Source organism: Mus caroli, unplaced genomic scaffold (genome assembly GCF_978045245.1).
Source record: "Mus caroli unplaced genomic scaffold, Mus_caroli_1 scaffold_8, whole genome shotgun sequence".
In the NCBI taxonomy this organism is placed as follows: Eukaryota; Metazoa; Chordata; class Mammalia; order Rodentia; family Muridae; genus Mus; species Mus caroli.
Genome location: NW_028227263.1, coordinates 130,960,784 through 131,032,872, shown reverse-complemented (window position 1 = coordinate 131,032,872; position 72,089 = coordinate 130,960,784). Strand labels below are relative to the sequence as shown.

The window sequence follows — 72,089 nt, the reverse complement described above, 5'->3', positions numbered from 1 at the left end:
AGAAAAAACAAACAAACAAACAAACATCAGATCCTACTCTAAAAGCCTATACTCAACAAAACCGAAAAATCTAAAAGAAATGGAAGTTTTTATAGACAGACACCACATACCAAAGTTTAATTAACATAGGTAAACTATTTAAATAGGCCCATATCACACATCGATATAAAAGAAGTAATTAAAAATCTCCCAACCAAAAGAAGTACAGGGCCTGATGGATTTAGTGCAGAATTCTACCAGACCTTCAAAGTCTTGATACCAATTTTCCTCAAACTATTCCATAAAATAAAAAGAGAACGAACACTACCTAATTTCTTCTATGAAGCCATAATTACTCTGATACCTAAACCACACAAGGACCCAACCAAAAAATAAAAACTCAGACCAATCTTTCTTATGACTATCTATGCAAAAATACTTAGTAAAATTCTTGCAAACTAATTGCAAGAACACATCAAAACCACCATTCACCATGAGTGAATTCATCACAACCATCAAGACAAATTCATCCTAGTGATGCAAGGTTAGTTTAATATATGAACATCCATTAATGTAATCCACTATATAAACAAACTCAAATTAGAAAATCACATGGTCATCTCCTTAGAAGCTGAAAAAGCATTTGACAGATTACATCACTTCTTTGCCACACCCACTCCAGTAAAAACTGAGTTGCAGGCCCAAAAGTTTGGATAAAATCCTAAGGCAAAAAGTTTTAGGGAAACATAGTCTTCTGAAGACTTGGCATCCCATAGCATGAATGCTCCAAACTTGTCCTTGCATTAGACAATGAATCAATCTGTGTTTTGTATTATTGTTTTATTAGAGGTACTTCCAAACAATGACTTGTCAAATACCTAAGCAAAATTCACCTTTGCTTCCTGGCCTTCACCAATGTCCTAGGCAGTCCTTGAACTGACCCTGGTCTTAGAATTCTGTAAGAATGTTACCTATTCAGTAACATTCAGAATTACCACTAGTATTATAAGAGAGATAGTGAAAGAAATAAAACATTACTATATACTACATAGAATTAGAAATTTCTGGGCAACCTTAGCAAAGTGAGTTTAGAATTATATCATAATTATGTATGGCACACTACATTGCTTAATAGAAGAAAGTCCCCAACAATGTCACTTACAATAACAGCCACATCAATTCCATTTACAGGAATTTACAATGGTTTAGGAAGAAGATCTGGCTGTGGTTTAAGGAGGTATTGCATTATTCATGAGAAGGTTAGCTAGAGTGGAACTCCCTGAACTTGGGCATGAAAGCCCTTAGTCCAGAGTGTAAAGATCTCATACCTGTCTTCTAAAAATGTAGTTGACCTTAGATAGAACAGACTTTGTCTCAGTTGTTTTATTGCCTAGTTCCTACCAGTCTTTATTTATGTAGTCCTCTGTTTTGGATAAGAGTCATTAATCATCAGAAAACCTCAATGTACCTTGACTGATGTGTCACCTAAATTCCTTATTTTCTTCTGTAGTAAAAATGTAATGCTCGCTTTGAGAAATTATATTCAGATACAGCACTCTCTGTGTCTGTCTGTCATCCTCTCCAACTCCTTGCTTGCCTGATTACCGAAATCCTGGTTTCTCGTGGATTGAGGGACTGACTGAGTCCAGTCAATGGCAGCTGGCAACTTGAACAGGGACTTTGAACAGGTAAGACTCTCTCTCTCTCTCTCTGTCTGTCTTCCTATTTTCTACCTTCTCTCTTTCCCCTGCATTTCTATGAATCTCTTAAACCATAGACAGTCTCTGCTCCATCAAGATTCCACTGCACACTCTGTTCAGTGTTGGGAACCTCTTCCCCTATTCCTTCTCTCCTGCAACCCTGGGGTGTTAGCAAGGTTGCTCCAATGAGGTCCCTGGTCCGGGGCTGTCCCTTTTTTAAACCCACTGCGTGGGTCACACAGGGACCTGTGGAAAAGTGTCCAGCAGCTCTGCCTGCATCTGCCTGCCCTGTGCACAGGAGCACCTTCCCTTCCCCTGGGCCCCCACAGGGCCTCCCTTTATTTTGTTCCATAGAGCTTACAATGGCTTAAAATCGTTCCTTTTTTTCATATACTGCTAATTCTCAAATTTGCAATTGATGTGCTTATATAACTCAAGTTAAGAAAAAAAATACTATTCCTTTAAAGGATTGTCTTTGGACATTTAAGAACTCATCCTAATTTGCCTGGTCAAGATCTCAACTCCCTTTTAAATAGCCACAAATAATATAAAATATCTTGGGCTAACTCTCACTAAACAAGTGAAAGTCCTATAAAACAATAACTTCAAGTCTCTCAAGAAAGAAATTAAAGAAGATCTCAGAAATGGAGAGATCTCCCATGCTCTCAGATTGGCAGAGTTCACATCATAAAAATGGCCACCCTATCAAAGGCAATCTATAAATTCAATGCAATTACCATCAGAATCCCAATACAATTCTTCAAAGTCATGGAAAGCACAATTCTCATATTCGTTCGGTGAGGCAAAAAACCCAAAATAGTGAAAACAATTTTTAACAATAAAAGAACAGCTGGGGAAATGAACATCCCTGACCTCATGCTTTACTATAGAGCTATAGTGATAAAAAATGTATGGTATTGGTACAGAGACAGACATATTGATCAATGAAACAGAACTGGAGATATGGGAATCAAACCACACATTTAGGAATCCTTGATCTTTGTTAAGGATGCTAAAAATATACAATGCAAAAAGAAAGCACCTTCAATAAATAGTGTTGGTCTAACTGACTGTCTTTATGTAAAAGAATGAAAATAGACCCATTATTTGTCACCTTGTACAAAGGACAAGTCCAAGTGGATCAAGGACTATAACATAAAATTCGATACACAGAATCTAATAGAAGAGGAAGTAGGAAAGAACCTTGAACTCATTGGCACAGGGGAGAATTTTCTATATAGAACTCCAAAGGTTCATTCTGTGAGATCAATAACTGATAAATGGAAATAACTCATGAAAGTGGATAGCTTCTTTCTGTAACACAAAGGACATAGTAAATAAGACAAATTGTCATTGTACAGATTGGGAAAAATATCTTCACTAACGCCCCATCTAATAGAGGGCTAATATCCAAAATATATAAGGAATTCAAGAAGTTAGTCAGCAAAAAACCAAACAGCCCAATCAAAAAATTGGGTATAGAACGAAACTGAGAATTCACAAATGAGGAATCCCGAATGGCCGAGAAGCAACTAAAGAAATGTTCAAATTCCCAAGTCATCAGAGAAATGCAAATCAAAACGACCCTGAGATTTCACTTTTTACCTGTGAGAATGGCTAAGATCAACTCCTCAGGTGTCAACATATGTTGGAGAGGATGTGGAGAAAGAGGAACACTCCTCCATTGGTGGTGGGATTGCAAACTGGTACAACCACTTTGAAAATCAATCTGGAGGTTACTCAGAAAATTGGAAATAGGTTTACCTGAAGACCCAGGTATACCACTTTTGGGAATATACCCAAAAGATGCCTCATCATGCCACAAGGGCACTGTGTTTATAGCTGCCTTATTTGTAATAGCCAGAAGGTGGCAACAACCCAGATGTCCCAGTACAGAAGAATGAATAAAGAAAATGTGGTTCATTTACACAATGGAATACTACTCAGCTGTTAAGAAGGAGAACATCCTGAGTTTTATAGGCAAATGGGTGGAAGTAGAAAATATCATCCTGAGTTATGTACCTCAGACCCCAAAGGAGATGTATGGTATGTACTCACCAATATGTGGATGTTAGCCACAAAAGTACAGAATTCCCAAGATACAGTCCACAGAACTCAAAAAGTTCACCAAGCTTAAGCGCTCAAGTGAGGACACCACAGTCCCACTTGGGTGGGAGAAAAAGGCATTCACAAGTGGGTTGTGAGAGAGGGACCTGGGATGACAAGGGCTGGGAGGGATGGGGAGAAGAAGGGATCCTGATCTGTTGTTGAGTGAGGGAAAAGGACTAAAGCCCTGAAGGAAGGCAGGTAGAATGGAAACAGACATCTTCAGGAGATAGGAGGTTGGGGGGATCCTCCAGAATGTACCAGACCCCTTCAAGGTCAGAGATTCTGAGGAATCAAAGGGAGGGATTTTAGATAAAATGCCAGAGAGTAGGGAGAAGAAAGTTATAGAGGCCAACTCCAGCAGGAAGGCAGGACATCAAATCAGGGAGAGGTGACCCATCCCACTGTCAGAACTTTGACTCATAGTTGTTCCTGTCTGAAAGAATTACAGCGAGGAAAATGGAGCGGACCCTGGGGAAAGGAAGGTCCAGCAACAGGCTCAAAGTTGGATCCAGCTCAATGGGTGGTCCCAAGGCTTGCACACTATTATTTAGGCTATGGAGCACTCACAACAAGGGTCCTAGCATGACTGCATTCAGGAAGTCCCAGCAAGCAGCTGAAAGAGACAAAGGTAGATATTTGCTCCCACCCAATGGACAGAATTAGCTGAACCCTGTTATTGTATCCCATCCCGCGGGATTCAGTTACTCGTGGGTGCAAGGGAGACCACAAACCTGGAAGGAGATGGGAGGAAAAAAAAAGAGAAATAGGAGACCAAGAAGGATACCTATCAAGGTCTCATTTATTATGCTGAGGTGCCTTCCTTTTAAAGCATACATCATGGGGAATATGGGAGGGGTCGAGCGAGAATTCTACAAAGAACAAAGAAATGGGCAACTGCTGACATGGGGGCCGAAGTCAGGTGCCAAGCAGCGGGTACTTTGCATCTTATCTCTGGAACATTGATCCTCCTCAACAGCTTTGGGAGTCAAGCTGGGCTCAGGTGCAGCTCATGTCCTTGGATGTCATGGGAACTCAGGAAGAAATATGGAAGAGGGGACTGTTATTCAACTTTTACAGCCTTAGGTGTTAGGAAGGGAATAAGGAGGAAGGGGGTGGCAACCAGCTATAAGTACAAGACCCTTTGGCTTGTTAGGGAGATTGTGAAGGGCTCACTTTCTCACCGGATGGTCTCTGACATTGTTGAATTAGGGAAGGATGAAAGAAGCTGAGAAGAATGGCAAACCTATAGGGGTGTCAGCAGTCTCAGTTAATCTGGACCCTTGAGATCTGTCCAACACAGGACCACCAACGAGGTAGCATACATCAGCTGATATGAGTCTCCCAACACACATACAGTAGAGGAATTCCAGGTCTGTGTCCATTCAGAGATGATGCACCTAACTCAAGTGACTGGCAGCCCCAGGTAGTTTAGTGGTCAGGTGCGGTGGGAGGTGGGTGCATCCATGTGGAGTCTGGATGAGGAGGAGTTATGGGATGTGGAGCAGTCCAAGTGCCGGCCTGGCAGGTGCTGATAACATATGGAGTGTGAAAACATTAATAATTCATTAAAAGAAAAAAGAAATAAATTGAAGCCTTATAAATATAAGACCGAATCTCAATATAATTTTGATTTGTATTTCCCCTCCAGGGCCAATCCCAGTGGGATTCTTCTTTCTTGTCTGTTCTTCTTGATGTAGAGATGAGGGAAGAGCATCAGCAGAGAGTAAGACTTGGTTTCATGAGATACAGGCATAAGACTTTGTCTTACCAGATATTTAGGGTTGTTGTATAATAATAAACAGTTTACTTATTGTACTGGCTAGTTTTATGTGTCAACTTCACACAGGCTGGGGTTATCACAGAGAAAGGAGCTTTAGTTGGGGAAGTGCGTCCATGAGATCCAGCTGTGAGGTATTTTCTCAATTATTGATCAAGGGGGAAAGGCCCCTTGTGGGACCATCTCTGGGCTGGCAGTCTTGGGTTCTATAAAAGAGCAGGCTAGGCAAAGCCACAAAAGAGCATCCCTCCATTGCCTCTGCATCAGCTCCTGCTTCCTGAACTGCTTGAGTTCCAGTCCTGACTTGCTTGGTGATGAATAGCAGTATGGAAATGTAAGCGGAATAAACCTTTTCCTCCCCAACTTGCTTCTTGGTCATGATGTTTGTGCAGGAATAGAAAACCTCACTATGACACTTAGATCTAAGTCTATGTTACCTTGCTACTGTAGTTGACCTGCCTCCTGCGATCATCTGAGATCAGAAACTAGTTTCTTCCTAAAACTATCAAAGGATTAAGTGAATAGCCTTTGTACTATCTCAGCAGGAACTCTACTGCTCTATCAGCCACCTATTTGTAAATAGCAGGAAGAGAAAGGGACACTTAGAAAAGTGATTATAGTATTTATTACTATGTTGTAAAAACATTCCTATGAAAGCAAACTTAGGAGAAAAGCAGAAAGATCCAAAGTGCGGTAGGGCTAGGGGAAGGGGCAAAAATCCTAGTAAGGGAAAAAATGTTCTAAGGGAAAAATTCTTCTCTATTTGCCTCTCATTATTTGTCCTCAGTACTTATACATCTTTCAGAATACATGGTCACATGTTACAAGGTTCTTCACAAGTTCACACAAATAAATCATATCATAAATTGAAATAGTTTTCAACAGAGAATATTTACATGCAAATCCAATAGGAGTAATTATCTGGCTAAACATCCATCACCAGGTCACAAATTCACAGGTTTACAGAAGGTTTAAAACCATAACTAAGATATTAGTGAAGTTTTGTATAGAAAAACCAGTCAATATTTTATCTTCTATCCTCTAACCTGTAAAAAGTCATTAGATCTCTTTTATGACCTTTGATTAATTGTTTTACAACCTCTTGGAATGTTCTCTGAGTAGGAGAGAGTCTGGTTACTACTAAGAGAATTTAAAGTGTGACACGTGGGAGACTCACGAGTTCTCATTGCAGTTTTTATTATCAGAAAAGGACCTAATAGCAGTCCCACTACAAAAAAAAAGCATATTAATCACAAATATAATTTAGGAATTCTTTTAGGATAATCATTAAGACATAAGAAGTCATCTATTTGTCTATATAGCATCATTTCAAGAAAATGCATCTTTGTGTATCTGCAGTGACCTGCTCCAAAGGCTTGTGCTGTTACTTAATGATTGTTATATAGGTTTAATAACAACAGGAAAAGTATATTAATAGTAGGAAACTTTCCTAAAATGTATTTCCTTAAAGCACTTCCCAATAAGGGCAACCCTGTCACAGATTATATTATAATCAGAAGCAGGCCATCTCAGAAAGATCACGTGCTAGATATTACCTTGTCACATTATGGCTCCTGACAACTGAGAATTGATAAACGAGACCTCATGAAACTGAAAAGCTTCTCCAAGGCAAAGGACATAGCCAATAGGACAAATAGGCAAATTACAGACTAGGAAAAAACCTCAATAACCCCACATCCAATGGAGGGGTAATAATCAAAATATATTAAGAAGTCAAGGAGCTAACCTCCCAGAAACCAACCCACCAATAAGAAAATGGAGAGTAGAGCTATACAGAGAATTTATGACAGAGGAATTTCAAATGACCAAGAAGCAGTTAGAGAAATATTCAAAGTCCTTAGTGATCAGGGAAATGCAAATCAAAATGACATTGAGACCCTTAGACCAAACCTCACACAAGTCAGAATGGCTAAGATTAAAAAAAAAAAAATCAGGTGATAGCACCTCCATTGCTAGTGCGATTTCAAGGTGGTAAGAACACTCTGGAAATCAGTCTGGTGGTGCCTCAGAAAATAGGATATAGTACTGCCTGAGGACCCAGCTATACCACTCCTGCACATATACCCAAAAGACACTCCAACATGTAATAAGGACATATACACATGCTCCACTATGTTCATAGCAGCCATATTAATGATAGCTCAAACCTGTAAACAACCCAGATGTCCCTCAACAGAGGAATGGATATGGAAAATATGGTACATTTACACACGAAATACTACTCAGCTCTTAAAAACAATGACTTCAAGAAATTCATAGGCAAATGATGGAACTTGAAAATAATATCCTGAGTGAGGTAACTCAGTCACAAAAGAACACATACAGTATATACTCACTGATAACTGAATATTAGCACAAAAGTTCGGAACATACAAGGTTCAATTTACAGACCATATGTAGCCTAGGTGAAGGAAGTCCAATATGTGGATTCTTGAGTGCTTCTTAGAACTAATAAGAAAATACTCACAGTTGGAAATATGGAGACAAAGTGTGGAGCAGAGACTGAAGGAAAAGTCATCTAAAGACTGATTTATCCTGGAATCCATACCATATATAGTGACCAAATATGGATTCTGGGAAGGGCTTGGTAATGGAAGACTAATATGGCTATCTTCTGAGAGGCTCTGCCAGTGTCTTTCAAATACAGAGGAGGATACTCACAGCCAACCATTTGACTGAGCATGGGGGTCTCTGATGAAGGAATTGGAAAAGAGCCTGAGGAGCTGAGAGGAGTTGGTTTGCAGCCCCATGGAGGGAGCAACAGTGTCATCAGGCCAGAAACCCTGGAGCTCCTGTGGACTGAACCACCAACCAAAGAATACACATGGAAGGACCCATGGTGTTGATATCATATGTAGCAGAGGATGGCTTTGTTGGACATCAGTGGGAGGAGAGGCCCTTAAGCCTGAGGGTTTTCAATGACCCTAAGTAGGGGAATGCCAAGGAGGGAAGTTGGGAGAGGGTGCATGGATGTGAGAGTATCCCAATAGATTCAGTGGGAGGAGGGAGGAGGTAGGGATTTTCCAAAGGGAAGACCTGGAAGGGGAAAGCATTTGAAATAAGAACAAAAACAAAAACGAAAACAAAAATTACCCTGAGATTCTTCCTCATACCAATCAGAATGACTATGATCAAAAACCCAGGTGACAGCAACTGTTGGGGAGAATGTGGAGAAAGAGAAATATTCCTCCATTGGTACTGGGATTGCAAACTGGTACAATCAATCTGGAAATCAATCTGGAGGTTCCTTAGAAAATTGGAAATATATCTCCCTGAAGCCACAGCTATACACTTGAGCATATACCCAAAAGATATATGTGTCCACCATGCCACAGGGACATTTGATCCACTATGTTCACAGCAGCTTTACACAATGGAATACTACACAGGTATTAAGAATGACGACAATATGAGTTTGCAAGCAAGTGGATGGAACTCGAAAATATCATCCTGAGTGAAGTAAGTCAGACCCAAAAGGACCCACATAATATGTACTCACTAATATGTGGCTTTAGTCAAAAAACACAGGATATTCAGGATATGATCCACAGAACTCAACAGGTTACCGAGCTAAATGGCCTAAGTAAGGGTGGTTCAATCATACTAGGGAGGTAGCAAAAAAAAAAAAAAAATCATGGGGGCAGAAGGAGGGAGAGGAGGGGAGAGGTGGAGAAAAGGGGAGCATGATCAGGTATTGGCGGTGACATAGGAAAAAGCCCTTAGGACCAGTTGAAGGAATGGAAATATGCAATCTTGGGGATATGATGTGTGAGGACCCTCTAGAATGTACCTACAACCTTGGAGGTGAGAGTTTCTCAGTACTCAAAAGGAGGGACCTTAGATGAAATGGACAACACTGGGGAGAGGGAACTTGTACAGTCCACCTCCAGATGAAAGACAGGACATCTATTTGAGAGATGGGCTTGCCATTCCACAGTCAATAACTCTGATCCAGAATTGTTCCTTTCTAAAAGAACTTCAGGGGAAAATATGGAAAAAAAACCTGAAAGAAGTGACTGGCCAAATTTGGGATCCATCTCAAGGGGAGGCTCCACGGCCTGTTACTATTATTGATGCTATGGTGTCCTTACAGACAGGAGCATGGCTGCCCTCTGTGTGGCCCAACAAGCAGCTGACTGAGATAGATGTAGATACTTACACTCAATCAATGGACTGAGTTTGGAGACTCCTGTTTCCCTTGAATTAGGGAAACACTGGAAGAAGATGAGAAGGAAGGCAAACCCACAGTAAGACCAGTAGTCTCAGCTATCCCAGACACCTGAGATGTCTCAGATACTAAGCCATCAATCTAGGCAGCATATACTAGCTTGTATGAGCACCCCAAAACATACATATACAACAAAGGACTACCTGGTCTGGCTTCTTGAGAGAAGATGAATGTAACCCTCTAGAAACTTGAGGGCACAGGGATTATGGATGTCAGAGGGCTGGTGCAGTTGTGGGTTGGAAGTTGAGGGATTTGAAAAAAGGGGAGGAAGAATGGTATGAGGAATTGTGGGAGGTAGGACTGGGAGGTGGATAATGACTGGACTGTAAAAAAAAATAAAGTTAATAATAAAAGAAAAATGCCCTGCAACCAGAACTTACGGAGGCATTTTCTGAATTGAGGTTCCCTCCTTTAAGAAAAGTTGTGTCAAGTTGATATGAAACTATTATGATATATAATATTATATAGTATAATTACATTGTGGATATGGGTCACCACTTGTGTGTGGAGGACAAAAAGAACTCTGTGGGGAGTTATTACTTCTTTCTGCTTTATGGATGATATGCAAGGAACTCATTACATTCAGCTTGCAAAGCAGGTGCCGGTATCTGCTGTGCCAGCTATTGATTTTAACATTTTTTTTCCAACTTGAAGAAGGGCACTTTACAAAGTCATGTTAGGAGGCTACCCTGGTGGTCTCTACACTGTACTGGCTAACCAACAGTAACAATAAATGACCCTCTGCTGTTACACAATTATAGCTGAGGAGAAATAAAAGTATTTTTCTCAGTGTGAGGGTTTGGGCAATGTATTTATGTGTCATTGCCAGGGAAGAACACACAGACAATAAAAGGATAGCAAATCTTATTCCTCCCTGGCATAATTAATAAGTTTGGCTTAGGCTAGGATTATCAATAAGAGGGCTGATTCCATCCACACTCTGAGAGGGTGTAAGAGGTTTTGAATTTTCTAAATCCCACTGGTTTATGGTCTGAATTCCTTCATTGGATTAATGTGAGAAGAGGAATACATAATCAGAGATGGTATTGGCACCTCCAGAAAGTTTCATTTCTTTCCCTCATAATTTATTTTTTTATTCAAATTACATCCCAGTCGCACATCCTCCCTTCTCTCCTCCTATCCTAGTCTTCTGAAAATGTGACCTTACAGCTACTATCCATTTGTTGTGGATTGCCCTGTTGCTGTTTGTATTTTTTTTTAATTTTTAATATTTTTATTACATATGTTCCTCAATTACATTTCCAATGCTATCCCAAAAGTCCCCCATAGCGCCCCCCACTTCCCTACCCACCCATTCCCACTCTTTTGGCCCTGGCATTCCCCTATATTGGGGCATATAAAGTTTGCAAGTCCATAGGGCCTCTCTTTCCATTGATGGCCGACTAGGTCATCTTTCGATACATATGCAGCTAGAGACAAGAGCTCCGGGGTTCTGGTTAGTACATCATGTTGTTCCAACTATAGGGTTGCAGATCCCTTTAGCTCCTTGGGTACTTTCTCTAGCTTCTCCATTGGGAGCCCTGTGATACATCCAATAGCTGACTGTGAACATCCACTCCTGTGTTTGCTAGGCCCCGGCATCGTCTCACAAGAGACAGCTATATTTGGGTCCTTTCAGCAAAATCTTGCTAGTGTATGCAATGGTGTCAGCGTTTAGAAGCTGATTATGGGATGGATCCCTGGATACAGCAGTCTCTAAATGGTCCATCCTTTCATCACAGTTACGAACTTTGTCTCTGTAACTCCTTCCCTGGGTGTTTTGTTCCCAATTCTAAGAAGGTGCACAGTGTCCACACTTTGGTCTTCTTTCTTCTTGAGTTTCATGCGTTTAGCAAATTGTATCTTATATCTTGGGTATCCTAAGTTTTGGGCTAATATCCACTTATCAGTGAATACATATTGTGTGAGTTCTTTTGTGATTGTGTTACTTCACTCAAGATGATGCCCTCCAGGTCCATCCATTTGGCTAGGAATTTCATAAATTCATTCTTTTTAATAGGTGAGTAGTACTCCATTGTTTAAATGTACAATAATTTCTGTATCCATTCCTCTGTTGAGGGACATCTGGGTTCTTTCAAGATTCTGGCTATTATAAATAGGGCTGCTATGAACATAGTGGAGCATGTGTCCTTTTTACCGGTTGGGACATCTTCTGGATATATGCCCAGGAGAGGTATTGCTGGATCCTCCGGTAGTACTATGTCCAATTTTCTGAGGAACCGCCAGACTGATTTCCAGAGTGGTTGTACAAACTTGCAATCCCACCAACAATGGAGGAGCGTTCCTCTTTCTCCACATCCTCGCCAGCATCTGCTGTCACCTGAATTTTTGATCTTAGCCATTCTGACTGGTGTGAGGTGGAATCTCAGGGTTGTTTTGATTTGCATTTCCCTGATGATTAAGGATGTTGAACATTTTTTCAGGTGCTTCTCTGCCATTCGGTATTCCTCAGGTGAGAATTCTTTGTTCAGTTCTGAGCCCCATTTTTTAATGGGGTTATTTGACTTTCTGGAGTCCACCTTCTTGAGTTCTTTATATATATTGTATATTAGTCCCTTATCTGATTTAGGATAGGTGAAGATCCTTTCCCAATCTGTTGGTGGTTTTTTTGTCTTATTGATGGTGTCTTTAGCCTTGCAGAAGCTTTGTAGTTTCATGAGGTCCCACTTGTCAATTCTCGATCTTACAGCACAAGCCATTACTGTTCTATTCAGGAATTTTTCCCCTGTGCCCATATCTTCAAGGCTTTTCCCCACTTTCTCCTCTATAAGTTTCAGTGTCTCTGGTTTTATGTGAAGTTCCTTGATCCACTTAGACTTGACCTTAGTACAAGGAGATAGGAATGGATCGATTCACATTCTTCTACATGTTAACAACCAGTTGTGCCAGCACCATTTGTTGAAAATGCTGTCTTTCTTCCACTGGATATTTTTAGCTCCCTTGTCGAAGATCAAGTGACCGTAGGTGTGTGGGTTCATTTCTGGGTCTTCAATTCTATTCCATTGGTCTATTTGTCTGTCACTATACCAGTACCATGCAGTTTTTATCACAATTGCTCTGTAGTAGAGCTTTAGGTCCGGCATGGTGATTCCACCAGAGGTTCTTTTATCCTTGAGAAGAGTTTTTGCTATCCTAGGTTTTTTTTTATTCCAGATGAATTTGCAGATTGCACTTTCTAATTCGTTGAAGAATTGATTTGGAATTTTGATGGGGATTGCATTGAATCTGTAGATTGCTTTTGGCAAGATAGCCATTTTTACAATGTTGATCCTGCCAATCCATGAGCATGGGAGATCTTTCCATCTTCTGAGATCTTCTATAATTTCTTTCTTCAGAGACTTGAAGTTCTTATTATACAGATCTTTCACTTCTTTAGTTAGAGTCACGCCAAGATATTTAATATTATTTGTGACTATTGAGAAGGGAGTTGTTTCCCTAATTTCTTTCTCAGCCTGTTTATTCTTTGTGTAGAGAAAGGCCATTGATTTGTTTGAGTTAATTTCATATCCAGCTACTTCACCGAAGCTGTTTATCAGGCTTAGGGGTTCTCTGGTGGAATTTTTAGGGTCACTTATATATACTATCATATCATCTGCAAAGAGTGATATTTTGACTTCATCTTTTCCAATTTGTATCCCTTTGATCTCCTTTTGTTGTCGAATTGCTCTGGCTAGGACTTCAAGTACAATGTTGAATAGGTATGGAGGAAGTAGACAGCCTTGTCTAGTCCCTGATTTTAGAGGGATTGCTTCAAGCTTCTCACCATTTACTTTGATGTTGGCTACTGGTTTGCTGTAGATTGCTTTTATCATATTTAGGTATGGGCCTTGAATTCCTGATCTTTCCAAGACTTTTATCATGAATGGGTGTTGGATCTTGTCAAATGCTTTTTCCACATCTAACGAGATGACCATGTGGTTTGTATTTTGATGCTAATTCTGCTTACCCAAGAGGAGGCTGCCTGGAACAAGGAGTGAAATACTCAGGTGACTTCAGGTGGAATTTCCTCTAATGAATAAATATTTCAAGGAATCAATCATTGGGTTAATAGGCAGAACTTCCTGGTTAGAGAAAGGAAGAGGAGAAGCAGGAGAGAGATCTTTTGAATGGGAGAGTGGATGGAGGACATATGTAGGTACCAAAGGCCCCAGGTTCAGTTGGTAGATCCACTGGAATTCATTACCAGAGGATATGTAACTCAGAAGAGCTTACAAATTAGAACACTACCTGCTGCACTTAGCGATTGTGTTACCTGTTGATTTTAAACTAAGTTCTGTGGTGTTTGTCTTCATGTGGCAAGTGAGTTCTAGAGAGAATGGTACTGCAGCAAAGCATGGGAATGTGAGAAGTGCCATGTGAACTTAGTGAGCCAGGTGGAGAGATTTCAGAACTCTGGGTCAAAGAGTCTGCTGGGCTGAGAAGAGTCTAGCCTATCCACTGGTGCCTAGTTGGTGGTAGTGTGGGATTCTTATTTCATAATTACAGCTACAGGTGTTATTCCAAACTGTGAGGCAAAAATCTACTATGAATTTAAAATTATTAGCCTATGAGTTAAAAATTTGGAGGTTTGGAGAGCTGAGCAGAGTCTAGTGATGTGATGACTCAAGCATGGAAACCTTGAAAGAAAGAAAGAGGGCTCTGAGAAGGAGTGTGAAGAGTCAAGATGGCTGCTCTGAGTCAGCGAACTGGAGAATGCAAGCTGCCTACTTCTTCTGTCAGATATTGATTGAACTGTGAATTTATAAAATTGGTACTATTTGCTTTTAGGATAGATTTATATACACACTAATAAATCAAGAAAGACAAGATACAGACCAGAAGATGTAGGTAAGGTAGCTGAGAGTCCATATAAGTTGGTCCAAAAATCTGAATTATATATAATACTCATGGTGTTGTCAGATTTTCAAGGGTCTCTTACTACATTAACTGCCTCTCAATATGCAGAAAGCACTGTTTTACACATAGAGACTGCTGAACTTATTCAGGATGATTTTGAATTGACTTCACTATATATTCAGCTACAAGAAATGATCAGAAATAGGAGTAATCCACTATATATAATCTCATACAGGTCTGCAAGGCCGGCTGTTACAAGGTAATAATGAAATTGACCAGCTATTGATAGGAAGTATATGAGAGGACTCAGAATTCCATTAAAAATAACAAAACATGTTAACAGCAAAGAATTAAAGAATTCTCTATCACTTGGCATCAAGCCAAGAAAATTCTGAGGCACTTTCCTACTTGTTTACTATATAACCATACTCCATTACCTACTGGAAGTAACCTTAATGGTAGGAAAAGAAATGAAATTTGGCAGAGATATGTTCCTTTTTACAGAGTTTGATAAACTGATATGTGCATCATACTATAGAAACATATTCAGGATTTCAATGGACAATAACCAAAGGCTGATTCTGGTATTACACATTTGTTAGAAGTTATGGCCATTATGGGAATACCCACATAAACTAAAATGGACAACAGTCTGACATATGTCTCCAATAAGATGAAACAATTTTTAATACATTATACGATAAAACATGTTATAGTCATATAACATAATTAATACAGGACAAGCAATTGTGGAACGATCCAATTGAATTCTAAAAGAGATGCTTAACAGGCAATGGCGGGCAACAAAAGCACCCAGAGATAGATTACATAGTGCTTTATTAACCTTAATTTTTAAAATGCTAATCAAAAGAAAACTAACACTGCTAAAAGATATTGAATTTTTGAAAAAAAAAACTGCTAAACTAAACCAGCCTGTTTTACTTTAAGGATGTTCAGACAGCAGAATGGAAGATGAGAAATGTGTTAGGCAGAAGGGTTATGCCTATATTACTATAAGGAGAGAAAAGCTATGGGTTCTTTCCAAATTTGTAGCTTTCCCCAGCCTGAAGTGGGCTGGTACAAACCTTGTTGCCACTGAGGTGGTGCCACCTGCTGTACAGCTTTCAGACTTGGCTGGCTCCTTTTTGAAGTGACAACTGCTCTGAGATTCTGTTGTCTGCAGAGAGGCTGAACCTCTCTTCCTGAGACATTACTGAATAAGCAACCAGTCTGGCAACCAAGAGCTGACAGAATGCCTCCAGGCACCAAGAATGGATTGGCGGAGGTGGTAGTGGGTGGGGGGGGTGGCTTCCCCCTTATAAACATCATCTCTTAGTAAACTCACAGGCCTTGAACAGAAATGTGTCATGGTCTCCATTAATTACTCTCATAGTCTAAGTCTCTTTCAGCTCCAGCCTGCCTCCCAGGTGTACCTGGTTCATGTAGGCCATGGGCAGGCATACAACAGATTGGTGCCTGAACAGCTACCAGCTGGAAACATGGAAATGGCAGGGAAACACTGAGGGAATCGCTGTCTTGTGTGGAGCTCCATGAGAAGGAAGAATCAGAGGATCATATCTGGCACAGTGAAAAACAGGTATTTATGCTAGCGCTGGCTTTAAACGTCATTTTTTAAAAGTGTTTCTGGAGGGGCGATAGGAATAGGGCTAAGTTTGAAATAGTGCTGACCTGGCACTAGGTCCACTTAGGTTTGACAGCAAAATATATGTGGGACTAGAAACTTTGAATCAGGGTGTTGTCTGCAGCTTTCAAAGCTGCTTCAGGCAAGAGGGATAGGGTTTAAAATAATAAAACATGTGGTTGTCCGCAGTCGAGAACTGCATCAGGCTAGAGAAATAGTGCTTAAAATAATAAAATAAAATAAAACAATATAAAATAATATAATATAAAATAAAATAAGATAATAAAATGAAATAAAATAGAGGAAAATGGGTTTTGAAACTCTCCCGGAGACAGAGAGAAAATCGGGGGATGTCCTGCTTTATTCTCTCTGGCCCCTACAGGAGACACTCTTAGATTTGGCTACATCAAGTTCTCTACATTCTCTGTGTTGTTTGTGTTTGGTGCACCAATATTTGTCCACTTGTCAATTCATGTCTGTCTTTATTTCCTTGTATGTATGCCTGTTGTTTTGTGTTTTATGTTGGAAAATAAAAATGGCTAAGACTATCTGCTGTTTCAGCAGAGCCTGAGAGTAGCCAAGAATCAAACACAGCAGGGGAGCCACTGCTGGAAAAAACTGCTTTTAAAGAAAAGGAGTCTGCAGCTTCTTAGTTTTAAGGCAAAAAAAGCTGATAGTTGTTTTTTCCTAGAAAATTCTCTGCAATCATTATTGTGTTTAGCAAATGACAAAGTGCTTTTTTATCTTATAATTATAGCTATAAACAGTAAAATTCTTTGATTGGTTTAAATTTATAAGACTCATGTACCCTCTGCATTTGTTTTTTTTTTTTTACTGGTCTTAAAGGTGTAACACTGGTAGCAAGAGCTTTAAATTGGTAACTCAGGTTTGGAGTCTTTCAAACTTGTGGCATAAAGCAGGCCAAAAAGTAGGCCTCTAAAGACAATTCTAGTTGAGATAATATTTAATGTGATTCTTATCCTAAAAGGTAGACTTAAAGATAAGATTTAAAACAATGTCTCCTTTCATCACAGCTACGAACTTTGTCTCTGTAACTCCTTCCCTGGGTGTTTTGTTCCCAATTCTAAGAAGGTGCACAGTGTCCACACTTTGGTCTTCATTCTTCTTGAGTTTCATGCGTTTATCAAATTGTATCTTATATCTTGGGTATCCTAAGTTTTGGGCTAATATCCACTTATCAATGAATACATATTGTGTGAGTTCTTTTGTGATTGTGTTACTTCACTCAAGATGATGCCCTCCAGGTCCTTCCATTTGGCTAGGAATTTCATAAATTCATTCTTTTTAATAGCTGAGTAGTACTCCATTGTGTAAATGTACCATAATTTCTGTATCCATTCCTCTGTTGAGGGACATCTGGGTTCTTTCCAGCTTCTGGCTATTATAAATAGGGCTGCTATGAACATAGTGGAGCATGTGTCCTTTTTACCGGTTGGGACATCTTCTGGATATATGCCCAGGAGAGGTATTGCTGGATCCTCCGGTAGTACTATGTCCAATTTTCTGAGGAACCGCCAGACTGATTTCCAGAGTGGTTGTACAAGCTTGCAATCCCACCAACAATGGAGGAGTGTTCCTCTTTCTCCACATCCTCGCCAGCATCTGCTGTCACCTGAATTTTTGATCTTAGCCATTCTGACTGGTGTGAGGTGGAATCTCAGGGTTGTTTTGATTTGCATTTCCCTGATGATTAAGGATGTTGAACATTTTTTCTGGTGTTTCTCTGCCATTCGGTATTCCTCAGGTGAGAATTCTTTGTTCAGTTCTGAGCCCCATTTTTTAATGGGGTTATTTGACTTTCTGGAGTCCACCTTCTTGAGTTCTTTATATATATTGTATATTAGTCCCTTATCTGATTTAGGATAGGTGAAGATCCTTTCCCAATCTGTTGGTGGTTTTTTTGTCTTATTGATGGTGTCTTTAGCCTTGCAGAAGCTTTGTAGTTTCATGAGGTCCCACTTGTCAATTCTCGATCTTACAGCACAAGCCATTACTGTTCTATTCAGGAATTTTTCCCCTGTGCCCATATCTTCAAGGCTTTTCCCCACTTTCTCCTCTATAAGTTTCAGTGTCTCTGGTTTTATGTGAAGTTCCTTGATCCACTTAGACTTGACCTTAGTACAAGGAGATAGGAATGGATCGATTCACATTCTTCTACATGTTAACAACCAGTTGTGCCAGCACCATTTGTTGAAAATGCTGTCTTTCTTCCACTGGATGTTTTTAGCTCCCTTGTCGAAGATCAAGTGACCATAGGTGTGTGGGTTCATTTCTGGGTCTTCAATTCTATTCCATTGGTCTATTTGTCTGTCACTATACCAGTACCATGCTGTTTTTATCACAATTGCTCTGTAGTAGAGCTTTAGGTCCGGCCTGGTGATTCCACCAGAGGTTCTTTTATCCTTGAGAAGAGTTTTTGCTATCCTAGGTTTTTTGTTATTCCAGATGAATTTGCAGATTGCACTTTCTAATTCGTTGAAGAATTGATTTGGAATTTTGATGGGGATTGCATTGAATCTGTAGATTGCTTTTGGCAAGATAGCCATTTTTACAATGTTGATCCTGCCAATCCATGAGCATGGGAGATCTTTCCATCTTCTGAGATCTTCTATAATTTCTTTCTTCAGAGACTTGAAGTTTTTATTATACAGATCTTTCACTTCCTTAGTTAGAGTCACGCCAAGATATTTTATATTATTTGTGACTATTGAGAAGGGTGTTGTTTCCCTAATTTCTTTCTCAGCCTGTTTATTCTTTGTGTAGAGAAAGGCCATTGATTTGTTTGAGTTAATTTTATATCCAGCTACTTCACCAAAGCTGTTTATCAGACTTAGGAGTTCTCTGGTGGAATTTTTAGGGTCACTTATATATACTATCATATCATCTGCAAAAAGTGATATTTTGACTTCATCTTTTCCAATTTGTATCCCTTTGATCTCCTTTTGTTGTCGAATTGCTCTGGCTAGGACTTCAAGTACAATGTTGAATAGGTATGGAGAAAGTGGACAGCCTTGTCTAGTCCCTGATTTTAGAGGGATTGCTTCAAGCTTCTCACCATTTACTTTGATGTTGGCTACTGGTTTGCTGTAGATTGCTTTTATCATGTTTAGGTATGGGCCTTGAATTCCTGATCTTTCCAAGACTTTTATCATGAATGGGTGTTGGATCTTGTCAAATGCTTTTTCTGCATCTAACGAGATGACCATGTGGTTTTTGTCTTTGAGTTTGTTTATATACTGGATTACATTGATGGATTTCCGTATATTGAACCATCCCTGCATCCCTGGGATGAAACCTACTTGGTCAGGATGGATGATTGTTTTGATGTGTTCTTGGATTCGGTTAGCAAGAACTTTATTGAGGATTTTTGCATCAATATTCATAAGGGATATTGGTCTGAAGTTTTCTATCTTTGTTGGGTCTTTTTGTGGTTTAGGTATCAGAGTAATTGTGGCTTCATAGAATGAGTTGGGTAGAGTACCTTCTGTTTCTATTTTGTGGAATAGTTTGTGAAAAACTGGGATTAGATCTTCTTTGAAGGTCTGATAGAACTCTGCACTAAACCCATCTGGTCCTGGGCTTTTTTTAGTTGGGAGACTATTAATGACTGCTTCTATTTCTTTGGGGGATATAGAGCTGTTTAGATCATTAACCTGATCTTGATTCAACTTTGGTACCTGGTATCTGTCTAGGAACTTCTCCATTTCATCCAGGTTCTCCAGTTTTGTTGAGTATAGCCTTTGGTAGAAGGATCTGATGGTGTTTTGGATGTCTTCAGGATCTGTTGTTATGTCTCCTTTTTCATTTCTGATTTTGTTAATTAGGATGCTTTCCCTGTACCCTCTAGTGAGTCTGGCTAAGGGTTTATCTATCTTGTTGATTTTCTCAAAGAACCATTTAGAGACTGCCGTATCCAGGGATCCATCCCATAATCAGCTTCTAAATGCTGACACCATTGCATACACTAGCAAGATTTTGCTGAAAGGACCCAAATATAGCTGTCTCTTGTGAGACGATGCCGGGGCCTAGCAAACACAGGAGTGGATGTTCACAGTCAGCTATTGGATGTATCACAGGGCTCCCAATCGAGAAGCTAGAGAAAGTACCCAAGGAGCTAAAGGGATCTGCAACCCTATTGTTGGAACAACATGATGTACTAACCAGAACCCCGGAGCTCTTGTCTCTAGCTGCATATGTATCAAAAGATGGCCTAGTCGGCCATCACTGGAAAGAGAGGCCCATTGGACATGCAAACTTTATATGCCCCAGTACAGGGGAACGCCAGGGCCAAAAAGTGGGAATGGGTGGGTAGGGGAGTTGGGGGGAGGGTATGGGGGACTTTTGGGATAGCATTGGAAATGTAATTGAGGAAAATACGTAATAAAAAAGTATTTAAAAAAAATAAAACAATGTCTCTTTAATGAAGCATTAAAATTTGCACTGTCATGCACTCATAGGTATAAAATGGCAGCCAAAATTTCATAACATGATAATAATGCTTCTAATATTGATTTTAAAGGTGATAAATTGTTTTAAAATTGGGTTTTGCTTTCCCAAGGTTGTAGATATTATCCTAACGTTGCAAAAGAAACTTAAAAATTATGGTTAAAACTGCCAGTGTTCCACTGACTGCCACTTGCAGTTTGATCACAAATTTAAGATTTTCTACTCACCCATATAGTGTTAATTAAGATTATTACAAGAGTAATCATCTTATGAGAGTACCAATACAGCTCTCTGTGGCCATAAAGCCATACAAAGCTCAGAGCAGCCTCAGAGAGGCTTGTGTGACTTTCTTTTGTTTTGCAAATGGTGTGCCTAAGTTAGTTCTTGAAACTTGCCTCTCCCTTCCCCAGGGTAATTTCTCTTTAGCTAAAAGAACACTGTTGCAGATCTATCCAGATGTTGTTCTAATGAAGTTCAAATTCAAAGTTTATAAAAGGTCAACCAGACTGTAGAACTTATAAAGGTATTACAATCTCGCTTGCCTACTTCATGTAAAGTTATTATAGGTTTAAAGGTTTGCTTTTTCCTTTGCATCTTGATAACTGTAAAAGGTTTGCTTCTAGTGAACTGGTAATCACTGGAAAATTTTTTCTCTATGTATGGCTAATATAGCTTTACAGTATGTTAGAAAAGTTTTTATTGTCTCTGCTTCAATACAAGAAGCTAAGAGTTCGAATCTTTCACTGTATATTGTTTCCTAAGTGGAAAGTATTTTACTAGCTAATGCCTCTCAGGGGAAATTTACTTCAAATGTTTGCTCTCACACAATGAGCTCTAAAGTTCTTGGGAGTAGCTGTTGCTCCAGAAAAGATTCAGAGGCAATATCTTTTTAATATTAGGGTTTTAGTTATACTATAAAAATGTGGTACAGAAATTCTAGAATGAAAAATTGATTTGCTTCAAAATTTTATTTTCAAAAGCTTCCAGAAGATGTTAATTGGCTAAGGTCTCACCTTAAGGTCTTAAAGTGACTTATACCTTTGGTGGATGTTATCTTGCCTGGACAAGACCCCTTTAGGCAATTCCATGCTGGATTTATATCTTGGGCAGATTACAGGCCTAACATAAGAATAATCTCGTTCTTTATATAATCAAAATAGTATTGGCTTAAGATAATAATAGTTTGGTAGTTTTAGAGAATGTGCATATCAAATTGTAAAGAAAAGAATTTGTTCTTGATGTCTTCAGATTCTACCTGTTTCCACATAATTGTATTACTTATTGAGGACCTATACTTAATCAATTGCTGCAAATGAATGCTCTTATTTCTGATAAATAAATAAATAAATAAATTAGGCACATGTGACTATTAATAACTTTTCATGCTTTCTAGTAACAACCACTGTTCAAGAGAAACAACTGAAAGTGTAATTAGTCACTGGCCATGTTATATTAAAACTGACTATAACAGTCAAGTATTTGAGATGTTTCGTCAACAATTTAATAATTCTCAAAGACAAGGTATTAAAATATAGCTTCTTAAAACACAAAAGGGGGAGGAATTATATCCCTATGCACATTATTTAAATCATATACTTTTTAAGAATTTTGAAATTTGGATATCAAAGAACTTAATAAATGCCTTATAGTACCTTAAAACTAGACATAATCATGTCTAGGTGAGATGAAAAGGATCTACTTATTGGCATATGGCATGATCCGGAACAGCTACCCTATTGGGGAAAGGGAAAAAGATTAGGGTCTCTCCACAGAATGCTCAGAAGCATGACAATTGTCACAATGATTCATGTGACAACCTGACCTGTGAGTTTGCTGAGTGCCCTGACTATGGTGACAAAAAAGCTGAATTGGATATATGTTTTTGAACCACCTATTCTTGCCTTTGTCTTAGATTGTCCCACCATAGATCCAGTGGTCTGGGTGGGTGGACGCGGTAGGATTGCCAGAAGCTTTTCATGCGGCCCTGGATGGGCACCTGGCTGTGTTAAGTCACTGACCCCACATGGCAGATGGTGGACAAGGGGCAGCTCCAGGTACCAGGTTCTCAGCCTCCAGTATTACATGCTCAATATGGCAGAGGAGCTGAGAACAGAATAGGGGCCCAGAGGTGGCAGTTGGCCCCAGAGATAAGGGAAGAGGGGAGGGAGAGAGGCAGGTGCTGTGTGGTTCCCACACAGGCGGGTGTCCTTATTCTGGTTCTTGGCTGCAGTATAGAAGGCCTTATGTCAGGAGTTTAGACCTGGATTGTTACAAGAAAGCCTATCCCATCGTTCAAGCATGGTAGGTCTTGATAGTCAGAGACATTCTATGATTTTAGAGCTTCATTGGACAAAGGCAGGGGGAAAGAAAGAAGGGAGAGAGAGAGAGAGAGAGAGAGAGAGAGAGAGAGAGAGAGAGAGAGAGAGAGAGAGAGAGAGAGAAGGTAAGAGAGGGTAAGAGAGATAAAAGTTTCCAGAGTAAGAAAAGTGAAAGCTTAAGAGAGCAAAGAGTGGCCAAGCAGCCTCTCTTATAGTGGGCTAGCTATCGTGCTGTTAATACATTTATTTGGGGAGGAGTCTAGCAAGAATGCCAAAAGCTTGGAACATTTTCTACATGACTGCTAACCACATGCTTCTATTGTGGAGGATGTGGTGTTTGTAACTTTAACAGGAGCCGGGGTCCAGGAGACATGATCAAATGCCTTCTATCCCATGTAGGTGGAAATTACCACCCATCGGGTCCCACTGGAGTTCAAGCCCTCAGCTCGACCGGAGACCAGGCTGTCTCTGCATAGCCCATTGCCCCACAGGTGGCCCTGGTGCTGTTTGTAGTCTGATGTTAATTCTGCATCCCCAAGAGGGGCTACCTCAATTAATAATAGATCACATACTCAGGTGATTTTATGTGAACTTTCTCCCCATTCTAACTGGTCAAATAAATGATGGGGCCCATGATTGGACAGTAGAAGGGAAAAGGTGGGGCTGGAAGTTTTAGAAAGTGGAAGAAGGTTAGGCATGATAGAGAAGAAGGTCAGAGAAAGAAGAGGTAGAAGGAAGTTGGAAAAGAATCACATGGCTTAGAGAAGTTGCAAGTAGCAAGGGATCTATGTCATACTTGGGGAATAGATTGGTATAGTGGTAGTACTGCCCAATCTAAGCATACAGTATATAAACATAAGAATTGAGTTGTATGTTATCTTCATGGGCTTATTGAGGTTGAAAATTTACTGCGATATGAATTAACAACCATTGGTAATTAATATCTCTCAACATCAATGTACTCAACTCCTCAATACAAAGTCACAGGCTAACAGAATATATGTGAAAACAGGATCCATCATTCTGCTACACACAAGAAATACACTTCAGCCACAAAGATAGACATTATCTCAGAGTAAATGGCTGGGACAAGATTTTTTTAAGCAAATGTACCCAAGAACCAAGCTGGAGCAACCATTCTAATATCTAATAAAACAGACTTCCAACAAAAATGAATCAAGAGATTGGGAAGTACTTTTCATACTCATCCAAGAAAAAAATCCTTCACGATGATATCTCAATACTGAACATCCATTCCCCAAATGCAAGGGCACCACATTTATAAAAGCATCATTACTAACACTTAAATCACACATCAAACTTCACATATTGATAGTGCAAAACTATCATCTCACTCCTACCAATGGATATGTTATCTAGACAGAAACTAAACAGAGAAATAATGAAACAAACAGATGTTAGAACTCAAATGGACCTAACAGATACCTATGGAATATTTTACCCAAATATGAAAGCATATATTGTCTTCTCATCCTGTCACAGAACTTTCTTAAAAATTTACCATGTACTCAGTTCCAAAGCAAATTTCAACAGATACAAAAAATGGAAATAACCTCCTGTATCTTATCAGATCCCCACAGATTAAGGTTGGGCTTCAACAAGAACAACAGAAAGAGCAGAAAGCCTACAAACTGAAGGAGACTGAACAACTCTCTACTGAATGACTACTGGGTCAGGATGAAATACAGAAGAAATTAAAGACTTTCTAGAATTCAATGAAAATGAAAACACAACATACCAAAATTATGATACACAATGAAAGCAGTGCTAGGAGGAAAATTCATAGTACTAAATGCCTTCATAAAGAAATTGATGAGTTCTCATGCTAGCTATTTAATAATATACCTGAAAGCTCTGGAACATAAAGAAGCAAACATACACAAGAGGAGTAGATCAGAGGAAATAATCAACCTCAAGTCTGAGATCAATAAATTAGAAGCAAAGAGTACAATACAAACGTACAATGCAGCAAATAACTCTTTTTTTTTTTGAGAAAATAAATAAAATAGACAAGATTTCAGTTAACTAAAGACAGAAAGAACTTCCAAATTAACAAAATTGTAAATGAAAATGGGGATATAACAATAGACACCAGGGAAATACAAAGATGTTGTGGCCCGCCCGCGGTCCACAACACGAACGGTTATGTATTACTTTAAAAGCCTGTACTTTTAAAAATTGGAATATAGAAGTGAAATCAATGATTTTCCTGATAGATTTCACTTAACAAACTTAAGTCAAGATCAGGTAAACAATTTAAATAAAATTATAACCCGCAAAGAAACAGAAGCAGACATAAAGCTCTTTCATGCCAAGGTAAACAAACAAACAAACAAACAAACAAGCCTCGGGAGAGATGGTTTTAGCACAGAATTCTACTAGACTTTCAAAGAAGAGCTAATGCTGATATCTTTTCAAATTATTCTACAAAATAGAAACAGAAGGAACATTGCCAAATTCATTTTATGAGACAACAGCCACCCTGATTTCTAAACAACACAAAGACTCAACCAAAAATTAGAAATACAGATAAATTTGCCTTGTAAACATTGATCCAAAAATACTCAACAAAATACTTGCAAAACCAATCTAAGACCACATTAAAGCCATAATCCATGATGATCAAATAGGCTTCATCCCAGGACTGCAGAGATGTTCACATACAAAAATCTACCAATATTCTTGATCATATAAACAAACAGTATGGAAAAAAAAACATGTGATTACCTCATCAGATTATGAGAAAAGCCTTTGACAAAATCTAACATTCCTTCTTTATTTTAAAAGTCTTGGAGTTATCAGGGATGCATGGTACATACTTAAACATAATGAAGGTAATATACATCAGGCTAATAGCAAATATCAAATTAAATGGAGAGAAATCCAATGTAATTTCACTAAAATTAGATACAAGATAAGGCTGTCCACTCTCACCATAGCTTTGAAATGTAGTACTTGAAGTTCTAGATAGAACAATAAGACAACAAAAGAAGATCAAGGAGATACAAATTAGAAAGGAGGAAGTCAAAATATCACTATGTGCAGATAATGTGGTAGTATACATAAGTGACCACTAAAATTCTATCAAAGAACTCTTACAGGTGATAAACTTCTTCAGCCAAATTATTAACCTTCACTTACACAAAAGATGAAAGGGCTAAAGGCCGGGCATGGTGGTGCACACCTTTAATCCCAGGACTCCAGAGGCAGAAGGAGGTGGATTTCTGAGTTCCAGGCCAGCCTGGTCTACAAAGTAAGTTCCAGGACAGCCAGACCTATACAGAGAAACCCTGTATCAAAAAAACAAACAAACAAAAGAAAAAAGAAAGAAAAGAAAAGAAGAGAAAAAGAAAAAGAAAAAGAAAAAAGGAAAATAAGGAAACAAACCCTTCAGAATAGCCATAAATAATATAAAATACATTTGGGTGACTCTAACCAAGCATGTAAAAGAATTGTATGACAAGAATTTCAGGTGTCTGTAAAGAAATTGAAGCCGAAATAGAAGATGGCATCATATTCTATGCTCATGTACAAGTAGGATTAACATAGTTAAAAGAGCCATTCTACCAAAAAACAATCTATAGATTCAGTGTGACTTCTATAAAAATTCCTAAAGAATTCTTTACCCACCTTGAAAGAATAATTCTTCATTTTATGTGGTTAAAAACAAAACAAAACAAAACAAAACAAAACAAAACAAAACAAAACAAAACAAAACAAAACAAAACAAAAATGAGAAAGCTAAAAACTCCTGTACAAGAAAAGAACTTCTGGGATGTGTCACCATCTGTGTTCTCAACCTCTACTACAGAGCTCAGGGAATCTTATGAAAGAATTGTGGGTAAGATTGAAGGAGCTGGAAGGGTCAAGATCATCAGAAGAAAACCTGCAGAGCCAATTAACCTGGGTCTTAGGGGGCTCCCAGAGACTGAACCACCAACAAAAGAGTATGCACTGATTGGACCTAGGCTGCCTGTACATATGTAATAAATATGAATCTTAATCTTTATGTGTGTCTCATGAAGACTAATTGAAGCAGCGGCTGTCTCTGGCTATGACTCTGTTGCCTCCTTTTGTATCCCTTTCCCACAGTTGGACTGCCCTGTCTGGCCTCAGTGGGAGAGGATGTACTTAATTCTATGAGATTTGATGCACCAGGGTGGGTTTTTCCCTGAGTGGGTGAATGCAAGGGAACCCCCTTTCTTGAGGAGAAGAGGAGAGGGGATGGAGGGAGGAAGTTTTAAATGTGTGGCTCAGAGGAGAGTAGGGAGTTGGTTGCAAGCAGGATGTAAAGAGAATAAATAAACAAATGAAAACATTAAGAATATATATATATATATGTTTATATATATGCACACATATATATAAACACACACATATATACATATGTATATATGTATATATATACATGTGTGTATATATATATATATATATATACATACATATATATATATATATATATACATGTGTATATATATATATATATGTTTCTTTGCAAACAATGGAGCTGATATTCATGAAAAGTTTGATTAATACACAAATACTGAGTAAAACTTGTATAATTTCCATAGCGTCACACTTATAAACTTTTCATGTCCAATCTCAGTCAATAAAACTACAAATAAATGACTTATTTAAATGAAAATAAAATGTTTTAAAGCTGGAATTCTATAAAGTGCATTGGAATTTGCTGATAATACACAACAAAACAATAATAAAAGTAGCAAATATATGATGACTCAAAATTCCATGATTCTTGGCTTAAGAGATGACTCTCAAAGATGGACAGATTTTAGAAGTATTGTATTGCTTAGGTAGAGGACCTAAGATCAGTTCCTACAACTCAAAGCAGGAAGTTTACAGCTACATTCAACTGCAGGTCCCTTGGAACCAATGTATTCTTCTGGCCACTGAAGGCACTACAAACATAAAGGTATACACACCACCAGCAGCACCACTGTTGCTACTACTAGTATCAGTAACACAAGTTTTTAAAAATTCACTCTCACAATTCCACAACAGGATTTATTCTATGACTACATCCAGGTATTCAGGATACAGAACAAGAGGAACATAAACATCAGTGTTCATATATTATTTAAAAGTTTTGAAAACTTATTCCCATGGAAACATCCCTGGGGGGAATCCAGCCATTTTCTCCTGGAACACTTTATCGAAGGCTTCAGCTTGGGCTACTGTGAAGTGATTCTTCCAGTCCCCAGTTGTGCCTGTAAAATGTGAAGAAGATACATAGGTGGATTTATAATGGTCATAACACTAAACTAGTTCTTCCCATCATATGTTTTTACCTTCCGTTTGATAATGATCACACAGTTAATATCCTACATCCACTCTAGTAGTGACTCACATTACAGGTTTAGAAATTTGGAAGCAGTCCTGAGGCACAGTTTCAAGGAAAGAGCCTCCTGGAACCTTGGCATTCCCATAGCTAGAATGCCCCAGATTTCTCTCTGCAATATTGTGGAGGGTCTTGCATGCTTTCTTAAGTTATTTACTGGATAAGAGTTAGAAGTCTCAGGGCAAGCTTAGCAAAGTATACTTAGACTCTTCATTACAACCAGGTATAGCAGTCTACATTGCATATTAGAAGCAAGTTGGTGAATTCTTCTGACAAATGGAGATTCCCTACAGACACTTTAAAAACAGCCAAGTTACACTCATATGCAAGAATTTATCAAGGCCTAGGATATAGAAGGGTTGTGGTATTATATTACTCATGAGAAGGTCTGCTAGAGCAGAACCCCCTCATGCTAGCTTTCTAAAGGCTCAAAGGAGTAGAAGAAATTGTGACTAGGTTGTGAAGTCCTTACCTGACATTAGCTGACTCTAGGCAGGGCTGTTTTATCTTTACTGTAAATATTACCTAGTTCCTGTAAGTCTTTTGAAGTCATTTCTCTGTTTTGTGTCAGATACTTCAATGTACTTTGCCTGCTGTGACACACTACTCCTTTCTTTTCTGTATTATATAAGACTAGTGTTTGATTTGTGACAATACCTTCAGATTCAGCACACTCTCTCCTCTCTGTGTCTGTCTATGCTCACCTGTTGGAACCTTGATTCCCACAGGTTGAAAGGGGCTGACTGAGCCTGGTCTGTGGCATTAATAAATCAAACTAATATTTTCTGTAGAAAATTAACTTCTTTCTTTCTTTCTTTCTTTCTTTCTTTCTTTCTTTCTTTCTTTCTTTCTTTCTTTCTTTCTTTCTTTCTTTCTTTCTTCCTTTCTTCCTTCCTTCCTTCCTTCCTTCCTTCCTTCCTTCCTTCCTTCCTTCCTTCCTTCCTTCCTTCCTTCCTTCCTTCCTTCTCTCTTCCCTTCTCTTCTCTTCTCTTCTCTTCTCTTCTCTTCTCTTCTCTTCTCTTCTCTTCTCTTCTCTTCTCTTCTCTTCTCTTCTCTTCTCTTCTCTTCCTCTCTCTCTCTCTCTCTCTCTCTCTCTCTCTCTCTCTCTCTCTCTCTCTCTCTCTCTCTCTCTTTTCTCTTAAACAGGGTTTCTCTGTATAGCTCTGGCTGTCCTGGAACTCACTTTGTAGACCAGGCTGCCTCCCAAGTGAGGGGATTAAAGGCATGTGCCACCATGCCTTGCCAAAAATTTCTTAAGTCCTGAAATCATATATACAAACTTCTCCCTCTGTCTAAATTATGTCCTACCTTTTCCTCTCCCAACCTATATGCTAGACAATCTAATAGCAGCAACAATGGCTTGATCTTTTTATATATACACAGAGTATTCCTGCTTCCCATCAAACCTGTTCCTATCATGCTATCCAACTCAGAAGTGTTTATCATCTCAATGATCCAAATAGACTTCAACTGTTCTGTCTACATCTTAGTATTTACTTATAGAAGTCAATAATTTTAAAGCAACTTTTAACTAATATCTTAAAATAGTTTCTACTTATGTGTGTGTGTGTGGTCACATGAGTGCTGCAGATACACACAGTTATGAGCAGCATTTCAGCTGTCTTGATTTTCTCACTAGATACAGTGAACCCAGCCCCTCACAGCTGAGGGCATTGAAGGACTCTGTTCACTCATCCATGGTGTTTTGTGATGCATGAAGATCTGCATAATTTTAGCACATGTCCAATGTAGCACTGTGTCTTCTGACCATATATTGTTTTTCACCACTCCATTCCAGAATGTCTTTAGTTATAACCTTAGAGATTAATCAACTGTTCATTTTGTGTTGTGTCTTCTGTCATCCTAGAGGACTAATAATTTTCATATAATTACATCTTGCTCTTTGTCTTTTTATTAATGACACTGTAACCTTCTCTTCCCATCTTTCCTCCATTTACAACCCAGCAGGTCCCATCCTTGCTTTGTTTCCTAGCTGTGACACTGTTATTTAGACCATGTATTTATGCTTTGAATATACACACAGAATATGCATGAAATATATTTGGAAAGAAAATGTTTCTGAAATTACTAAATGGTTCATTGTACAGAGTGACTGACATATAGGATATACTCAGTGTGGGATTGTTAAATAAATTCGTGCATACCTGAGAAAGGTATAGGCAGTGCTCCTATTTTGCTGATAATGAAAAATTAGTCTTTGAGATGTTACCAGTATGACAGTGATGGATGTGTATTTGAATCCAAAAAGAATGACAATAGAAGCCATTCTTTTCTTTATCACATTACTTTCTTTCTGTATCATCACATAAGTTAATTTTAATTCCCCAGAGGGCTATATTAAGGAAAATATAAAGAATTCATAAAAATGTAAATCCTTGATACAGCATATTAAAATAATATACTATAATTGATATGAATATAAAAGTGTCATCTAATGAGATGGGTACCTATTAATATCCATTGTGCTCTCAGGTTCATTCTTTTCTTTATTAGAACATGATATCTTATGGTTTTTGACAGCATGCCTGGATCCTGATAGGCCAAACCAGATAGATGTTAGACTCAAACATCTCAAACAAATTCAATATGGATTCCCAATGGAATAAATCAGTCCATCTGAGAAACCACATCTTTGGAGGTACACACATGGAGTTGTAAGTTCACCTATTTGCAAATTCTGTGCACCTTATTGATGCACTTTTATTTTCTTTCCTTGTTTCTAAAAATCTCCGCAAACTTTTGTGTGTCAGATGTCAGGATAACCCTAACATGTGGTGGCTTAACTCTTGTTGAAAAAGAACTTCCTCATAGTTCTGGAGGCTGCAGATCTCACATCAGAGTACTGTCCAAACCTTTGTAGGATTTTCTTTATGACCTTATGATGGGAGGCTTCTTCTTCTGTCCTTGGGTCATCTTCTCTTTTGACTCTGATTCAGGTCTTCTGAAGATACCAGTAAAAATGATCAATGGCCCAACTACTGTGTCCATTAAATAATACACTGTGAAGTAATGAGTGCTGGGAATTTTGAGGTTTGCCAGAATATGTTTCCTATACATATCTAGATTGTGGCATTGTCCTTATAAAGTCTTGTCACCCAAAGAGTAGCTAAATATCTCTCTAGTATGCATTTCCTGCAGAGCCTAAATATCGAATTACAATGACTACAATTGTACATGGAAAATCATTGCTTGGAGATTAAAACCAGATGCACCTCAACAACTTGAATGATTGAGTCTCTGGGATAAAGCTTACAAAGCAGCTCTGCAGAGGCAATAAAAGGTAATTTCTTGTGTCTTAAGATAAGAACAATTAAAGGATTTTTGGAAAATAGGTCTAGTGAATTCCTCATGGCTCAGGCAAGTCTAACACTTACTACAGCTTTTTAATGCTTTATGATATAGGGAATTAAGTTGCCTAATGGTAAATAATGGAGTGTGTTTTAGCATTATCTTAGATTTGCACATATTTTGATGATTCAAAACTGGCACCAATCTGATAGAGAAATTGAGAAGACAAATATAATCTTTACATACATTTTTCTTTCAAAGTTATTTCCAGACATATCCATTTCATCATTCTCTATAATGAATTAGTGAAGCAAGTGGGTAATGTATTTTGTGTCCCTCATCAGTGACCTGGTTTCCAGAATTACCTGGCTTAAAGGATATTGGTGTCACACTAGTATAAGAAAAATAATCCCCCCAAATAAAATCTGTCTTCAAATGCAAAAAACAAAAAAAAAAACAAAAAAACAAACAACAACAACAACAACAACAACAAAAAACAACAACAAAAAACATATGCTACATATAATCACTAGGATAATTAAATTTCTAAAGACTAATGAAGTCTTATCAAGTATTTTGGCAGAACTATATTATAATTACTGTATGTATGTATGTATTTCTGCTATCATCTGTGCTGCATGGCAAATAGTATTTGTATTTGGAAGAGAATAAAACCAAGTATGGTCTCATCCTAAAAGAATCTTCCTGGCAAAGCAGAAACAACAGTTGTCTTCATGGAATTTTGTCTTAAATTCTATTCCATCTGCTCTGATTTGTCTCTGCTAATGCTTTTGCTTGTCAGTTTCCTTATCCCTTTGCTCTTAACAGAGCTACTTCATTCCTTTAGGTATGTAATAACAGACTTATTTTCTTACAATGTTTTAACACTGCCAAATTCTCATTCATTATAGAAAATCCAGAAACAGACCACTTTGCTCAGGTGAGACCATTTTTCTAGTGCAGTATGTCTCCACAGAGTCAGGAGTACAGTAGTGTGATGGCAGCTGGAAAGAAAGTTTATTTTTCCACATGCCTTGGACTTTAGTGTATAGATTTCCATTATCTTTTAGTTAGTGGTGACATATCTTTATGTTTACATCTCAGTCAAAATTTCCCATTATTTGGATAGTACTAGTCCTGGACTAAATACAATCTGGTATCTACTTTGACTTCATGTTTTCTTTGAAAACTCCTTATATCCTTATATTGTTCATTTCCATATTTCACACTCCAAAGCTGTCAACGGAAGGCAAATGCTGAAATATTTCAATTATGTATAAAGAAAAGATACTAACATATATTGTTAGTATCCAAATTTCGGACTCCAAAACTGTCGATTGAAGTTAAAGGCTGAAACATTTAAATTATGGATAAAGAAAATTAAACTCATAATTTATACTTCATTCATTTATACCCATGTTTTTATTCAGTGTTAAATATCTGATGACTGACACCTTCTTTCTTCTACTCTAAGTTCCATCTCACCTATCATTATCTAATTAGGTCTGGGTGAGGTTCAAGGTCTGATTCATTCTGGCAAAGTCACTCCAGAACTGTACAGCTATGACACCACACACAGAAACAATCTGCTCCCATCATAGAGAGGAGTTGGCAAATAAATAGAGAGCATTGAAATTCCCCGTTCAGGAAAGATAATTCCAAAGAAGAGAGGGGTCATGACCCTAAAGCAATCTAAACATAGGTTGGCAAATAACATCAGATTTTAACATTAGAGATTTTTTTTTTTACTCCTATAGGAGTATAATCTTGGCTTACAGTTGGCAGCAATCTTGACCTGTTCAACATCTTTTCCAGCAGTTAATGTAATTTTTGCAGTTCTATGCTTATCATCTTAGATATATCTTTGGTCTACTGCATTACACTTTTTATATTTTAGAAATGAGGAATGTGATACAGGAAACTTTACAATGCCTCATAGAATACTGACTACTTTCCCATTTTCTTCATTGAAGTTTTTAGACATGACCATCTCCAATCCCAAGTTCATCTACCAGAATAAATCAACTTTGCAGAGTGTCTTAAACCCACATCTTCTCCACAAAAACCTTCCCTGTAATGTCTGTGAGAAGCTATCGGTGATGAGCAGTGACTTTCAGTACATTCCCAAAAACTACTTAGAGCTTCATTGGCACAACAAGCCCTTCACTTGTTCTGACATATTCTGAAGCTAGATGATGTCTTTACCTTTTCTCATGAGCTTGAAGCCATTGGGAACCCAATCGTCCTTAACGAGACTATAATTGGACATGTTGTTTCCTTTCATGGCTTGGAAGGAGCTGTATTTGAGGACAAGATCCAGCTCATCTGGCCCTAAATTTTTCCCTAGGAAGTCACAGATCTTCTTTATGGTTTCCTTTGTATCCTAAAAGAAGAAAGTGAAATGAGGGCAATCAACAGAGAGCACTGAGAGAAAAGATTCAAACATGTGATCTGTAGATGGGGATGATCAAAATGTTGTGAAAAGGTCATCATCAAATGAGAGAGCATGAATAGGAATTAGACAATAAAGGAAATGGAACAACGGGAGGAAGGACTCAGACTCAACATTTATATATTGAGTGGGCTCTCAATGTGGCTCATCTCTGCTCTCTAAAAGACAGAGACTGGGTATTCTTTTTAGGGAAGATGAAATGTAAGAGAGAGGCTCTCATAGAACCAAGGTTAAATTTAAACTTGCTTTTTAGAGGATCATGACCTTAAATTTCAGACCTTCCTGGGTCAATCTCCATAGTACTAAGGTCACAGATGTGTGCTGACACAGTCTCTCAGTATACTGAGTTTTTTTTCTTAAGACAGGGCCTCACTATGGAATTTTTTCTTGTGTGTTGGAAGTTGCTGTGGAGATTAGTATATGTCATGCTCACAGAGATCAGAAATCCATCTATCTGGCTTTTTCCTTCCAAGTGCTGGCACTGAAAGTATGTACAAGCATACCTATCCTGCCCTGGCAGGTTTAAAGAAACTTATAGAAATGCTGCTAGACAATGATCAAGGCAAATGAACACATGTGCACAAAATCCTCAGCAGAGATTACTGTTAGTTCCAGATAATAGTGTTTGCTTAGGTATCTGAAAACAATACAGATTTTAGGACAGTTTCATAGAAATGTTCTCAATATTTGTTTTTTGAGGGTACTTCCAAGAGATTTTGTTTTGAGAAAGTATCTCAGGTTGCAGCTTATATGGGCATCACATTCCCAAATTTTCTGTCTCAGATCTCTAACTGTTGTAATGATATCTGTGTACTACCACAATTAATTTAATCTTCTGATATAGTCATTACAAGGAAAAATCTTAGAACGTCAAAAATTGTGCTTTTAATCCTAGCCTTCCCCATGGGGACATGAGGTTTTCTTGGTTTAAAACATTTTTTGCATATTTATTAGAATTCTGCTTAATATTTCATATGTATGTAAACAATCATGACAATAACTGAAAAGAATGTATTAATGGTCAGATAGAAGACTTATTAGACTGTGTAGTAGTGTGTAGCAGACAGCTGGGTAGTGATCCTTTCTTGGGAAAAGTGAACTTAATGATGATTAAGTAAAAGATTCTACATATGGGAAAAAGAGTATGATGAAACTTTTTAAATTGTAAAATTAATTTATTTTGTACAGTCTATATGTTATTTCCCCAAAGCCGATCCACCCTATGACTGTTCAACAACAGCACATATCTTCTCCCCACAATCCTGTCTCTATGGGGATGTCCTCCCCAAACCAGCTGACTTCTAATCTCCCTGTGTCCTCCAGTCTCCAAGGGTTAGGTGCATCATTTCTGAATGAACACTGACCAAAAGTTCTCTACTGTATATGTGTTGGAGGCCTCATATTAGCTGGTGTATGCTGTCTGTTTGGTGGTCCACCTTTTGAAAGTTCTCAGGGATCCAGATAAATTGATATTCTTGGTCATCTTAAAGGATCACCCTTCTCCTCAGCTACCTTCAGCCTACTCTAATTCAAAAACAAGGATCAGCTGCTTTTGTCCATTGGCAGGGTACAAACATCTGCCTCTGATTCTTTCAGCTGCTTGCTGGTGTTTTCAGAGGCCATTTATGATAGGTCCCTTTTTGCAAACTATCCAGAGCCTCAGGAATAGTGTCAGGCCTTGTGACCTCCCCTTGAGCTGGACACCACTTTGGGTCTTTTGCTGGACCTTCTTTTCCTCAGGTTCCTCTCCATTTCCAACCCTGTCATTCTTTCAGACAGGAACAATTATGGGTCAGAGTTATGACTGTGGGATGGGCCCACTCTCCCTCATTTGATGCCCTGTCTTCCTGATGGAAGTGCAGGTAGGGTCTATAACATCATTCTCCCTAATGCATGGAAATTCATCTAAGGTGTCTCTCTTTGAGTCCTGAGAGTCTTTAACTTACCAGGTCTCTGGTAAATTCTGGAGGGTCCCCTAAACATCCTAATTTTAGAGGATGCCTGTTTCCATTCTTACTGCTGGCCATCAGAGTTTCAGTCCTTTTCCTTCACACAATACTAGATCAGGTTCACCTCTCCCTCCCAGTTCCCCCATATACTTTCCCTCCCAGGTTCCTCCCTCCTATTTCCTGAGAGAAAACTCTATGAGGTCAAATTTGTTTTTGAATAATTTCATCTTTCAGTTTTTGTCTGGTTGCATTTTTACTTTTTATTAATAATTATTTTTCTCCATTCCTTCAGGGAAGCAGGTAGGCTGAGAGCAGATTTTTGGCTTTCTCTTGCTTTTCTAGATCCTATGATCAATATTCATCTTTTGTTTTTGTTGTTATTGTTGTTGTAATGTGTTCTCGTTCTTAACTGAGTGATAAGTGTAAGCTCACCTTTTTCAAGTCTTCATAGTATAGTACCAAGAAGTTGTCCCATTCTCTCATGGATAGCCAGTCACGGACATGCTCAAACCATGATCCATATATGACTGTGTGCAGGGAGAAGTGGAGTGTCAGTTACAAAGCACTAACAAAGGGTCTGCTTGACTTTCTTCATTTTCTGAAAGCAGCAGCAGAAAGCTTCACTAAGAAAAATCTAACTAGTCTGTATTTATAGCATTAAACATGATATTTGAGGTTGATACACAAATAGAGAACTGATAAAATCAAGTTCATTATCAAACTCATTACCACTAAGATTTACCATTGATGCCATGAGGAGATATTCTACTGCCAAGGTACAAGGTCAGAGGTGTGTGCTGGGGGAAACCTATCACACCAATACAGAAATCCAGAGGTGATTTCTGTAAGTACCTGCCTCCTAGTGAGGTATATGAAGACAACAGAAAGATTTGATAACAGAGATGGGAGAACAGTATTTTATGTGGTGTTGGAGAGAAACATTCCAATTTATACAGCAACCTACTGGCAGAAATCTAATAGATGTATAAAACAAAGCTATATGACATCATTAATAATCACATCAACAAAGTTAGGTAAGGGGATAAGGCACCTTTATGGTGTGTGTGTGTGTGTGTGTGTGTGTGTGTGTGTGTGTGTGTGTGTGTGTGTAAGGGGTAGGGAGAGAGAGAGAGAGAGAGAGAGAGAGAGAGAGAGAGAGAGAGAGAGAGAAAGAGAGAGAGAGAGAGAGAGAGAGAGAGAGAGACAGAGAGAGAGAGAATGTGAGGTTTTAGAATTATCTTAGCATATGTTTGGATGCAGATCTGTTGATTATGAGAACTATATAAGGCACTGCCAAGTGGGGAAGACAAGAGACAGAGGAATTTTAACAGATTCCCTCAACTCAGCATACCTATGTCTACAGTTCCCTTTGGGAGTATATAGGGGTATCATTTCCATTTCTCAGTTTTCAATTTTCAGCCCCTGATTTTCCACATAATGCTCTTATCCTGAGCTGAACTCACATGCTACAATATAGATGTACTAGGCCGAAAGTGTCTTGTAGTGCAATAATGACACAATTGTTATGGGGTTACATAAATGATGTCTGATTGGATTTGAGCCTTGATCCTTGAGATGGAATTCATGCCTGGTACTATAATCCTGGTCATGAACCCATGGTTGATGATGTCATAGTTCCAAACTAGGGTTCCTACTGTCATTTAACTAAATGGTCATATTGTCAAACTACCGTCTAAATATTTGTATTTATACCTGTGGAATTGTGCTGTTCTATATCTTTTTAGAGATTAATTTTGCAACTGGCTCTGGATAATGTAGACTCAGAAGTGATCAAAATGTGCAGCCTAATTGTGAGTGCTCAGTCATTGATGTACCGAAGACTCAGGAAATACCATGGGACAGGAAGTAGAAAGTAAAAGCTAGAGAATGTGGTGGAGTGATTTGAAATATTCCTCTGTAAATATTGTCCTTTGAACATGAATTATCTGTTATGCAAATGTGCTCATATCACCAATGGTTGCCTATAGCAAAACTGCATAACATAAAGCCGATCAATATTCCAGGATGCATGGGAGAGGGTGTCCTGAATCCTCACTCCTCACTGAAGATCTATTTGCAGTTGATGGCTACTAGATGAGAAAGACTTCCACACCCTTTTCATATAGGGCCACTTTTATGTTTCTAGTGCCCACATGGATGGCCCTACATCCATGCACATATGAGCACCACAAATTATCATTAGTGGGTTGTACTGTTTTGAAAAAAATTAAGTTCTGCTATGGACATATTATGGAATGTATAGTGTGTTGGAATGCATACTGCCAAATCTGGTAGAATGTGATATAACATATTCATTTTTAATTTTTTAAAGAATAGAAATATGTATAAAACACAAAAATTTTGAAAAATAAATCAAGTCAAATATAGGACTTATGCAGCTGGAAACACGAATTTCTGGTGTACTGGTTAGTTCCTATTGTTGTTCCACCTATAGGAATGCAGACCCCTTCAGCTCTTTGTGGACTTTTTCTAGCTCCTCCATTTGGGGCCCTGTGTTCAATCCAATAGATGACTGTGAGCATCCACTTCTGTGTTTGCAGGCACTGGCATAGCCTCAGAAGAGACAGCTATATCAGGGTCTTTTCAGCAAAATCTTGCTAGCCTATGCTATAGTGTCTGCTTTTGGTGGCTTATTATGGGATGGATGCATGGTGCAGTCTCTGGATGTTCCGACCTTTCCTCTCAGCTCCAAACTTTGTCTCTATAAGTCCTTCGATGGGTGTTTTGTTCCCAATTCTGAAGGGGCAAAGTGTTCACACTTTGGTCTTAGTTCTTCTTGAGTTTCATGTGTTTTGCAAATTATATCTTGGGTATTCTACGTTTCTGGTCTAATATCCACTTATCAGTGTGTGCATATCATGTGAGTTCTTTTGTGATTGGGTTACCTCACTCAGGATAATATCCTCCAGATCCATCCATTTGCCCAGGAATTTCATAAGTTTATTGTTCTAATAGCTGAGTAGTTTTCCATTTTGTAAATATACCACAATTTCTATATCCATTCCTCTGTTGAGGGACATATGGATTCTTTCCACTTTCTGGCTATTATAAATAAGGCTGCTATGAACATAGTGGAGCTTGTATCCTTATTACCAGTTGGAACATCTTCTAGATATATGCCCAAAAGTGGCATTGCTGGTTCCTCCAGTAGTACTATGTCCAATTTTCTGAGGAACAGCCAGATGATTTCCAGAGTGGTTGTACAAGTTTGAAATCCCACCAACAATGGAGGAGTGTTCCTCTTTCTCCACATCCTCGCCAGCATCTGCTGTCACATGAATTTTTGATCTTAGCCATTCTGTCTGGTGTGAGGTGGAATCAGGGTTGTCTTGATTTGTATTTCCCTGATGATTAAGGATGTTCAACATTTTTTCAGGTTGAAAAACATATGAAATGAATTAATGGCCACCAAGCCTGTTCTACTTGAGAAAAACTATTTTATCTTAAAAGCCCATCCACATGAGTTAGTTTCAGCAGTCAACCATATATATCCCTGTGTCACCTTAGACTCTCAGTTTAGAGATTGTCCCCATGAAATTTGCCTATGAATGTGTATTTGAGTGATTGTCTTTATTGACCAATGACATGGTAGCTCAAAGAGCATAAACATGTGGACCTGGTCTGAATGAAAAAACTGAGAGTGAGACATTGAGAAAATTAGTAAGCTGATTTGTAAACTGTTTTCACTTCAGCTCTTGATCAAGATTCTCCCCTGATTTCTTCTGTTGATAGGTTTTTCACCTGAAAGTGTAAGTCAGATAAACTCTTTCTGCTCTTAAGTTGCTTCTGGAAAGACTATTTTATCAGAAAAAACACAAACCAAACTAGACCAATCATTAAACAGGAAATAGGAGAACACCTTGTGTACCTTAGCAAAATCATCAAAATGACAGGCATTGATAGTCAACTTAAAATTATAACAACTTATTAATGTGACTTTTTATTTTTTAATTTAAGTTTTATTGCATTATGATGAGAAAAGATAATTTCAATTTATCAGAAATTAACATTTAACATTTAAAACATATTTTAACATTTAAAAACATATTTTGAGTACATACAGTTACATCACATTCTTCTTTTCCTTTGGTTCCACTATTCCTCCCAGAGAACCCCCTTCAATACCTGCCATATCTTTCAGGATTTTTATCATATTTTGTAAAAATTTATAAAATAATATAACAATAAAAATGAGTACTCTAAAAGTTACTTGATATAAAACCACAATCAACTGAAAAATCTTATATTGATGCTTGTCTACAGCAATACTGAAAATACATACCTTATTCTCAATATAAATTTCAAATAATTCCAAATATATAAGTATATCACATTTTAAAATAATATATCACCTCTTCAGGTCAGTGCCTGCTTCAGGCCACCATGTGTGCAAACTCAGCAGACAGTCCACTGTCCCCAGAGGATTCTACACTCTGTTGGTGCCCTTGCATGCACAGGATCTTAGGATCCCTGATGAGTAGAGTGTAACATCTGTTCTAAAACAATCATGATGGGCCTGTGCCAGCAAAAGCAAGGACACAGGAGTCCTGCCTGACCAGCAGCTCGGGTTCCTTCAGATCAGTGCTGGTCTACCTTGGTTTCGAACACAATGTCCCATGGTCCCCAGAGGAGATTCCGATTCCAGATTCTCTAACACACCGGCAATGTTAGGATTTGAGGATCCCAGTACCCAGGAGCGTGGTCACAACAGGATTCTAGGGTTTCAGAGGAAGCTTGACTGCCAAGAACTCTGACACACCCAGAAAATCAGGGTCATAGGATCCTGGAATCATAGGATCATAGAGAAAGCTGGACTCTGAGGAGTTCTGAATCAACTGGGATTACAGGAAGGACAGGCTCCAATCAGACATATTGAGGGCAGCAAGCACTTGAGATAATCGGATAACAGGAGACAAGTGTAAGAATAGAAGCAACAGAAACCAAGGCTACTTGGCATCATCAGAACCAAACTGTCCCACCATAGCAAGTCCTGGATACAGCATCACACAAGATATGGATCTAATGTCACTTCTTTTGATAATGATGGAGGACTATAAGATGGAAATAAATAACTCTTTTAAAGAAACACAGAAGAACACATCCAATCAGGTGAAAGAATTGAACAAAACCATCCAGGATCTACAAATGGAAGTATAAACAATAAAGAATTCACAAAGGGAGACCACTCTGAAAATAGAAAACCTAGAAAAGAAGTCAGGAGCCATTGATGCAAACATAACCTACAGAATACAAGAGATAGAAGAGAGACTCTCAGGTGCAAAGACACCTTAGAACACATTGACACAATAATCAAATAAAATGGAAAATGCAAAAAGATCCTAACCCAAAGCATTCAGGAAATCCAGGACACAGTGAGAAGACCAAATCTAATGGTAATAGGTATAGACAAGAAGAAAGATTTTCAACCTAAAGGGCCAGTAAATACCCTCAACAAATTTATAGAAGAAAACTTCCCCAACCTAAAGAAAGAGATCCCCATGAATATACAAGAAGTCTACAGATCTCCAAATAGTTTGGACCAGAAAAGGATTTCCTCCCATCCTATAATAATCAAACCACCAAATAAAATCAGTAAAGGGAAAAAGTCAAGAACATATGAAGGCAGACCTATCAGAATTTCACCTGACTTCTCCCCACAGATTACAGAAGCCAGAGGATCCAGGGAAAATGTCATACAGAGCCACAGTGATCACAAATGCCAGCTCAGGCTACTATATCCAAGAAAAGTCTCAATTACTATAGATGGAGAAACTAAGGTATCCCATGGCAAAACCAAATTCACACAATATCTTTCCACAAACCCAGCCCTTCAAAGGATAATAAAGGGAAAGCTTCAACACAATGAGGGAAACTATGCTCGAGAAAAAAGCAAGAAAGTAATCTTTCAACAAACCTGAAAACATAGCCACATGAACAGAATTCCAAATCTAAGAATAAACATAACAGGAAGAAATAACAACTTTTTCTTAATATTTCTTAATATCAATAGACTGAATTCCCCAATAAAAAGACATACAATAACAGACTGGTTATGTAAACAGGACCCCACTTTTTGCTGCATACAGAAAATCCACCTAAGGCATAAAGGAAGACATTAACTAACTCAGAGTAAAAGGCTGGAAAACAATTTTCCAAGCAAATGGTCCCAAGAACCAAGCTGGAGTAGCCACTCTAATATCAAATAAAATGGACTTTCTCTCTTTTTTAAAAATGGCTCATCATAATTTATTTTATATTAAAATGTACAGCTTTTCTGGGGGGAGGGTGTTTACCTTCTTTTTTTTTTTTTTGAAGTAACTGAATAAAAAGAAAACAGGTAAATACAAGAGTTCTGCTGGCTCCTACTTTATAAAAGGTCATGCACACCTGTTCTGCTTAGCCCTTACTGCCATCTGTCCAGGTACAAAGGCTCCAAAAGGAAGCAATAGAAACAGACACAAATAAGTTTTCTGCTTTTTTACTTGAGATTTGTAAGCTTACTTTGTGCTATTCACAAGCTACTTTTCTATTTTCTTTAAAAAATAATTCCAATATTTTATAAAGATAGAAAAATCTACAGATGAAATGAAAATGTAAAGAGGCATTTCCATAAAATAGCAACTTTACACCAAATTCATGATTTAAAAAAAATCTTGCCAGGTATTTGTACATATATGAAATGCTTCAAAACCTGACAGATAAACACTGAGACATGCTTCATTTAATAAATAGAAGTGTGCATTTATAAAACAAAAAGCTGCCTCTCCCCATAGGAGCCTGCCACCAAAATGGAAAATGGTCTTCTCAACTTTACACCAAACATTTAGCAATAAACCCCCTTCACTAACCAGACGGGAATAGCTGTGATCGCTCTTTACAGTTTTATACTTAACAAAAATAGAGTCTTTTTTAAAACCTCAAATTAGGGTACCCTAATCAAGGCAAAAAAAAAAAAAAAAAAAAACAAAAAAAAACAAAAACCAAAAAACAATGTATCGAAAGATGGCCTAGTCGGCCATCAATGGAAAGAGAGGCCCATTGGACTTGCAAACTTTATATGCCCCAATATAGGGGAATGCCAGGGCCAAAAGAATGGGAATGGGTGGGTAGGGAAGTGGGGGGCGCTATGGGGGACTTTTGGGATAGTATTGGAAATGTAATTGAGGAAAATATGTAATAAAAATATTAAAAAAAAAAAAAAAAAAAAAAAAAAAAAAGAAGTGGCTTACCATTAGCACAACACTTGTACAGTACTACAAAATGCACTGTCACCATCAAAGAAATTAGTGGCATACTGAAGGATCACCTTAAACAAAATATACAGTAATTGAAATGCTAAAGGCATTTCCATGGAGTAGACAAGGAAGAAGAAAAGCTGGAGGTTCAGTATTAAAACAGGTGATTTGGGAAGGGGCTTGTATGCACACTGTTTAACGGAAACAGGCAAGATGTGTGCCTACTGCCAACTAGAGTCCTAAGAGAGGCCTTCTTTTGCAAAGAATTTTATATAAAAGTAACAGAAATAAAGGTATGAAAAAAGAAAAACAAAGGAAAAAAGAAAAACGACTTGTATAAGGCATTCTGCTGCATACAGCTTTTTTTTTTTTTTTGAATAAATGGTGCCAACAAATGTTTTTGTACTCACACCAATGCTGGTTTTGAAATCGTACTCTTCAAAGGTATTTGTGCAGATCAATCCAATAGTGGGGCCCAGTGGGCTGGGTGGGCTGCCAGGCTGTCTACCTTCTCATGTAGGATCCATTGGGAGACTGTTTGGACATGCCCATGATCATGTAGCCATGGGGTCCCAGGGCCGTGTACATCATGTTAGTGTGGGGTGGGGTCTGCATCGGCTGCTGGGCATATGGCTGGCTTCCCATCATATGCCCAGCAGATGGGCACATCTGCAACTGCATCGGGTACTGGGGGGGTTGATTCATGTAGCCATGGTAGTTGTGGTAACCACTGTTCATCATCCTGTTCATCATCGGCTGGGACATGCTATACCCATTCATGGCATTCAGAGTGTTCATGTTCATATTTACGGAGTTGACATTGTAGGCTGGCGCTGGCATCAAGTTCACACTCATGTTCATGCCTCTTTGCATTGTTAAAGTCCATGCAGGACCCTGCATGGCTACAGTTTGGGAACGCCCATCGATTTGTGACTGATGGGTGGCAGCATCTGGTGGCAGAGATTCGGACTTAGTTCTCATGGAGACGTGGCCCTTGCTGGCAATCTGAGTTTGCAGTATTTGGCTGTGGGAGATGCCAATATTCGATGCTGCCTTGTTCTGCTGCAGGAGAGATGGTGGCAGATTCATGGGAGGAGGAGTCAGGTTAGGGGGTGGGGTCATGGTAGCTTGTGCTTGAGGTTCCTTCAGGGACAGAGTGTAGAGACTGTGAAAGCTGAACAAGCTCTGTGTTGCTTAATGGTGTGGACAAAGAGGCACTGTTTGCATAGGAGGTCACAGCAGTGGAATGATTAATAAGTGTATTAGTTAACTGCTGCAGTTTGTCAGGGTTGAAGGTCGCAGATGGCTGTGGGTAGTGCCCATCCCCAAAATCACTTTGACCCATTCACTCATATAAGCCAATGTTGGTATTGCTGGTCTCGGGGATGTCAGCCAGCTTCATGGGTGGGGTGAAATTGGTGGCCATGCTGTACTGAGCTAGCTGCTGACTGCTACTGGGAGGCCTCTCCACCACACAGCCTTGGGGAATCTTGATGCAGCAGGTTGGAGGGGAGCTGATGCTGGTCTGCTGCATCATGCTGCAGTTACCGCTGATGTTGGAAATCTGCTGGGTGACAGCACAGCTGTTCTGTGTCAGATTGCTAGAGGTGAGACTGCTATAGGAGCAACTATTCTGGGAAGAGCTATTTCCACAGATGCTGCCTCCCATGGTTGAGTCATAGCTGCTTGGGTTCTCGTTGTTCTCTCTTGTGCTCTCAATACTGCCCAGGTCACTGAACCTACTGTCAATGACCTGCTGTGAGTGATCTGACACTGACAGGATGTCCATCATTGGACTGGTCTCCATGTTCTGCAGAGGTGGCACTGTGATGGCAGTCTGATCAGGGCTAATTTGGATAAAGCTATTCTCTAGCAGGGACACTGGGGCTATTGACAGAATGAACTGACTTGCCAGGAAAGGAATGGACAGATTAAAGTGGGCTACCTTGGACTGTTGGCACTCGTCCAGTATGGTGGCAATTTGAGGACTTTGGTCTGTGTGCGTTTAGTTTTGCAGGCTTCTACAGGCCTCTTGAGTCTCAGCACAATCTGGAAAGGTGTCATCTTTTTCCCTGTTTTCTTGGGTCAAAGACTGAATAGCCTGGGCAGTCTTGGAGTCAATTTCCACAGCTGCTGGGCCTCCCTCTTTGAGATCAGCATCCATACCATCACTGTTCTTTTGGTCCTGCTTCTGTGTCTTTTCTTCCTGGTGCTCCCTGTCAGACTCAGGTGCCATTCCAGTGTCCCCGGCAAACTCCTTTGGCTCACTGTTACATGACACTGCGAGATCAACACTGCAGTTTATCAAGACCCCAGGGTTCAAGTGGCTCAACTGAATGCTCAGGTCTAAATAAGTCTCCTGGCCCTTTAGTGCATCTTTGAAGGTTTCTCTTGGGAGGTCTCCTCTCTCCATGTTGGCAGCCTCCATGTGGCCATATTCTTCATCATCTGCATCATGGTCCTCATTGTGAGATGGCTCTTCTTCCTCATCCTCATCCTCTTCATGGTCATCCAAATGCACAGGGTCTTCCTTTTCCTAGGAGATTTCCTCTTCTGTGTTTTGTTTACTTTCAGCACCACCTTGGTCTTTTTCTCCTCTTCCTCCTCTTCCTCCTCCCCCTCCTCCTCCTCCTTCCTTGTCCTGTTCTTCCCATACAGATTCAGCTTGAACTCATCTATCCTCTCTTTGCTTTGCTTCCTCTTGGAGAGCCCTTGCTTCACTCCTTTTGGCCACACTTGTCTGCACTTTAGAGGCTCAGGATTGTCTTTACTGCCTACTTTCAAGTATTATGCACCATTGCCTACATGTTTTCTACAAAGGGCAGCATTCTTGAAGAAATGATTGTTGATTCCTTCCTCTTCCTCTGTCTGCCTTTTCTTCCCTGCGTGATGTTGGAATGCTTTTCTCAGAACTGGCTTTCTGTCCCCCTCCTCACTGGGACTTCATAGGTAGGCTCCAGCTGCAGCATTGTTCTCTCCTCATCTGAGTTGTCAAAGGGCTCATTCAGCACTTCTGTCCTCTTGGAAATGGTCTCAGTGGTTACACTGCTGTTGATCCTCCTGCGTTTATGACCTTTTATCTTCTTTACTACAAAAGTCCTCTTTCTTTCAATAGAATCTGACTGTGGCTTAGTCAACTGTGGGGGAGATGAGTGAATGCTCTCCTCCTCTTCCCCATCTTCTTCCTCTTCCTCGTCATCTTCCTCCTCCTTTTCTTCTTCCTCTTCTTCACTGCTCTCTTTTCACAGTTTTAACTACTGTCCTCTCTCCCCGGCCACTGGCTGCCTATCTGGACAATGCAGGTATTTATTTATTTTTATTGTACTTTTGCAGATGATTGCCTACTGGTAACTCTAGACTACAGGATCTCTTGATCCTCCTTCTCCCAGCAGCTGGCTTGTTCCACTAGTCATTCAGGCTCTTTCTCAGCTTCTCACTCTTCCTCAGAAACCACAGCAATAGAAATTAAAATTGGAGTCCATCTTAGAACCTCTGGATCAATTTTGTTGGTTTGGGAACAGTTCTTCAGCTTTTCCATGTGGCTCAATATCAACTTTTCCCTTCTTATGATGACAAAACTGCCATCTCTCCATCAATCATGTGGAGGTGCTACAGAGTGGTGGCAATGCCATGTGGGCACATACCTGTGGCTCTCCTAATGACCTTGATGCTGATGTGCCTCTTGTGGTGGTTGTAGAGGTATTCCAAGATGACACTTTTCCAGTAGGTCAGATAGGAGAGCTGGCCCAGGTCAGAGAGTGGCTTTCGTGAGACCCTGCTTGGCCTTCTCCTTGAGAAAGCAAATAGATGAATTCACTGAGAAAGCATCCAAATCCTTCCCTTTGGTGCTGGGGCATGATCATTATGCAGGCCAAATTATACTTCTGCTGGCAGAGCTTTTCCTTGGAGAATTATCCAACCACATGACAGCCTTTTTCATCATTTTTTTGTAAGGACATTAAAAAGGAATGGCTCAAAATCATAATACAAGGTTTTGTGGTCTAGTAAGAGCTTGGTGAAGTAAATGTTTTGGCAGTACATATTACATATATTCCCACTAACTTCAAATACCGAAAGGTCTTTCCTTCAGGAAAATTTATTTGCTGTAGGACGAAACCATCCACACTTCTTTGAGTGTCATAGCAAAATATTTTTACTCTTCATATATTTAAGAAAGAATTCACACAGGTAAAACTTTGGTAATCTTGCATATTCCTGTGGGTAAGGCAAGGAGTACCAGGTTTGGATATCATATTTTCTGAACTCTATTACTGAGGGGTAGTGACCACAGTCTTCCAATCCACTTTCAAATTCTATTTTCTCCCAAGACAGTCCTGGGCCTGCTTAAAATTGTCCAGATACTCTTCAGTCACGATATCTGTGTTTCCCATCAGACTTACATCTGCACTTTCTTTTTTGATGGTTATTTTAATTTCAGTATCAGGTGACCCCTTCCTGTGAATGCACTTATTGATCCTTTATCACTGGTTACAATTCTTTTGTCAGTCTGGAAAGTGGTGGGTCACAGCACGCCATATGGAATCTTCTATCACAGGAATAAAAAAAAAAAGTATATTATCTGCATATTTTCCCTGGACTCGACATGTTCTGCAGGTCTTGCACTCGATGCACTGCCACTTCAAGGCCTTCACATTTGTGGTTAATTCAGGAAAAAATTCAGACAAGATGGATATCCACTACTGACACAATCTGCACAAGATACAAGTTCTTCTGGTTTCTTTTCACAATTTGACTCTTTAGTCCTCAAACAGAAGCTACATATTGGAATGGGATCAGCAGGGGTTTTTTAGTTAGGATTTTACTGCTGTGAACAGACACCATGACTAAGGCAACTCCTATAAGAAAAGCATTTAATTGGGGCAGGCTCACAGGCTCAGAGTTTCAATCCATTATCATCAAGGCAGGAACATGGAAGCATCTAGACAAGCCTGGTGCAGGAGGAGGTGAGAATTCTACACCTTCAACTCAAAATGGACTTTCAAACTAAAGTTCTCCAAAAAGATAAGGAGGGACACTTCTTACTCGTCAAAGGTAAAGTTTACAAAGATGAACTCTAAATTATAAACATCTATGCTCCAAATGCAAGGGCATCCACATTCATTAAAGAAAATTTGATAAAAATCAAAGCACACATTATAACTCTAACAATAATACTGGGGTATTTCAACACCCCACTCTCATCAATGGACAGATTCTGGAAACAGAAAATAAATGGACACACAGTGAAAGTAATAGAAGTTATGAAACAAATGGATTTAAATGCTATCTTTACACATTTCATCCAAAAATAAAAGGATATATCTTCTTTTCAACATGTCAGATTACCTTCTCCATAATTGACCATATAATAAGTCACAAAACAGGCCTAGGCAATACAAAAATATAGAATGAATACCATGTGCTCTATTAGATTTCCACGGACTAAGGCTGATCTTCAATAACAACATAGATAATAGAAATCCCACATACATGTGGAAGCTGAACAACACTATACTCGATGATAACTTGGTCAAGGAAGAAATAAAGAAAGAAATTAAAAACTCTTTAGAGTTTAATGAAAATGAACCCACAACCTACCCAAAAGTATAGGTCACAATGAAAGCGGTCCTACAAGGAAAAGTCATAGATCTGAGCGTCTCCAAAAAGAAGCTGAAGTGAGCACACACTAGCAGCTCGACTGCATACCCAAAATCTCTAGACCAAAGGGAAGTAAAAACACCCAATATGAATCGGTGGAAGGAAATAAACAAACTTAAGGCTGAAATCAACCAAGTGGAAACAATAAGAACTATTCTAAGAATTATCCAATCCAAGAGCTGGTTTTTGAGAAAATCAACAGGATAAATAAACCCTTAGCTAGACTAACTAGAGGGCAGAGGGACAGTATCCTAATTAACAAAATCAGAAATGAAAAGATAGATATAACAACAGAATCTGAGGAAATCCAAAAATTCATCAGATCCTACAACAAAAGTCTATACTCTACAAAACGGTAAAACCTAGATTAAATGGACAATTTCCTAGACAGATACCAGGTACCAAAGTTAAATCAGGTTCAGATTAATGACCTAAACAGTCCCATTTCCCCTAAAGAAATAGAAGCAGTCATCAATAGTCTCCCAAACAGAAAAAGCCCAGGACCAGATGGGTTTAGTGCAGAGTTCTATCAGACCTTCAAGGAAGACCTAATTCCAAATCTCCTAAACTATTCCAAAAAATCGAAACAGAAAGTACTCTACCCAATTCATTCTATGAAGCCACAATTACTTTGATACCTAAAGCATATAGAGACCCAACAAAGAAAGAGTACTTCAGATCAATTTCCCTTATGAATATCGACTCAAAAATAATTAATAAAATTCTAACAAACCGAATCTAAGAAAACATCAAACCATCATCCTTCATGTTCAAGCAAACTTCATCCTAGGGATGCAAGGATGGTTCAATATACAGAAATCTGTCAACATAATCTGCTATATAAACAAACTCAATGGCAAAAAAACACATGATTATCTCTTTGGATGATGAGAAAACATTAGAAAAAGTCCAACACCCCTTAATGATAAAAGTCTTGGAAAGATCAGGAATTCAAGGCCCATACCTTAACATAATAAAAGCAATATACAGTAAACCAGTAGCTAACATCAAAGTAAATGGTGAGAAACTGGAAGCAATCCCACTAAAAGCAGGGACTGGATAAGGCTGCCCACTCTTTCCCTAACTGTTCAATATAGGACTTGAAGTCTAGCTAGCTCCAGGGTACTGGTTAGTTCATAATGTTGTTCTACCTATAGGGTTGCAGATCCCTTTAGTTCCTTGGGTACTTTCTCTAGCTCCGGAGCTCTTGACTCTAGCTGCATATGTATCAAAAGATGACCTAGTCGGCCATCACTGGAAAGAGAGGCCCATTGGACTTGCAAACTTTATATGCCCTAGTACAGGGGAACGCCAGGGCCAAAAAGTGGGAATGGGTGGGTAGGGGAGTGGGTGGGAGGATATGGGGCACTTTTGGGATAGCATTGGAAATGTAAATGAGGAGAATACCTAATAAAAATATTAAAAAATAAAAAAATAAAAAGTTTCATTTCAGTATCCAAGTTCGTCATTTATAAACACACGAAAACACAGTCCCGGCAAATTAAATACAGAGCCTACATACACTATTTCAACAAAACATTTTTTTTCTAAAATGTCAGAGGCAAATGAGTGATTTGTTTCACCCATAATATTTAACTGATTTGCAATGAGAAAATGAAAAACTTTTTTTTTAAGACATAAGCAAAAACTTTGGAGTCAGGTAAAGTGTCTGATAGCTGATACTTCATTTTGATATCCTTGGCACTCTATAATGTACCAATGATGGTTTAGGCTTCCCTATCATAGGAAAAAAATCTAAATATCTAAGATTTTTCTCATGACTGCAATATACAAGCGCTTTCCCTGTCAACAAGCTACCTCCTCAAAGTAGAATCTGAGCTGTATCTGGTCAAGCTGTGAGGGGTCAGTACATACTTCTTACGAGATAGCTTTATTGTATAGAGATGCAAGAAGTAAACCAGAGGCAGGGATATTTGATCAACAGGCCCCATCTCTTTTATACGTGTCATATCATGCACTGGTGAAGTCCTAAGCATGACTTTAAAAATTGGATTCAATTTCAAGGGACTCATAATAAGCAGGATATCTCTGAGTTAACTGACCCTGTAAAACCTGATTGCAACACCTGACATTGGAACGTGCTCATGACCAATTCGCCATGTGATTGACACTCCATGATATGCCCAAGTTGAGTTTTGTTTTCAAATGCCTGGTTCTGTAATGTAAACAGCTTCCAGAATATTCCCTCTAGGACATACTTTTGGAGCCTGTGGTTAAGAACTGTTCAGTCAGGATGGCTTAACCTCCACCTCCTATTTACAGGTTTCATTTAACAGCCACAAAAGCTGTTTGGTTGCAAATAAAATATTTAATTAAAATACAGCACCTAATTTGTGGTTTTTACACAACTGAATAAAAACCCTACATAATAAAATTGTTTACATCTTCCTTTCATTCTAGTAAAACAGATTATTATCCCCTTAAAACAAAACAAAAAACCTTTATAGTTTTAAACCTGATCATCCTAATTCATAATTGCCAAGACTTTGTTTCTAGTGGGCTTCTGAAAATGCACCTTGACACCTGGCCTGAAGGAGGAGTAAGGCACACGTGGGTATTATGGTGAGAACTGGCAGGTAGCCCCAGATGCCTGGTCTGGGGTCCTAAATGGCCCATCCAGGCAAGTCAGCCCTGGTACAATAGCTAGCACTCTGATGGACGTTTACAGTCTGGTGGCTCCATCAATGAGTTCAATACTGAAAGCATATCAAAGGAAGATTCACTTTTTAAAAGATGAGCTTTTCAAAATGCTCCATCATGAGACTGGGCTGGCCAAAGCTGCCAGCATCTATGGGTATGCTGAACAACTTTTCTGAGGGGACTGTACTTGGGGGACAGCCCAGAAATCAGACTGCTAAGTTAGACTGCCCAGGCCACAATGACTGCTTTAGGTTCCAGTAGGTAAGTGGGTCACAGCTGTGTTCCAGCACCTCTTCCTCCAAATACGCAAGCACCATGTCTTCAGATAGTTTCTCTCTCTGATGTCTCTCTATTGGTGCGAGTGACCACAGGCTCTCCTCTGTGCCAGTGTCTTTAAGTGGGTTCCCTGAGTCACAGCCATTGGAGGTGGCAGTGTCCTCTGAGGTAGAATTCAGTATTTCTAGCTCCCTGATTAAGTCTTGCCTGTACTGCCCTGCCTCCTCTTCTGTGAACAGGGAAGCTTTGTAGCGAGGGTCCAACAGTGTGGCAATGATGTATCTGTGGTCATGAAGGGTGGCAGACAGGCAGCTCGCCATGGCTTCCCTCAGGGACTTAAGCATGGTGTCAATGCCCATGGTCTCCCCAAACAGCATCTCCACATTTCTGCTGAGGCTGTGGATCATGGGGATTACCTGGCTCAGCGTATATATGTGGGCACTCATCTCTCGGCTTGCAGCATCAAATGGTCTCAGCACATGGTACACAGACCTCATGACCTTCCACTGGTCACAGATGATCAATTCTCTGAAGTTACATTCAATGGATACCTGGTTAACTGCCCTCTTCTGCTTAATCAGATGTTCAAGCATGTGGAACAATGTGCTTCACCTAGACGGTACATCCTGGATCACCTGGTGCTGTGGCAGCTCGTAGTCTTTCTTTAGTTCTGCTAACTTCTCTCTTACTCTGGGTGACTGATGGACCCGCTCACACAGCTTCTGGGCAATACTCAGTAAGTTCTTGAACATTCTCTGGCTCTTGATAGCCTCACTCACAATCAGATTCACAATCAGAAACACTGCACACTTGAGTGTTCACCCTCACTCAGCATCTTCCCTATGCTTGGATTGTCAGTGACAGTGATGCCAATCTGAAGGCCAATGGAAGTCACCCAGGCTTCCCACCAACACTCCAGCTGCTTCTGAATGCTATTTCCAATATAGTCACAGTCAATCTGTGACACATCTAAAAGTGCTGAGCAATGGTGGTCCTCACAATGTGGTTGGACAGTGGGTGTGAAGGTGACCCAGTGAGCTATAATGGTCAGATATTCACGAGTCTGGCTACTCATCCATATTCAAGAGGTGAAGTGAACCACACCACTCTCAGCTTCCTTCAGATGTGACATAATTATCTGTTTCATATTGTCATACATATCTGGGATAGCTGTTCTAGAGAAGTAGGAAGGGGAGGGTAAAGAGTACTGAGGTTTCAAGTATTCGAGCAGCCTGTTAAAGCCAACATTGTCTACAAGGGAATATGGGTGAAGGTCAAGTGCAATCATTTCAGCTATGAGACTTGTGATTTTTTTTTGGCAACTGGATGAGAGTCATAGAACTTCTCTGTGGAGTCACGGAAAGGGAAAGGCCCTAAGAGCTCTATGCCCAGAGGCCTCCAGATGCCTGGAGAATGGGACAGAGTGGTCTCTGAGATGCCATTCTTGAGTACATGGCCATGGAACTGCTGCAGATGGTTCAGAAGACAGCTGATGCCCAGGTTGGTGGGCTTCTTGCCCCTGCTGATGGTCCGGCCACAGTGCAGGCACACCACCTTTGTTGAGTCTGCTGAACAAATAGAAAAGTGATTCCATAGCTTGGTGGTCTTCTTGCTATTAGTAGGAAACACACCTTGATGATTTTTTTTTCTGACCACTGTTGGCAAGTCAGTTAATTTGGAGGATATTTCTGCAGAGGCCAAAGTGGCATATGGAGAGATTGCCAAACTTGCACCCAGAAAGTTCTTCGGTTCCCAACCACATCAGGGTGGCGTCTGTACAGGTGTTGCATCAAACAACTGGTGCCAACATCTCCCTTCTTCCCCCGACTAATAATGCAGCTACAGTACCGGCACACTGCTTTGAGACTGACCATTAGGGCCAGGGAAAAGTGATGCCAGACATCTGACTATAGTTTTCTCATCACCTTAATTTTGCTGGAAGACAGTGCCTGATTCAAACCTTGGATTTACTGTGTCTGGTGGCTGCTTCTCTGGAGAAAACACTACAGAGGCCTCCCCCAAGTCATCAGTGGATGAAAACATGGACACATCTTCTGGGGACACATCCCCAGGATTTATGTGTGATGACAGGACCTCAGGAAGTCTGTCGGGGGATGAGGAGGCAGAAGGGGACTCTTTGACTCGTTTGCCTGGAGATAACGATGCAGAGTTGAGATCCCCTTCTGGGGGCAGCAGGGCAGGCATCAGGGTTCAGGGCACAGGGTACAATGGTTGGATGCCTGTGTTGCTCCCGTTCTCCTGCAGTACAATGGAGCAATGTGCTCTCCACCTGTGCCTGATGAGGCAGCTTGTGATCAGGTCCTTCCTGTTCTTCCCTCTACTGAACTCATTCATACAGTGGACACACATAGCCTTTGAGCTACTAAGGGGTGACAAGTAGAAGTGCTTGCAGATGGCTGATCTCTTCCTGGACTCAAATGTGCTTTTGGGAAAGGAAAGGTTTCTGTCTGCCATGGTTTCTGAAGTGTTATCATAATGGAGCATGGAGAGGTTGAGAGAGGAGCCTGCCAAGGCCTCCTGTCTGCTGTACTTTTCAGTGACAGACACATCAGACACCTCTTCAGAAGAAACTACAGTCACAAACTCTTTCATTATTTGGTGAGGAGATGGGATCTTGGGAGCCATTTTCTGGAGAAGTCTGACAGGTGAGAGCACAGTGCTAAGGTCTCCCACATCTGAAATGCCACCTCCTGTAGGCAGATAGGATTCACAGTGGAGGGATAAGAATAGCAACCCATTCAGAAAACCTTTGGCCCCAAATGTGTCCTAACCAGAAGATGTCCAGAAATAAAGATGGAGCAGAGATGGAAAGAATGGGCAATCAATTACTGGCCAAAATTGAGACACACACCATGGACAAGAAACAATCCATGATACTATTGCTGATACTCTTAGATGCTTACCTACAATAGCCCAGAATAACTGTACTCTGAGAGGCTCCACGTAGCAGCTGAATTACAGAGATATATAAGTCCACAGCCAAACATTAGTTAGAGCTGTGGAAGTCTTTTGGAAAAGTTGGGGAAAGGATTGTTGTACCCAATGGGGTTAAGAACTCCAGATGAAGACCAGAAGAGTCAACTAAGTTGGACCTTTTAGCACTCTCAGATACTGAACCACCAAAGAAAAAGTTATCCAGAGCTAGACCTAGGGGCCCTGCACATATGTAGCAGATTTGTAGCTTGGTCTTTGAGCAGATCTCCCAACAATTGGAGCTGGGGCTCTCCATGAACATGTTTCCTCTCTGTGGATCCTATTCCTCTATCTGGGCTGCCTTGTCTTGTCTCTGTGGGAGAAGACACACCACGTCCTGGGGAGAATTGTTGTGTCATGGTAGGGAGGTACCCTAGGGCAACTATCCCTTCACCGAAGAGAAGAGGATGGGGATAGGAGCTGTGAGTAGGGGTCATTAAGAGGAGAGTGGTGCTGTATATTGTGACATAAACAAACAAACAAACAAATAAATTTATAATATATATAATATGATAAATAAATTTATTAATTTATAAATTAATTAATGAAATTAATTTCTCTGAGTTTCTCCCCCTCCTATATTTAACAGATTACTCACCATTTCCTTTGAGGAACCATTCAAAATATGTTTCAAAAGACCCTGGATTGTTCCCAATTTTTGTGTTTCCATAGAAAAAGTAACCAGACACAAGAATATCTCTGGGATTTCTGATGAGATAGATCGCCTTGAATGGATGAAAATGTAAATGAAGGTCAACAGTTATTCCTCACATTTTAACTGTCATAATTTACATGATATATTCTAATATCTAATTATTTCTAATTACATTAGCTATTTCTATGTGGGAAAACATATACACAAGTGAAAAATCTATAGTCATAATTCCCCTTTTCTAATTTTATATGATTTGTAAAAAATGAACAACAAAATGACTAGTACATTAATAATGAAAAAAAAAACAGACTGATTCGACAGTTCTAAAGATTATAATAACAATTGGTTATCCAACACCAAATGCCATGCCTGTAAATTAAACATACAATTAATACTGTAGTGACTGAGAAAGATGCACTGAAGTGTTTTGGGATATACAGATTCATTTACGAATACATTGATTATTTATTTATTTAGGAATATATACTGTATACATTAGAAGCATGTATATATATATATCTATATAGGAATACATAAACATAGGAATATATTTAGAAATATATATGTATATTCATATGTATATATATATATGCAACATAATTTAATGAAAAAAGAAAACATAAATTTGAAAGAGAGAAAAAATTATATATTAATTTTGCAGGGTAATATGGTAGGGGAAAATGATATAAATATAATTATATTTTATTATAAAATGTCAAAACATAAAAGAAATAAATTAAAAGAAATCATTATTTTTTAAAAATATATTTATTTTATACATAGGTATACACTGTTGCTGTATTCAGACATACCAAAAGGCACTGGATCTCATTACATATCGTCATGAACCACCATGTTGTTTCTGGGAATTGATGTCAGTACCTCTGGAAAAGCAATTACTGCTCTTTACCTTGGAGCCAACACTCCAGCACCCAAAGTAATCATTTTTAATAAAATGAACTTCATATTTTGTACCAATTATTCTATATCTCATCTTTTTATCTTCAAATGTATTGATTTATGCATGTCTGAGTGCACATATTCATTTTTGCACACCATATGTGGACAGAAACCCACAGACATTAAGTAAAAGGGAGTTGGATGCCCTGGCACTAGAGTTGCAGAGAGTTGTGAGACACCATGTGGGTGTTGGGAACTGAACCTAGGTCCTTTACAAGAGCAGCCAGTACTCTTAACAGCTGAGCCATCTCCCTAAGTCCTCTTAGAAATTTTAAATATTTTTATTGGATGTTTTTGTATACATTTCATATGTTATCACCTTTTTCAGCTTCCTACCTCCTCCCTGTAAACCCCCAATCCAATCCCCTTCCCCCTGCTTCAATGAAAGTGTTTTCTGACAACCATCCACTCCTACTTCCCAAGGATAGCTAAAGTTATTCTCAACAATAAACGAACTACTGGGTGAATCACCATCCCTGATCTCAAGCTGTGTTATAAGCAATAATGATAAAACATGTATGCTATTGATACAATGAAATGCAGGTGGATTAATGGAATAGAATTGAAAACCCAAGATTGAACCCACACACCTATGTTCAGTTGATCTTTTGCAAAGCTTCTATAACCATCCACTGGGAAAAAGAGAGCATTTTCAACAAATGATGCCTGTTTAATTGGCTATCAGCTTGTAGAACAGTGGGAATTGATTCATTCTTATGTCCTTTTACACAGCTCAACTTCAAGTGTATCGAGAACTTCCACATATAACCAGATACACTGAAACTTATAGAAGATAAAGTAGGGAAGAACCTAAAATACATGGGCACAAGAGAAAAGTTCCTGAACAGAACAGAAATGGTTTATGCTCAAAGGTCAAGAATTGACAAATGGGACCTAATAAAATTGCAGATTTTCTTTAAGGCAAAGAACACTGTTATTATGACAAATGGAGAGAGGAACACTCATCTATTGCAGGTGGGATTGCAAGCTGGTACAACCACTCTGGAAATCACTCTGGTGGTTTCTAGGGAAATTGGACATAGTATTACCTGAGGACCCACTCCCGAGCATATATCCAAAAGATGCTACAACATATAACAAGGATATGTTCATAGCAGCTGTATTTATAAGAGACAGATTATGGAAATATATCAGATGTCCTTCAACAGAGGAAATGATACAGAAAGGGTGGTACATTTACACGATGGCATACTACTCATCAATAAAAAACAATGACTTTTGAAATTCATAGGAAAATTAATAAAAATAGAAAATATCATCTTGAGTGAGGTAACCCAATCAGAAAAGCATACAAATGGTATGCATTAACTGATAATTTATTATTAGCCCAGTAGGTCAGAATAACCAAAATATATTTCACAGAACACATGAAGCTCTAGAAGGACGACCAGAGTGTTGATACTTCCATGCTTCTTAGAAGGGGGGACAAAAACTTATGGGAGGAAACATGAAGACAAAGTGTTGAGCAGAGACTGAAGGAAAGACAATACAGATACTGCTCCATCTGGGGATCCATCCCATATTCAGTAACCAAACCAAGACACTATTTTCGATGCAAAGAAGTGCATGCTGTCAGGAACTGTCTTTTGAGAGGCTCTGCCAGAAATATAGAATTCATCTCTTTAAGCTTCAGTTTTCCTGGTCAAAATTTTCCAAATCCAGATAAGACACACACATATATATGAATGGCCACAAACATTGTGCCATTTTAGTGAGAGATTATTCTAAGTTTGTCTTTGTAGTTGCAGCATAAACTATAGCTTTTATGGATGGAGGAATTTACACAAAACTTTCTTACAAACTAGGACCTTTCATAGGTCAGTATGTGGCTATCTCTGATTACTTCTACTGTTCCTCTTTCCATTTCATGGGAGACTTCTGTGGCTACTGATCTCAATAAACAGCTACACACGTGATGACACTGTATATATAACTGATCTTTGAACATTGATGGCTGGTCAGTTTTGTTCCCCTATGGGCAATTGTGTCTTTGGTGTTTCACCCACAGGGCTTAGTTATACATTATATAAGAAAGATTAGCTTTTTGATGACAATGATATAGTAATATCCATTGTACATTAGAGATTGAACTCTGTTTGGCCTATATATGTAGTTCATGAATGTTTCAGTGTGATATTTCACTTTATTTCTTAAAGCTGCCCAGGATCACTGTGTGCTGGTCCACATCCTTGTACTCTATCTAATATAGTCTGAGGTGGGGAAACATCAGAATCACCTAGTGCATGAGAATCCCATCTTCACATTTCAGCAAGACCTCCAGGATTTGTCAGGTAAAATAAGTTCAGAGTGTTTAGTCAAAGAAAATTTCAACCACTGGACACTGACCTTGGCCTTGGAACTGAAGAAAGACTTGGCGAAGAGATGGATGGGAAGATGGGAGGTTATGAGTCGTGGTCCTTCTTTATTGATTAATGCAGGATATCCTATATCAGTCTCTATCCAGGGTGAGCGGTCCCAAATGGGCACAGTTTGAATCCACTTCGGATCTCCGTTGGTCTGAATCAAGCAGACAATCTCCTTCAGCCAGTTTGTTCCTGAAGGAAAAGGAAAAGTGACTGTTACTCATTTCAACATTACTTGTGAAAAAGCCTCAAGTAGAATATATGCCCATAAAATTTACAGTGCTGCCCAATTTCAAGCACACAGAATTGTATTCACAATGTCTGTGTGACATTAGTGCAAAGTATATTCACTCATCATATTCTAGACTTCATTTGCAAAACCTTATACTCAGTAAACAGCAACCTGGCAATGGAATATCTCCTCCAGGCCTGGGCCAACATCATTCTATATTCTGGTGGAATGAATTTGTATCTCATATATTTCAGAATGTTATAATCATAGCACATGCCCTTGGAGACTACCTCCTTTAATTTAATTCACTGTCATTGAGATGCCCCCATGCTGCAATATATGACTGAGTACTTCTCCTTTTTAAGGTGAATCAATTCCCTTGTGCATTTTTATCACACACACTTGATTTCCGATTATGTGCTCATTTATCACTGGATGTTTCTCTAGCTTCCTTCTCTGAGATAGTGTCTGGTACTTTTTTCCTATATTCCCACTGCCTATGGAATTTCTGTGTCATTTTTCTTTATATGTCAACAACCTAATACTTGCTCAATGTTCAGTGCTCCTTCCACACAGCAATCATCCATATCACAAAACTACCATGATGTTGCTTTTTGCTTTCTTGAGTGTTCTGATTCTTTCTACATCCTGGACAAGGTCCATAGTAATTTTACCTGAAACTGTCCTCTCTTCCACATATGCTCACATACATGCCTCTATCTCTTATTTCTTGCATTTATTCTCATCACTCTCTCTCTTCTATCTCTTCCCCAGAGAGAGGGACCAATGACATATTCTGCCTCAGGGAGCACTGTCATTGTTTTGGTGCCATAGCTGACCTCCTCTGCCCACATAGGTCAGTCTGAGTGGAACACACACAAATCTCCATGCCCACAAGTCATTTTACACATTAATATATAGAACACTCTACTCATCACCCAAAATGAATTAGGATCAAAGTACTAATCTCCCTTATACATTTCAGAATTAGTCTTACTGATGATCCTTACCTGACTTGGGGTAAGTCAATATCAACAAGTCTTCTTCTTTCACCACAAACTTATTACGAATATCTTCCAAAATTTCTCTTTGATATGATATGGCAGGAAAAGGTATGCCTTCAAACCAATTATAGTCTGACATCATGAATAACTCCTTGTAGGTGCTGTTAGGATTCCAGCCCAGGACACCTATTCAACTTATAACAAATGCTGAGAGGTAAGATTTATAGTGCAGGTAAAAAATTATTAACATTCTTTTATGTGTTTTGAAATATTTACTGATGGCGAGAAATAAATATTGTCACATACAGTCAAAGGTTACTATATTGAGCAATTTTAAAGTTGTACAAATAACATTCTGTAGAATTTGTGAGGCCAAGTTCATGACCCCGAATCAGAGACTCAGGATGACGTAATAGGACATAGAAATGCAAGTTAATTTAAAATGTCTAGTAATATAATTTAGCTTTCAGAATGATTTTGAATGTGCAGAAAAATTACAGAGATCATACAGAACCTTTGCATGGAATTTCTTTCTTTCTTTCTTTCTTTCTTTCTTTCTTTCTTTCTTTCTTTCTTTCTTTCTTTCTTTCTTTCTTTCTTTCTTGCTTGCTTTCTTGCTTTCTTTCTTTCTTGCTTTCTTTCTTTCTTGCTTTCTTCTTGCTTCTTTCTTGCTTTCTTGCTTTCTTTTTCTTTTTCTTTTTTTAATAGTGGTTGATTTTGAGAAACTCATAGTATATTAAGTTCCCTTTTTCTTCCCCTCAAAGCCTTCCCTCCTTTTCCCATATTTTGATCTCTTCTTTAATATCTGTTGCTATTTATATATGCACACATGTATATAGTCAAGCTACTGAGTGCATGCATTTGAGGTTGTACACGATGTATCCTGAGGTGTGCAGTTGAGATTAGAAAAATCAATGTGAGATTTCATCTTCAGACACAGCCTATTCTCCATATTTTAGCAACAATTGATATGAAGTATTTCTTCTTATAAGGTAAAAATATATAGAATTTCCCCTGGCCTCTTTAGTATACCTACTAGTACCATTATGCTGGTTTGTTTGGGTAACTATACTGTTAAAAGTTCATGTGTCTATTTTCCTGTTGTGTCTAAGATAGACATATTGTATCAACAGGAACCTTGGCATTTGGGGCAACTCTGTACCCTCTTCTGTGATCTTTTCTGTGATCCTCTCAGGTTGTAGGGATTTATTTCAGATATATCAGTTTGGGTTGTATACCTTTCTGTTATATCTACATTTTGGTCCATTGTGGATCCTTGCCAGAGGCACCACATGTTGCAAAAAGAAAGTTCTTTTTCAATGGGTTAACTGCATTAACCTGTGGGTATAAGTTCAAGTACTCAGAAAACAGCTGGAAATTACACTGGTTTATGGAACTGTTGGTAATGAGACTCATAGGGTTTTGCTTTTTCCATTTCCATCTGGATTTATGTCTATAATACCAGACATGGCTCTCCTCTATTTGAGTAGGCTTAAGGTCTAATTGTATAGCCTTTGATGACCCTAAGTAAAAGTGCCACCATTTTGCTCTTTGGATGTCTTGCAGTCAAGTCATTCTTCTGGCTCACAGGCTTCATACCTGCATAGATTGAGTGATTGTTCCTCTCCCTGGCATAGTGAGCAAGGTCTTACTTTATGAAAACCACTTCATTGGCAAGAGATTTCCAGGCTATTTTAGATCAGTTCCTCCAAACTGTGTGTCTGAATTGCATCTTCAAGTTCTGGGAGGCAACCAAGGGCATCAAGAGGTTATTTTTTGGGGGGAATTCTCAGATTCTACAAACTACTTTAGAGAATATTTCTCATGTATGATATTGGGCTTTTAATATATAGTCCATAGTTCTTGTGGAGAACATTATCATTCCAAATGGCAAAATATCTTTAAAATACATATTAATATTTCAAACATATATGCATATTAACGTGATTTTAGATAAATACTGGATAATATGATTTTCTACATTTTAAAATATTTTTTATTACATCTTTTCCTCAATTACATTTCCAATGCTATCTCAAAAGTCCCCCATACCCTCCCCCCACTGCCCTACCCACCCATTCCCATTTTTTTAACCCTGGCATTCCCCTGTACTGTGGCATATAAAATTTGCATGTCCAATGGGCCTCTCTTTCCAGTGATGGCCAACTAGGTGAAAAGTCTGGTGTAATAATGATAGACCTGCCTTTATATGTTACTTGACCTTTCTCCCTTACTGCTTTTAATATTCTATCTTTATTTAGTTCATTTGTTGTTTTGATTATTATATGTCGGGAGGAATTTCTTTTCTGGTCCAGTCTATTTGGAATTCTGTAGGCTTTTTATATGATCTTGGGCATCTCTTTCTTTAGGATTGGGAAGTTTTCTTCTATAATTTTGTTGAAGATATTTACTGGCCCTTTAAGTTGAAAATCTTCATTCTCATCCACTCCTATTATCCATAGGTTTGGTTTTCTCATTGTGTCCTGTATTTCCTGGATGTTTTGAGTTAGGATCCTTTTGCATTTTGTATTTTCTTTGATTATTGTGCCGATGTTCTCTATGCAATCTTCTGCACCTGAGATTCTCTCTTCCATCTCTTGTATTCTGTTGCTGATTCTCGATAATATGATTCCAGATTTCTTTCCTAGGGTTTGTATTTCCAGCGTTGCCTCACTTTGGGTTTTCTTTATTGTGTCTACTTCCCTTTTTAGGTCTAGTATGGTTTTGTTCATTTCCATCACCTGTTTCAATGTGTTTTCCTGTTTTTCTTTAAGGACTTCTACCTGTTTGGTTGTGTTTTCCTCTTTTTCTTTAAGCAGTGTTCCTCTTTTCTGTAGCAGTGTTCTCCTCCATTTCTTTAAGTGAGTTATGAAAGTCCTTCTTCATGTCCTCTACCATCATCATGAGATATGATTTTAAATCTGGTTCTAGATTTTCGGTTGTCTTGGGGTGCCCAAAACTAGGTGGGCTGGGAGTGCTGCGTTCTGATGATGGTGCGTGGTCTTGATTTCTGTTAGTAGGATTCTTAAGTTTGCCATTTGCCATCTGGTAATCTCTGAAGCTAGCTGTTATAGTTGTCTCTGGTTAGAGCTTGTTCCTCAGGTGACTCTGTTAGCCTCTATCAGCAGACCTGGGAGGCTGACATTCTCCTTAGTTTCAGTGGTCAGAGTATTCTCTGTAGGCAAGCTCTATTCTTGCAGGGAAGGTGCCCAGATATCTGGTGTTCGAACCTGCCTCCTGGCAGAGTTGTGTTCCACTCACCAGAAGTCTTAGGATCCCATGGGGAATTCCTGTGTGGGTCCTTGCGGGTTTCAGAGACTCCACTGGCAAGGCACCCTGGTGCTCAAGTGGACCGGAAGGGACTTGTGCCCCACCTCAGGCCGGGTTGTCTGCTTCTGTAGTTAATGCAGTCTCAGGTCCCTCACAATTGGATTGGAGCAGACGCTGTGTTCCACTCACCAGAGGTCTTAGGATCCCGTGGGGAATCCTGTGTGGGTCCTTGTGGGTGTCCGGAGACTCCACTGGCAAGTTACCCTGGTGCTTGAGTGGACTGGAAGAGGATTTTCTACATTTTTTAAAACATCCTTGGTATTATTTATCCTTTTGTCTTTTCTATTACTGTGTATTAGACCTGTGTAATTTTTCCAAAATACACTCCATACTATTTCCCCCATTTCTCCCTTTGTAACACCTGTGTGCTAATCCAGTGTCTAGAATTTCTCTCCCAAACGATTCCTATTAATTTTCCTGGTTACTGTGGTTACTCCAAGTTATATGCACACATTTACAGATTCAAAGCCAGAATGCACAAATCATTTCTAGATCCACCTTTTTCTCTAAAAGTTTCATGATTTCATTTATTTTCACAGCTAAGTAAATTTTCATTGTACATATGAACCACAGTTTCATTAGTCATTTATTAGTTGAAGGACATTTAAGTTGTTTTTGTTTTCTAGTTATTATGACTAGAACAGTAATAAACATGGTTGAGAACCTATTTGTGGAGTAATATATGAAGTCCTTTCACAATTTTCAAGGAATATTTTATCCGTGCCTTATGATATATTTTTCACACTGATTTTCAGGGAGACTTCATCAGATTGAAATGCATTTAAGTTCATGAGGGTCGCCATTTCCCAAATTATTACAATCATTTATCTCACCTGCATTCGTTGTAAGTTTTTGGTTTGGTCATATTATTTCTGACTAGAGTAGATCAAATCTCAAACTAGTTTAATTTTTATTTCCTTAATTGCTAAAGATTTTGACCAATTAAGAAGGTATATCTTAGTTTTTATTTTTATTTTTAATTCTTCTCTTGTTAAGAAATAAATCTGAGGTAAAGAGCCAGTATTTTTCATAAGATATTTTCTCCATTTACATTTGAAATGCTATCCCAAAAGTCCCCTATACCCTCTCCTCATCCTGCTCCCCTACCCATACACTCCCAATTCTTGGCCCTGGTATCTCCCTCTACTAGGGCATATAAAGTTTGCCAGACCAAGGGGTATCTCTTCCCAATGATGCCGACTAAGCCATCTTCTGCTACATACTGAGCTAGAGACATGAGCTCTGGGGGTACTGGTTAGTTCATATTGTTGTTCCAACTATAGTTTTGCAGAGCCCTTCAGCTCCTTGGGTACTTTCTCTAGCTCTTCCATTGGAGGCGCTCTGTTCCATCCAATAAATGACTGTGAGGATCCATTTCTGTATGTGCCAGGAATTGGCTGAGCCTCACAAGAGACACCTATATCAGGGACCTTTCAGCAAAATCTTGCTGGCATATGCAATAGTGTGTGTGTTTGGTGGCTGATTATGGGATGGATCCCTGGTTGGGGAAGTCTCTAGATGGTTATTCCTTTGGTCTCACTCTGAAACTTTGTCTCTGTAACTCCTTCCATAGGTATTTTGTTCCCTACGGAGGAATGATATATCCACACGTTGGTCTTCCTTTTTGTACTCGCTGGTTCTGAGTGTCTACTTGACACAGGCTGGAGTTATCACAGAGAAAGGAGCTTCAGTTGCAGAGATGCCTGCAGGAGATCCAGCTGTAAGGCATTTTTTCAAGTAGTGATCAAGAGGGAAAGGCTCCTTGTGGGTGAAACCATCTCTGGGCTGGTCATCTTGGGTTCTATAAGAGAGCAGGCTGAGCAAGCCAGGAGAAGCAAGCCAGTAAATAACATTCCTCCATGGCTTCTGCATCAACTCCTGCTTTCTGACCTGCTTGAGTTCCAGTCCTGGCATCCTTTGGTGATGAACAGCAGTATGGAAGTGTAAGCTGAATAAACCCTTTCCTCTCCAACTTGCTTCTTGGTCATGATGTTTGTGCAGGAATAGAAATGCTGACTAAGACAAATTGGTACCAGCAGAGTGGGGTATTCCTGTGACAACCTGGCCTGGGGAGGACTGTGGAAGGACTTTGGAACTTTGGGTTAGAAGATCCATTTGGTGTTAAGAACACTGTCAGATGTTGTCTAGAAGCTTGGAAGATAATTTTGAAAACAGTGCAGAAGATGGAGGCCTGGCTTGTGAAATTTAAGAGGGAAAATTAAAGACTGTTTGCAGGGCCATTACTATTTTGGATTGTGAAGTTTCAGTGGTTCTGGTTAATTGGAGCTGAAGAATCAGCTGTGATTAACAAGATACCAGAACTATTAAAGCAAAACCTTGGCATTACTGGGACTATTGATGCTGGTTAGCTGGTGATTAAGAAGAGACCAGCATCATTGAGGTGACATCTTCTGAGAAGTGTTTTCTGAAAGCACAGAGGCTGTGTTTCAAAGATAGCCAAAGTTGTACCTTGTGATGTGGCTGGACTTGGTAATGTGTAAGAGTCACCCAGGGGGTACTGGTTTTGAAGGCATGAAGGGATCACACAGAGCAGCTGAGTCTCAGCACTGTGAGAGGCATGGAAGGCCATTGGTGAAGGTGTAGCCTCAGTTGCAATTGATGGCTCAGGACTGAACAGACCATGCAGTGTTTTGGAGATGCCAGTACCATGAGATGACCACCAAGAGCAGCAGCAGTGGAGTACAGGCATATGGAGCCTAGAGGACAACACGTGTGCTACAAAGGGCATGGCTGGAGAAGTGACCCAAGCCCTTAGAGGAGTCCAGAAGATCGTTAGTTGGATTCGAGACATTGGATGGTTGGAGATTGTTGTTTTTGATTGTGACTGTGCCCTGATATTTTTCCATCTTGAAGGAAGATTTTTAGTGAAGCCCAAAGTTAGGAGACTGAATTTTAAAAGATACTGGATATTTTAAAGAGATTGAACTTTTAATATGTAAATACTGTGGGATTTTAAAGTTATTTAAGATCTTGGGGATGAATAAGAACTAAGGTTTGAGGCTTACTAGTGATGTGTTTGTATGTCAAGTTGACAAGGGGTCAATTGTACTGGCTGGATCTGGGTGTCAAGTTGACACAGGCTGGAATTATCACAGAGAAAGGAACTTCAGTTGGGGAGATGCCTCCAGGAGATCCAGCTGTAAGGCATTTTCTCAATTAGTGATCAAGGGGCAAAGGCTCCTTGTGGGTGAAACAATCTCTGGCTGGTCGTCTTGGGTTCTATAAGAGAGCAGGCTGAGCGAGCCAGGAGAAGCAAGCCAGTAAAGAACATCCCTCCATGGCTTCTGCATCAGCTCCTGCTTTCTGACCTGCTTGAGTTCCAGTCCTGGCTTCCTTTGGTGATGAACAGCAGTATGGAAGTGTAAGCTGAATAAACCCTTTCCTCTCCAACTTGCTTCTTGGTCATGATGTTTGTGCAGGAATAGAAACCCTGACTAAGACACTTCTTTATTTTCTTGTTTTGCAAAATGTATCTTGGGTATTCTATGGGATTGCAAGCTGGTAAAACCACTCTGGAAATCAGTCTGGTGGTTCTTCAGAAATTTAACCTAGTACAAGCAGAAAAATCCATCAATACTTCTTCTGGGCATATACCCAGAAGATGTTCCAACTTGTAACGAGGAAACATGTTCCACTATGTTCATTGCAGCCTTATTTATAATAGCCAGTTGCTGGAAAGAACCCAGATGTCCCTAAACAGGTGAATAGATACAAAAATATGGTACATTTACACATTGTATTACTACTCAGCTATTGAGAACAATGAATTTATGAAATTCTTAGGCAAATGGACATGTCTGGAGGGTATCATCTTGAGTGAAGTAACCCAGTCACAAAAGAACACACATAATATGCTTTCACTGATAAGTGGATATTAGCCCAGAAACTTAGAATAGCCAAGATATAATTCACAAAACAGATGAAACTCTAGAAGATGGAAGACCGGATTGTGGATACTACCTTCCTTCTTGTATTGGGCAACAAATTATTCATGGAAGGAGTTACACAAAGTTCAGAGCTGAGACAGAAGTAAGGACCATCCAGAGACTGTCTCACAAAGGGATTTAATCCAATAAGCCACCACCAAACCCAGACAGTATTGGATAGGTCAGAAAGATTTTGCTGACAGGACCCTGATATAGGTGTCTCTTGTGAGGCTATGCCAATGCCTGGCAAATACGGAAGTGGATGCTCACCTTCATCTATTGGATGGAACACAGGGCCCCTAATGAAGGAGCTAGAGAAAGTTGCCAAGGAGCTAAAGGGGTATGCTACCCTATAGGAGGAATAACAATGTGAACTAACCAGTACCCCCTAGAGCTGTGTCTCTAGTTCCACATATAGCAGAGGATGGCCTAATCAGTGGGAGGAGAAGCCCTTGGTCTTGTGAAGATCATATGTCCAGGTACATGGGAATGCCAGGGCCAGGAAGTTGGATTGGGTGGCTTGAGAATCACATCAGGGGGACTGTATAGTGGACTTTCAAGATACCAATTGAAATGTAAAAGAAGAAAATTTCTTTTAAAAAAAAAAAGATTTATTTATTTATTATATGTAAGTACACTGTAGCTGTCTTCAGATACACCAGAAGAGGGCATCAGATCTCATTACGGATGGTTGTGAGCCACCATGTGGTTGCTGGGATTTGAACTCTGGACCTTCGGAAGAGCAGTCGGGTGCTCTTACCCACTGAGCCATCTCACCAGCCTCAGAAAATTTCTAATTAAGAAAATTTCTAATTAAGAAACCTCCAAGATGTTTTTTTTTTTATTTCTTCCTTGACCAAGTTATCCTTGAGTAGAGGGTTGTTCTGCTTCTATGTGAATATTGGCTTGAATTGAATGTTATTATTGAAGGTCATCCTTAGTCTGTAGTGGTTTGATAGGATGCATGGGATAATTTCAATATTTTTGTATCTTTTGAGGCCTGTTTTGTGACCAATTATATGGTCAGTTTTGGAGAAGGTACCATGAGATGCTGAGAAGGAGGTATATTCTTTGCTTTACGATCAAATCTTCTGTAGATACCTGTTAAATCCATTTGTTTCATAACTTCTGTTAGTTTCCATGTGTTTCTGTTTAGTTTCTCTTTCCATGATCTGTCGGGTGCTGAAGTCTCCCACTATTATTGTGTGAGTTGCAATATGTGCTTTGCTCTTTATTATAGTTTCCTTAATGAATGTGGCTGTCCTTGCATTTGCAGCATAGATATTCAGAAGCGAGAGTTCATCTTGGAAGATTTTACCTTTGATGAGTATGAAGTGCCCTCCTTGTCTTTTATGATAACTTTGGGTTGGAAGTCAATTTTATTCGATATTATAATGGCTACTCCAGCTTGTTTCTTCGGACCATTTGCTTGGAAATTTTATTCTAGCCTTTTACTCTGAGGCATTGTCTGCCTTTATGCCTGAGTTGGGTCTCCTGTATGTAGCAAAGGTTGGGTCTTGTTTACATGGCAAGTCTTTTAGTTTATGTCTTTTTATTGGGGAATTGAGTCCATTGATATTAAGAGATATTAAGGAAAAGTCTTTATTGCTTCCTGTTATGTTTGTTGTTAATTTGGAATTCTGTTCTTGCAGCTATCATCTTTTAGGTTTGTTGAAGAATTACTTCCTTGCTTTTTCTAGGGCTTAATATCCCTCCTATACTGGCACGTTTTTCCTTTGTTATCCTTTGAAGGGCCGGATTCTTGGAAAGATATTGTGTGAATTTGTTTTTTTCATGGAATACTTTGGTATCTCCTTCCATGGTAACTGAGAGTTTTTCTGGGTATAGTAGCCTGGGCTGGAATTTGTGTTCTCTTAGGGTCTGTATAACATCTGTCCAGGATCTTCTGGCTTTCATAGTTTCTGGTTAGAAGTCTGGTGTAATTCTAATAGGTCTGCCTTTATAAGTTACTTGACCTTTTTCCCTTACTGCTTTTAATATTCTATCTTTGTTTAGTGCATTTGATGTTCTAATTATTATGTGTTGGAAGGATTTTCTTTTTTTTTCTTTTTTTTTTTTGATATAAACACAAGAGGTAGTTTAATGATAGAGCTCCAGGCTGACATGTGTCTCACGCAAGAGACAGAGGAATCGACCCTGAAGCTCAAAAGTTAGGGGTTTATATAGAAAAAAAGTCAGGGGATAGGAGAAATTGGCGCGGTTACACACAATTGAAAAGTTTAAACATCAGCAAGCAGTCGGGACAACAGCAACTCTAAAGGCAGGTTGCTTATCTTTATGGGCAGAGCATATGGTTAAATTCAAACCATATCAGGAGGATACCAGACCAGGTGGCCCATTACTCAACTGGGCTTGTCCAGAGATGGTCCTTGCATGCCTCTCTTATCTTTATAGCCAGTTAGTTCCTGGAATGACTTAACAGCCTTTGTGCCAGCCTGTCTGGTCATGCCTGGGCCTGTTTTGCTATGCTCTCTGCCTTAGGTCTGTAAACCTTCTGACTAGTCATCATGAGACGTATGAATCATGGGCCTTGAATTTAATTTTCTTTCTTTCATTACCTTCTTCTTTTACTAAATAATTCTCATCTTAGAATTTTAAAGGTCTGTATCCTCATGTGGGGGGTAGGAATCATATTCTTCTACTATCTTTACTATGGGTTGATATTGGTGTTGGAGCACCATAAGCTGCATTGCATTCACTCTACTCTTAACAAAAGCAATTCCCTTATTTATTATGCAGGGGCCAAAGATCAAAACCAAACATATAGTAAGAATTGGTCAAGCTAAAGTGGAAAGTAAAGTGGTCATTTGTGGAGATTTAAGAGTACTACAACTTGAACCATCTCTGTTGAGCTTCTCGATCTCGCTTTCTCCTTTCTAGTCTTTCCCTCAGTTTCTGCATAGAATATCTGACTATTTCCATGTTGTCTGTGTAGAAGCAGCATTCTTCGTTTAAGGCTGCACATAGTCCACCTTCTTTTAAAAACAATAAATCTAAACCTCTTCTGTTTTGTAATACTACTTCCGACCGGGAGGTCAAGGATTTTTCTAATGCATCGATAGATTTTTCTAGCATACTTAAATCTTCATTTATAGCTTCTCTTAAGGATTGGATTCCTTGCCTACCCTCAATCAAGGCTGTTACACCCATTCCTACTCCTACCATAAGACCCACCCCCATCAACATAGCTAGGGTAAGGGAGACTGGTTCTCTTTTCCATCTCTTATTGGTATACTCATCTTCTAGGTGGGAAGCAGGATAATAACACAAGCGAGGTAGGAGCTGAACCATAACACAGAAATCACGAGAGGGGTCAAAAACACTAGTTGATACACATGGGGTGAGCCCTGTGTTACAGGACCACCAACTGACTGGATATGGCACAAGGTAATAGTTGGTATTTGTCTTGGACACAGGATGAGTCTGGCCACATAAAGTGTTGGTGGGAAGGGGGAGGTATCCCTATGCAGAGACCAGGGCTCCTTCCTGACACTTCAGTCAGGGTTAATTTCTTTCCTGTGCCCTATGAGCAGGAGGCATGACTACTGGTTTTTATTAAAATCTCCATGAAAGGCAATCCCTTCATAGTAGGGAGGGCCTGAGGATAGGTATAGCCAGCAGTCAGTAGTAACATCCAGATCCAAGCTGTTAAGGGCATAAAAGGCTCCTCTAATCAGAAGAACAGTCTCTGTCCAATCCAGAGATCTGAGGGGATTGTGGTCAGGGGATCTTGGGGGGTGACGACCTTGAGGGGGTTCTCAAATATCAGAGCCGGGGGTTTGGGTTTGGCAGGGAGGCCCTGTTCCGGAAGGACCTTGTTAGGTCCTATGGGCACTGGGGATGGACTCTCCACAGTCAATTTGATTTTGAAAACTAATCCAGAGTCTTTCCCTACTGCGTCCATACGCAAACCCCAATTGTTTCCCTTAAGCCAGCTCTGTCGTTCTCATTTCCCCTGGTCAGTAAACTTTATATGTATGGGGTTGCAATAGTTATTTTACAAGGTCCATTAGGGCTGTTGAACCAGGCACACCCACTCTCAAGGTATTTAGAATTATCTCTCTCACCTTGGTTGGGCCGGTCATAGCTACTGCCCCTTTTTACTGTGATCAGGTCCCAGGTAGAGATAGGATTCCAATAAGCTTCACCTGTGGTCTCAGGACCCCATGCAGCACATTAAAAGTCCAGTGCCCCTCTACACTGAAGCCAAAGCTTTCATGGTTGGCCTTGGCCAGGGTAAAAATAAAATTCTGCAGACCAAAGATTGGCTCAATAGAACTGTCCCGAGCATCCAAATGTGCTCCCTATCCTGCTCGGGAAGAACTGTTTATCAGGTGGTGGTTTATGAAGGTCAGGGAGGTCCCAGGTAAGTGACCCTGCTACTAACTTACAGATATCAAATGTGAGGTCAGGCCACCAGGTCCACGGGGTTTGTACTGAGGTGGTTGACTATACAATGCCCCCCTCCTCATTAAGCACTTCCCAAGTTTGTTGAATTGGAGTATGAGGGTTGAAGTCTCTGT

General features: G+C 39.3%; 1 protein-coding gene and 2 pseudogenes across 3 annotated transcripts; all 3 read right to left on the bottom strand.

The window, feature by feature from the left end:
• Positions 1–28,130: 28,130 nt before the first annotated feature.
• On the bottom strand, positions 28,131–60,505 carry LOC147003546 (sulfotransferase 2A2-like). Of its 3 annotated transcripts, none has more exons than XM_085842199.1 (6): positions 60,275–60,501; positions 59,016–59,224; positions 55,632–55,758; positions 36,621–36,715; positions 33,993–34,170; positions 28,131–28,347 (listed from the first exon to the last, which is right to left on the bottom strand). In XM_085842199.1, the coding sequence occupies exons 1-6, from the start codon at positions 60,408–60,410 to the stop codon at positions 28,235–28,237; spliced, it is 858 nt and encodes a 285-aa protein (XP_085698325.1). In that variant the 5' UTR covers positions 60,411–60,501; the 3' UTR covers positions 28,131–28,234. The 3 variants fall into 3 exon arrangements, with proteins under 3 accessions (XP_085698325.1, XP_085698326.1, XP_085698324.1); XM_085842200.1 differs by lacking the exon at positions 28,131–28,347 and adding an exon at positions 30,916–31,031; XM_085842198.1 differs by lacking the exons at positions 28,131–28,347; positions 33,993–34,170; positions 36,621–36,715 and adding an exon at positions 53,154–54,750 and having other exon boundaries at positions 60,275–60,505.
• Positions 40,147–47,307, bottom strand: LOC147003548 (histone acetyltransferase KAT6B pseudogene; annotated as a pseudogene).
• On the bottom strand, positions 40,147–48,248 carry LOC147003547 (histone acetyltransferase KAT6B pseudogene; annotated as a pseudogene).
• Positions 60,506–72,089: the final 11,584 nt, after the last annotated feature.

Excerpts from the sequence above, each read along its gene's own strand:
- LOC147003546 (XM_085842198.1), bottom strand. The coding sequence starts at position 60,410 with ATGATGTCAGACTATAATTGGTTTGAAGGCATACCTTTTCCTGCCATA. Across the intron at positions 55,759-59,015 it reads TCTTCAGTTCCAAGGCCAAG|GCGATCTATCTCATCAGAAA; the intron begins GTCAGTGTCCAG and ends CATCCATTCAAG. Across the intron at positions 54,751-55,631 it reads ATGGTTCCTCAAAGGAAATG|GAGGTGGCATTTCAGATGTG; the intron begins GTGAGTAATCTG and ends ATCTGCCTACAG.